The 72,089-nt window shown below is 44.5% G+C and overlaps 1 protein-coding gene across 1 annotated transcript; it reads right to left on the bottom strand.

The window, feature by feature from the left end:
• Positions 1-8,359: 8,359 nt before the first annotated feature.
• On the bottom strand, positions 8,360-58,813 carry LOC147443762 (Rubisco methyltransferase family protein). The gene is made up of 12 exons (XM_086526559.1): positions 58,484-58,813; positions 24,132-24,295; positions 23,972-24,055; positions 23,829-23,886; positions 10,538-10,591; positions 10,364-10,435; positions 10,191-10,271; positions 9,511-9,680; positions 9,216-9,318; positions 8,992-9,144; positions 8,698-8,835; positions 8,360-8,618 (listed from the first exon to the last, which is right to left on the bottom strand). Exons 1-12 carry the CDS (start codon positions 58,787-58,789, stop codon positions 8,520-8,522), a joined length of 1,482 nt encoding a protein of 493 aa, XP_086382685.1. The 5' UTR covers positions 58,790-58,813; the 3' UTR covers positions 8,360-8,519.
• Between the last annotated feature and the right edge of the window lie 13,276 nt (positions 58,814-72,089).

A 72,089-nucleotide genomic window follows, 5' to 3' on the forward strand; every position in this document is an offset into this window, starting at 1 on the left:
GGAAGAAGGGAAGAAGAAGAAGATCCTTTTCTCACTCTCTTGCTCTCACTCATTGGGCCAAAAATTCTGAATGATCGGGGATTTTCTTTTGATGTGCTGTCTCAAGGATAGAAGGCAAAAACAATTGTGTGTGTTGGAATTAGGGTTGTAGGAAAACACACACATCTTGGAGAAGATGAAGGAAGCTCAAGGCACACAATGGAGAGTGTATTGCTTAGTATGAAATGGAAAGATAGATAGCCCTAGATAATGGGCGTATATACAATGCAGGGGGAAAAAAACCTCCTAGAGAGGAAAAAAATGCCCCGGCGGTCCTAAGTGTGTTCACACATATCACTACCACATGTATATGGTTACAAATCCCCCCTAGAGTGATCCGGTGAACGAGAGCTGGCACATGAGTAAAGGGAAGTGACATGCCCTGAAGACATGATCAGTCCACAAAGGGGAGTAAGCCCAAAGCTTTGCGAAAAGCTTCGAACTTCTCACGAGACAATGCCTTTGTGAAAAGATCTGCAAGGTTGTCCTGTGTTGGCACATAAGACAAACTGATCTCTCCTGTTGAGAGCCTCTCCCTGACATAGTGGTAATGCACCTCAATGTGCTTTGTGCGAGCATGAAAAACTGGGTTCCTCGCAACTGTCAATGCGCTTTGGCTGTCAGTGTAAATAATGTTGACAGTGTCCGTCCAACACCCAAATTAGCCATAAGGGGTCTGAGCCATACACACTCAATCGTAGCTGTGAAGACTGCCCTGCACTCAGCCTCACAACTAGAGGTGGCCACGGTAGGTTTCTTCTTGCTCAACGATGATATACATGAACTGCCAAGCATGAAACAAATACCACTTGTGGACACTCATGTGTCAGAACAACCAGCCCAATCTAAGTCCGAAAAAGTATGTAAGTTCGGAGGCAATGATCTCCCTTTGGATAAAACAAGCCAAGATGTAAAGTGCCACTCAAGTAGCAAAAAATCCTCGACAGTCTACCAATGCTTAGACCCTGGGCTATGCATAAATCTGCTGACCTGTGAGACTGCAAACTGAATATCCGGCCTTGTGTTGCATACATAAATGAGGCATCCGACAACATTTTGGTAAAGAGTGACATTTGTAGGATCACCAGCATCATGAAGACTCAATTTCAAACCTGTTCCATGGGAGTCCAAACTTATATAGCAATGTCTCTATATAACTATTCTAATAGAAGGCAATACCACCATCACACTGCTTAAATTGTACACCCAAGTAATGATGGAATAGCCCCAAATCTTTCATCTTGAAAGCAGCATTCAAATCAGTCTTAAACTCAATAATATGTCTCTCATTTAATTCAGTGATCAACAGATTAACATCTACATAAAGAACCACAATGAGAAGTACATCACCTTCACGCTTTACATACAATGTGCTTTCTGTTGGACTATTACAAAAGCCTCGTTTGACCAAATGAGTAACATGTTGGAATTAGGGTTGAAGGAAACGCACAGAGCTTGGAGAAGACAAAGGAAGCTTAAGGCACATAACAGAGAGTGTAGTACTTAGTGTGCTATGGAAAGATAGATAGCCCTAGAGTGATGAACGTATACATAATGAAAGGGGGAAAAAACGTCTTAAAGAGGGAAAAAATGCCCCGGCGGTCCTAGTGTGTTCACACACATCACTACCACATGTATATGGTAACAAATCCCCCTTGGGAGTGATGCGGTGAATGAGGGCTGGCACGAAGACTAAAGGTAAGTGCCATGCCCTGAGGACAGGATCAGTCCACAAAGGGGAGCAAGCCCAAAGCTTTGCGAAAAGCTTCGAGCTTCTCACGAGACAATGCCTTTGTGAAAAGATCTGCAAGGTTGTCCTACTGTTGGTACATAAGCCAAGCTGATCTCTCCTACTAAGATACCCTCTCTGACGTAGTGGTAATGCACCTCAATGTGCTTTGTGCGAGCATGAAAAACTGGGTTCCTTGCAACTGCCAATGCGCTCTGGCTATCAGTGTAGATGATGTTGGCAATGTCTTGTCCAACACCCAAATCAGCCACCATAAGGCATCTGAGCCATACACACTCAACCGTACTGCGAAGCATGAAACAAAAACCACTTGTGGACACTCGTGTGTCATTACAACCAGCCCAACCTAATCCAAAAAAGCATGTAGATATGGCGGCAATGATCCCCCCTTGGGATAAAACAAGCAAATATGCAAAGTGCACCTCAAGTAGTAAAAAATCCTCTTGGCTGCTAGCAATGCTTAGATGTTGGGCTATGCATAAATCTGCTAACTTGTGAGACTACAAACTAAATATCCATCCTTGTGTTGAATACATAAATGAGGCAGCCAACAACAGTTTGGTAAATAGTGACATCAGAAGGATCACCAATATCATGTAAACTCAACTTCCATGGGAGTGGAAATAGGTTTGCAATCCTCAAGTCCAAACTTACATAGCAATGTCTCTATGTAACTTTTCTGACACAGGGCAATACCACCATCACACTGCTTAAACTGTATGCCCAAGTAATGATGCAACAGCCCCAAATCTTTCATCTTGAAAGTAGCATTCAAATCAACCTTAAATTCAACGATACGTGTCTCATTGGGACCAGTGATCAACAAATCATCCACATAAAGATCAACAATGAGAAGTACATTGCCCTCACGCTTGACATACAATGTACTTTCTTGTTGGGTTGTTACAAAAGCCTCATTTGACCAAATGAGTGTCATCTTTCTCATACCAAAAACAAGGAGATTACTTCAACCCATACAAAGCCTTCTTACATCTGCACACTTTGTCCTCTTGTCCTTTCTTGACAAAACCGCGAGGCTGCGTTACATAGACTTTCTAAAAAATGTCACCATTCAAGAAAGCAGTAACATATCGGATTGATGTACATCCCAACCAAAATGAGCTACCAATGCACATAGAAAACAAATAGTAGTCATACGACAAGTGGGAGAAAAAGTTTCTTCATAATCTATGTCTTTTTGGTGCGCATAGCCTTTTGCAACAAGTCGAGCCTTATGGCGATCAACCTCACCATCCGGCTTGTGTTTCAACTTGTAAACCCACTTTGTACCAATGGCCATAGCCAAAAATTCGTTGAAGCACATAAATACTTTGGACTTAGCTTTCAACAGATATACCCATGCATGCTTGGAGTAATCATCAATGAACGTCATGAAGTAAAGGTAATTGTCCAAGGACGCAATTTGCGTGGGCCCACACACATCACTATCCACAAGCTGCAACCTGCATGTGGCCCTAACTGAACCATCTTTTGGAAACTTCAAACGCTACATCTTAACAAATACAGCCTTCACAAACATGTCTGACAGGTGCTTCAAGAGGCAGCAAAGAAGCAACTACAAACGTAGCAAACAAACAAAATTTAGATTACCAAAACGTGCATGCCAAAGTTTTGCATCTGAAATAGCCTTTGAATCCACAACTGCATATGCAAAAATTTGCCCACACTTGTCATACAAAGTGAGCTTATACAACCCACAACATAAAATGCCAGATGCAACAATTTCATCACCAAAACTGAGATCATGTACTGTACATCTATCATTCACAAATTTTACTACAAGAACAAGTCTAGCAAGTGAGGATACAGACAAAAGATTCTTCTTGATCCCAAGTATATGAAGTGCATCAACAAGTGTGAAAGAACTACCATTTGCAATAATAAGCACAATCTTTTCAACTCCCTGAACCGAATCAGAGGCATTATTGGCACAAGTAACTGAATTCTCGTGAGGGACAGACTCAAGAGAGGTGAGCCTTGAGCTTCCTTCGTCTTCTCCAAGATGTGTGTGTTTTCCTACAATTCTAATTCCAACAATTGAAATCAGAGCAGGGTACATCCTCTTGGGCTTAGTTGCCAGCAGCTCCAGTAAACGCCTGCTCACTTTCTCCGATTTCAATGAGATTTGGTGAGCGTTCGTAGGTCGACAAAAATTTCGGGTAAGCTTAAAGAGCTTAGTCCGCTCAGATTTTTGATTCGAACTCATTTCGGCCTCCGTTTCGACGACTGCAGACAATACTGCACATGCTATTTTGTCATTTTGTGCAAAAATTATATTAGCGTCGTCTTTTGCAAAACAGGTCCCTTACAGTCTTCTACGGTTTGTGCTATATAGCACATGTTGTTCCCGCTACGTTTCTCCTCTTTTTGGGCAGTTTTCACATAAGGTGCATGCATTCGTCATGGCCGTCAACAACACAGATGTGTTCAAGATGTTTGTTACTGAGGACAGATTGGATGGGAACAATTACCCTATGTGGGTTTACATAATCCAACATGTTCTTGTGTCAAAGGGTGTTTATTGTGCAAGGCATTGATGTATGTCCTGGTTCTTAGGATATCGGCGATGTTGAGGATGTTGCAGGTCTTGCTGCTGTTAGAGTTGTTTTGCCTACGGTAGAACAAGCTCGTTAGGATGTAAAAGATGCGCAGACTCATGCATTGATTCTGTTGTATGTGAAGCACACTATTACTCCTCACATTCGTTCTACGAATATGCAAAACAGGCTTGGGATATTCTAGCTGGTCTTTATGCAAGTCGCAATGAGGCAAAAATTGCATTGTTGCGTAAAGAGTTGGAATCGAAGATTATGCATGAGGAAGATGACATGGACACTTTCTTTGCTGGTGTCAAGGATATCAATGAGCAAATTATGTCTGCAGGTGAAGTCATTTCAAATAGTTCCCTTGTGCAAATTATGTCTGCAGGTGAAGTCATTTCACATAGTTCCCTTGTGCAAATTGTTCTTGATGCCTTGCCAGACTTTTGCTAGTACTTGGAGACTTATGACCCAAGAAAATCTTGACGTTGTCAAGTTTGATGCATTGTGCACATTGTTGTTGCAAGAGTCACTTTCCAAAAAGAACAGGACTAGACAGCGTGTAGTTGAACAGGCTTTTACTGTTGCTCAAAGAAAGGGTGGTAGCAGCAATGCAGCCACTTCTTATGGTTCTTTTGCAAATGGAAAATCACGTGTTCCTAATGCTTCTACTGGCAGCAATTTGTCTCAAAATTTTGGTGATAAGGGCAAAAAGAAGATGCATTGTCATTTTTGTAAAGCTAATGATCACTTGGTCAAGCAATGTCCTAAGGTGAAGGCCAAAGAGGCTAAGAAGAAAGAGGGCGGGAGTGGGTTTACTTAAGGGCCCGATCATTAATTTTAAGCCTTAGGCGATCATCGTTTTAGCGAATGAATAAGGGAATTTTGAAACACTTGAGAAATTGCTAGTGTTTTTGGTCTCCAGCTAGAGACAACTGAAACAAGGCTCCTTCATTAACAATTTTGCAAGGTATTTTAAAACGTAATCAAGAACGAGTTATCTTTGGGCAGGGTTTTGAGCAGCGTTTTGAAATGCAAATGGACCAAAGAGGCATATTTTTCTAGAGGCAATGTGTGAGATGCTTGGCAGAAGTACAGCCTCAAAATCAACTACAATGTCTTTGATCTCCAGTTTGGATATGGAAAGAGCTATTGCAGTCCTCAATCAGCTGCCTCGGCATTCACAAAGTCATCACCGGGGTACATGATGGTGGCCAAGGCACTACTCTTGCAACTCACCAAGAAAAAACTAGATTTTAGCAATCTCGACTATTTTCTCATTAAGGAGGAGACAAACTTAACGAGGGCAACATAGACAATGATTCACGCCAAGAAATTGATATGACACGTGTGGTGACGCCCCATTGACTTCGGATCACAGTATACTTGGGTGATGGTTATCGCACAATGCTTCAACAAGAGAGAGGCAAGTGAGCGGCTAGAGGGCAATTGGAGCTTCCCATGCACAAATTGGCCCCATGTGCATAAGTTCAAGTTATCGGTGTTTGGACCCATGATTCGGAGGTCAAAGCACATTCATATAGTAAGGAACCAACTTAACATATTCAAAACACTACGTGATGTCAACAATTCATTGTTATTAGCAACATTGCAGACAAGGTGTTTTCTATGATGGAATTGGCCTATTAACTTGAGAGTAGCAAAAATCAGAGAGTACTTTTGTGAAATTACTTTGTGATAGCGGGTGAACATAATTGATGGTAGCAACATAAACATAGCATTTAGTCAACTTGGTATGAACAATAATTTTACAAGAGAAAAAATTTAGAGAACATGACAACAATTGAGGACCGGATTTATGTCGAGCGGTCCTCCCTACAATAGGCATTTGTATTATGATTTCTCCCATCAAGAGAGACTTGTTACAATACAAACTTTGTGTTCCTCGTGACCTAGGTGATGCAATGAAGATGGAAAGCTTCATACATCACAAGCATAACATAAACTTTGAGGAAAGAATTAACTATCCCAAGACCTCAAACAACTTCGAAGGTAGAGAGCGCTAGCAAGGAATGAGGGTAGGAAAGAGGAAGAAGAAACATTTCATAGGAGAAAGAACTAGTTCCTCACTTATCATCACTCTTCTTGCTAGCACATATAATAGTATAGTAATGAAGATGGAGAAGATGGCAAGCTTAAGCATTGAAGCATGGTTCTTGATTGGATTTGCATTCCATAGCCAAGAGTGTTGATGTAGACTCTCAACCTCTCTACTTGCTTGGAGAAGGAGAGGGAGCTCTTGCACTTTGCACTTCACACAATGAGAGTGTGTGTAGGAGAGTATACCCCCTAAGCAGGCCCCCTACTTGCTTTGGTCGACCCCCCCCCCCCCCCCCCCTGGTAGCTCATGCTTGAAGCTCATTGGACCCCTCCAAGCCTAACCAATCACAAGCAAGAGTCATACCAAGCAACAAGGGTAGCCTTGAGACAAGTGTCTTTTTTCCTTTGAGAGAGAGGGCTTGATAATTGCTAAAACAATTAATTAAATCTACTAAATTATCATTAGACCTCTTGGAAGGCAAACCAATAGTCTTTAGACACATCACTAGGGTAACTTAGCAAGGAACTTGACATGTGTCCTACTTGCCCCTTGGACAAGGGATGCCCTTTGGGAGAGAGTGGTCAAGCAACGACCCTCGCCCCGCCGCCCCCCCACCCCCCCCTTCTTGCATGGCTTATCTCGTCCTTGTAAGGATTTACTTTGACTTTTGTGCCACCTCAAGCCCCTCAACCTTGGGCCTAGTTCTCACCACAAGCTTGGCCCTTAAGCCCCTCAAGCTTAGGTTGGGTTCTCCCCTCAAGTGCAGCCCTAGCATCTCAAGCATGACAAACACCTCAAGCATCTCAATCATCAAGCACCTCAAGCATCTTAGTCATCACGCATGTCAAGCACCTTAAGCTTGAGCCGACTTCCCACCTCAAGCATAGCCCTAGCTTACCTAAGATCAAAAGACTTTTAACACTAACTATTGGAGGTCTTCAATAAAGCTAACCCCAAGGTCTTTATGCTCTATTGGTTAGCCTTGCTCTTTGATAAACCATCTCCCATTTGGACCCCTTTACCATTGGCCCGGTGTTGAGAAAGATCTATACCACATGTCTATATCCTAACCCTTGTTCCCGTTTATTCTCTCACATTAAATGATCATTTTAATATGAGAAAATCATTTGGTTGGTTAGATATTTAAAGTTGACGTGATGTGTTCACAATTCACTAATGAGGATTCATGGACGAGGTGTGGTCTATAGGTCAACTTTTTATGAGGCATCCGATGCTCAAGATGACAGTCTTTTCGGTGACAAGTTGGTGGTTGCAAATTTGAGGGGTATCCAATAGTAAGCTATTGTTGGGGTACCCATGGTAGCTTCTTCATCGACTGGGTCTTTCGACATCTGTCTATGAGCTGTGGAAAAGGTGTTAAAGTTTATGCATGCCCAATGTGGTACCATTATGTATTTTTAAGAGGGACACGAGTGTGGGCCAAGCAAATTCTGGGAGGGGGGGGTACTCAAGGGTCCCCAAGTTTTATATAAGAGGCACCTGAGCCCCATTGTATAATTATCTTTTTCGTTGCCTAAGATGGTACAGAGCAAACTCTCTCTCATGCATCCTAACTCTAAACTTCCACATCGTCGATTTTTTGACAAAACTAGCAAAGGGAAACTAGCATGCGAAACGGTATAGACTGAGGTGGGTAGACCTCATACAAGACCCAGGAGCTCTTTGAAGCAAAGCTCATATGCGGGAGTCTGAAATGCTACAAACCTGTTGTATCATCACTGTTTGATTTGACATCATTTGTGCATGTCTCTCAAAAAAATTTCACCAATTTGACCTCCCACCTTCAGAGGTCAGAACAAATGAACTATATTGTCAAAATTTGCCAATTTTACTTATACAAGGTCACATGATAAGCCTTGCCTTGCCTCTTTGCATCAGTACCTTAAACCTTCAGAACTCCTTTTAATAACATTTAAAAAAGAAAGAAACCCCTGGGAATTTCCTAATTTCATTTCAGAAAAGGGATTGAGGTATTAATTTTTACCTTGTTCCATATGTAAAGCCTCTGCCTTAGAGAATTTCACATACCGCTAAATAATTCAAGAATTGTTTATGCCATCTGATGGCAGAAAACAAGGGTAGAAATCTATTTGAAAAGCTTTCCAAGCCCATACAAAAAGCCTGATCCTGCCTCTCCAGAGGATGCTTTTCTTGCACGGAGCTCCCGCAGCTTGCTTCGGAGGATCTAATGACATTGACATGATAGCCATAGTAAATGTACAAGAACACAGCTTCTTAATAAAGAGATCAGAAAGAAAGCCTACATATTGAGCTCGCTGCAAAATCCTTTGCTCACTGACGCACAGCGTATAAGCCATCTTCAGTTTTCCAGATAGTCCTAGGCTGGCCAGCTTACCGTCGTTGCCTTTCTGCATACCCGCATCATTCATCTTTTCATTCTCCTGGAGCAATTAGCAGCAAAAAGTTCTTTATACTGAGAGCATGCCCTATACCCCACTCACAAGTAAAATTTAATGCGACTGATGGCTGCTTTTGTAGCTGTGCAAAAATTTTATAGCCTTGATTTGCCAAAACCAGTGAAACTTTCTAAGTATTACCCCTAAAAATCTGGAGATTTTTCCAAGAGAAGCCTCTACAGTCTTCAAAATTGTCTCATACGCTTGAATATCGACATCCAGGGGAACATCGAATGTGAAAGGACGAAATCCATCCAGCCTTGTCACACCTTTGGAAGCAGCTGCTGCAGCCATCTGCATTTGGCAAAAGACTGATGAGAAACTATTTCTTACCAGAGCAAAGGCATGGTACTTCAGAAGCATACCTGTGAAAAGCGTGATTCCAAACTTGATGGACAAGCAATGAGGTAAGAGAACGCAAAAAGTTGCGAAGGTATTCCACCGATGGTAATTGGATATTTGCAAGTACTTTTGTCAATCAAGGATCACAAAACAAATAGGAGCGGCAAAATCTAAGGGGAAAAATAGGCACTTGAAAGGAAAGCAAAACAAAGAGCAAAGTCTGCGAAATGTATCCCGCAAAAAAACGATTACAAAAATGAGCATCAGCCAAACATACAAATATTCATTCCCATCTTCCTAAAGCCCAGATCAGGATACGAGGAAAGTCCATGCTCTTCTAGTGCTGCCTGCTTTGCTGCAAACATTTCATCGTCACGACTCAAAGAAAGAGAGATATCCAAGGAGTCCATCCCATCCGCGTTAGCAGAAACAAAACCATAGGATAGTAAAATTTCGCCTTTTGACTTGTCTCCATAGGAAATAAAAACCTGCGAAAGAATCATGTGCTGAATTCTCAGCCCTTCAGCATCAAAACCAGGACAGAAAATGAAGAGACAGTTCACACTGATCACTCTTATGAAGAGTCGGTGCACAACCCAATATCCCAAATAATCAGAATATAGGGACAGATTTTCCTGTGTTCATTATAAAAGGCTAGACCATCACATATTGCTCCAAAACGCTTCAAGATAAGATGTCTGTTCTGCAACTTCTTTGTCTTTGTCGAGGTCCCAGAGAGAGTGCCCAACTTAATCTTGATTCACCAGTTCAGAAATCAAAAGGCACCAAAATCAACATGCTCTTGGAAGAAAAATCAGCACCACATAGGCAGTCAATACAGCTAAAACTCATTTTGGTGCACATAAAAATATCATGTAGCAAAATCATGCTGAGATGGGAGGAATATGGGTTTATTAGCCTGTTATCCTGCTCAACCTCTATAGATAAACAAAGTCAAAAACTGATAACACCCAAAAATCTTCATATATGAAATGTACCTGCTCAGATGGCTGATATGCCTTGTCTGTAGTTAAAATTATCGTCTTTGATGCTGCCTCATAATCCAGGCATGCTTTCACCTACAACAAAACAAAACACGATTTCTTGAAGTGTCAATACAATGCCAGCATTGGCCAGATAAAAATATTTCACATCTCTATGCACAAATTACCTGTGAGCTGTGGTTCACCATATCAGCCCAAGGTACAAGAGCGACCTGCTCATTTAGTGACTGCAGACGCACCTACTGAGATACAGCATACAAACTTGTCACAAGATAAACACTCAATCAGCAAAGCAAAATCTCAAGCTTCCAAAAGGAAATCACAGAAAAGTTTCAACTTACTAGTCGTGAAAAGAGAATGCCAAAGGCCCACTTGAAGCTTTGCGCATTAAAAAACTGCCAAAAATGGAGGAAGATTTTACATTTGTCGGACAAGTAAACATACTTATCGATGTCAATGCAAACTGTAACAGGACTGGCACCACGTGCCGACGGAAAAGAACCGACTGAACAGTCTTTAGATGCTTCAAAACAATTGAACTGAAAGAGATGCACGACACACGAGACGGGGAGTGGCGGAGTTCCACCCCGAGAGAGCATTGGCCCCAAACCCTGGCGCCCCTTTCGGTATTTCTTTATATTGCTCAACTCAGCACTAGCCGGTACTCTCTCCTCTCCACTCCCATGCGGAGACGTGCCAGGGACTAAGCCCATGGCACATATTTAAAGGCCCTTGGCCTCTCAAAAGCAGTTACACGAAAAGCTACAACACCCAAAAGCATCTCGCCCAAAAGCTTGCGCTGAAATCAGCCAGCGAAATATACGGAAATCCGTAAAGGTGCCACGTCAGCAGTCGCAGAATGCGGTGTCCGTACAGCCTGCCAGCACAATTTATGGCCAGTCCATACAGGTGCCACATCAGCAAGCCTTTACGCAAAAATGTTGTGTGTGTGTGTGTGTGTGTGTGTGTATGTGTGTCTTTGCTTTAATTTGGGTACTTGGGCCCCATCGGACGGAGTCCCATAAGTTGGTGGAAACTTCTTTTAAAAACTACCCACTCGGCGAGGATCTATAAGTTGGTAAAGACTTCTTCTTCTTCTACTGCTTCTTCTCTTAGGGTTTAGGCCCCTCCGCCGGGATCTGCAAATGGCTCTCTTCTTCAGTGGCTTGACACGTCAGCAGTTTGTGACATCCCCCCCTTCCTGAAAGAAGAGTAATCGTCCGCGATTACCGTATATCTGTAAAACAACTCAAGTTAGTTCAAAAAAATCTGAGGGACAATCAATTTTCTCATTCCAAATTGGAGCTCTTATATTCTCAGTCGTTGGCTTCCTAGAAAAATCTTATCCAATAAGGAGTATATTCTCATTCCAGATCAGAACTCTTGATATTCTAGTGTAGCCAAATTAGCCATCACACCCAGACCACGGTGATATGTAGCGGGTGTCTTGATGCACTAATAATTACATACCCAAGCAATCTCACCCGATTAGGAACATTCAGTGGTTAGCACATCACAATGCAACACAAATGCTCACATATGCATATTATAGAAACATATAGTCGCTAATGAACACTCCATCCCCAAATAGCCATCTTGGTCCAGGCCATGAGCTATTCAGCAACTCCCTCATCACTCCTTCCTTAAATAACCTAAAAAGATCCGAGCAATGAGATATATAGGCCTATTACAACCAAACGCTCCAAAGACCACAGCCTACGGCGTTTGGAGGTTTTGAGAGTAGCCACTACTTAGACTTCTTAATACTCCACCCGTAAATAACCTTCATACTGAGATTATGATAGAGTGTTGTATAAAGTTGACTACAAGACTTCCGTGTAATTGGAATGTTCACTACTGCTGCTCCCGCCTCACTGCTCCCCCTTGTGCTGCCCTTGCTCCTCCCCCCCGCCACTTCTACCTCCCCCTCACGCTGCCCAGACTTGCCTATTCCGGTCTGCTTCCGTAGCCTGCAGAGGAGTACTTACCGCTTCTTTCCAGGATTGGTTCCGAGATCAGGAGTCTTGGAGACCCTGCGCACAGTAGCTTCAGTTGCAGCCAAGGCTGCCGGTGTGCCTTCAATTCGTGTCCTGGTTCGTGACACTCATTCTCTCTTGAAGGTGGTCCTTCTACCTAGGGTGAGTGGGGGATGGTTACGCCAGAGGGTGGAGTATTTGCGACTCCCGAAACAATGCTTCATTTGCAAACAAATGGGCCACTTAGAGAAGGCCTGTCCTCGCAGGAGATCTCGACCCACAACGCATGCACAGCCTCACAAGGCTAAGCATGCCCAGCAGACAAATGCCTAAGACACACAAGCTGGTACCTCGACAGAGGCCAGCGATCAACCAACTAACGGTTGGCAGTAGGTACCCGGCTGCCGTCGACAAGGATAGGCTCACCACACTGCCCCCTCTGGTGGCCGTCCTCCTGCAGCTAAGTAGCATTGGGTTCCGACAGGGAACCGTTTTGACCCCCTCGAGCAAGAGCCCTCTACGGAGGCCCCCTCCACCGCAGCTCCACCCCCCCCCCCCCCAACCTTCTCCTCCGCTCCGCCTCCTTCTCCCCCACCCCCACCCCCACCCCCTCCTCCCGCCTTGGTTGGGCCCTCAGTCTCATCTCCCGACCCATCCCACACTCCACCTCAGACGCAGGGGACTGGACACACATCCGCAGCGAGACGATCTCTTGGTAGTGCTTTTGCTATGAGTCGCATGGCTCGAGAGGGATAGCCCCACCTGAGGACGCCTCTTCGGGTCCAGACCTCTCCTTTAGCAGCAGTCCCTCGTGGTTTGACCAGCTTCGACATTCGCAGACGATGGGACTTCATCGACTATAGCTTTACATGCTTTCTGGGTGACCCTTCTTTCGACCTGGAGGAAGCTCGCACACAGTTCTTCACTGGCTCCAGGTCCAAGCTATTGAGTTCCCACACCACACACGAGACCTGGGAGTGACAAATCTGGTACAGACACTTTGGCCTTTACAAGTTTAGTGCGCCGCCGCCGGATGCAGCAGGTTGCAGGAACATTGTGGTACACTTGTTTTCTGACACTCAGAGCCCCCCTTGGTATGTATTTGTACATGACGATTCATGGACAGAGGATGAAGCCTTACGGACTACACGCTCGGCGTGGGCCTGGGTGGGACAATTACTTCAATTGCGTTTGTCTAGAGGTCGCTTGGATGCGGATTATTCCCCATCCAAGCGGCCCTCTAAGATAGCAAGGTTTGCTTGTTGGGTTAAAGGCCTAAATAACCCCTTTTTGTACATTTTTATACTTTGTCCAGGTTCAATATGAACCTGGACACATTTTTTAAAGGTCACTTATAATAAAAGTGGAAAAACCCAAAACTCACTTATTGAGTTTTCCCCAAAAACGTGCGCTCTCTCTCTCTCCCTCTTCGTTCTGCTAGCGCTTCCCTTCTGCAACACAGTGCCTCCTCTGCAAGGTACACACCCTGCATTTCCTCGCGTGCTCTATCACTTGCACACACCACCGCGCGCTCATAAACCGGTATCAGAGCCCAATTAGGGTTTGCTCCCAAACCTGCAAACGCTGATTTTCAGCCAAGGAGGTCAACTTTCACGCGAGATTTTGCAATTTCATCGCCACAAGACTCGTCCCCGGACACTAGAGAGCTCCCGGCAAGTGGAATTGACCTAAAACAGGCTGAAATTAGGTCAAAATCAGCAAATTACAGGTTATGACAGCAAAAATACAGGTTTTGCAAATGATGTATTAAGGTGTGGGAACACTTGCTAAGTCCCCGCTACCCGAAAACACAGAAATTGCCGAAAAACAGGTCCTAAAATAGGTGTTTCAGCAAATTTCAGATTTACGTAGGTTTTTGCAAGTGTTTTTATGATGCGACTATATTGGGAAAATGCAAATTGATGCAATCTACGCACGTTTTGACCAATTTTGGCTACATATGATCATTTGTGGCTCAATTTTATGCAATTTGATGCTACAAATTGGGACTTTTGCTCTTACATGCTTCTTAAGGCTGTGCATTAGCCTTACGTATGTTCTGTGAGGCTAAAAACAACTAAATTTGTTGTTTTTGACCACAAATTCACTAGCTGAAATTTCCTGCGCATAAATTTCAGAAATTGTTTTTTGTGCCCAAATCGACCTATTTTGCCCCAAATTGCTCCTGTGACCATTTGGAGCTGTAGTGCACACCTCTGTGAGACTATACTCTCGTTTTTGCGCATTTTGCCCAAAAATTCAGCGTATTAGCGCTTTTATTCGTGCAACTATGGCCTCATCTTCTTTGGATGTGAAGAATCTCTTCGAGATTAGCAAGTTCGATGGAACAGGCTTCTACCTTTGGAAAGACAGGATCCACAGAATCCTATTTCTTAAGGATTGTGAAGGGACGCTTGAACAGGTAAAGCCACAGAATATGACGGATGAAGCATGGGTTAGCCTGAACAGGAAGGCTGTTACATACATTAAAATGGCCATGACTGATGAGACAGTCATTGATGTGAAAGGTCTCACAACTGCTTTTGATGTGTGGGAGAAGTTAAAGGGAATGTATGAAAATACGACGCCTGTCAACCAAGTGCATTTGATGCGAAAACTTGTTGGCATGCAACTAGATGAGTCCAAGAGCGCTGCAGAGCACTTGTCGTTGTTTGCAGGTACTTTGTCGCAGTTACAGGATTCAGGCTTGCCTCCTTTTGATGATAAGCTGAAAGCTATCTTCTTGCTTATGAACTTACCCGAGTCATGGGAAACTTTGATGGTTTCATTATCCAATAACCCCAATTTGACCTTTGATGGTGTTAGGGGTTCTATCTTGAATGAGGAAAATCAGGAGGAAAGCAAGTGGAGAGGGAGGCAGCTCTGCCAACATGGTTAGAGGCAGGACAGAAAAGAAGAATGCCTATGCACAAAGGAGTAAGAGTAAGAGTAAGGAAAGGGGAAATGGCAGCAAAGGCAAGGGTGATGTGACTTGCTATCAGTGTAGCAGGAAAGGTCACAAGAAACCCGATTGCAAGTACTACAAAGCCGAGTTAGAATGGAAAAAGAATGGCGGAGACAAAAAGAAAGAGAAGAAGGAAGTCAAGATAGATGCACAGGATAGCTCAAAGGACAAAGAGAAGGCCAATGTGGCTTCTAGTGTTGTGATTGAGGAGCTGTCAGATGTAGAGGAGATGTAGAGGACATCTTGTGTGCCACTTTGTCAAATGATGATGCTTATGACATTGATGCCTCTCTTAATGTTCATTCACACGACATGCAGATCACCAAGAGTGATCTTGTTGATGCTTTGTTGACTGTCAATGATGCATTATCCAATACTTGGATTGTTGATTCCGGTGCTTCATTTCATGTGACTCCTATCAAGGAGTGTTTCTCTACTTTTTATGCAGGCAAGCGTGGCCATGTATACCTTGGAAACAATCATGCATGTTCCATTGAGGATATTGGCACTGTGCATCTCTCCATAGATGGCACAAATGAGCTTGTTTTGCATGATGTTAGATACGTGTCGGGAATCAAGAAGAGTCCGCTTTCTGTTGGTCAGATGGATATGCATGGTTACAACATCTTGTTTGAGAGAGGATCATGGAAAATGACTAAAGGCTCAAGGCTGATTGTGAAGGGCACAAAGAAAGGGACACTTTACTGCATGCATGGAAAGGCCATGTTGGGCAAGTTTATTGCATTGGCTGAAATTAACTCTCACATGGAGTTGTGGCACAAGAGGCTTGGCCATATGAGCCAAAAGGGTCTTTCTAAACTTTGTACTTTGAACAAGCTTGATGCTAAAGACACAAAGCTTGACTTTTGTAATGAATGTCAATATGGCAAGCAAGTAAAGCGTTCTTATTACTCTGGTGTCTCTTGTAAATCTTGTGTGCTTGATCTTGTACATTCTGATGTATGTAGCATGTCTACTAAGTCTATGGGAGGTGCATGCTATTTTGTCTCCTTTGTTGATGATCATTCTAGAAAAATTTGGGTTTATTTGCTTAAATCTAAGGATGAAGCCTTTGCTACGTTTAAGAGATTTCATGCATTTGTGACCACCCAAACAGGTAGAAAGCTAAAATGCTTGCGTACGGACAATGGGGGGGAGTTCACAAGTGCTGGATTTAACAAATTTTGTGAAAATTTGGGCATTAAGATAAGCTTACTGTGCCATACAGCCCCTCTTCTAATGGTGTGGCTGAAAGATTCAATAGGACACTTTGTGAAAGGGTGAGATGCATGCTATCCACAGCTAATCTCTCTCATGGATTTTGGGGAGAAGCTTTGAAAACTGCAGTGCATATATGCAATCGATCCCCTCACATGTCTTTGAAAGGTGACATCCCTGAAGAGGTTTGGTCTGGCAAGCCTGCTTCATATGATCACTTACGCATTTGTGGTTGCGAGGCTTTTGTGCATGTCAAACCCGAGTTAAGGAGTAAACTAGATGCCAAATCCATTAAAGGTCTTTTCATGGGATATGGTGAAGAAGGCGAAATGGGTTACAGGATTTGGTTACCTCAGCTCAAAAGAGTTGTACACAGCCGGGATGTTGTTTTTAATGAGGCAAGGCTGCTTCAAAACAATTGTGCCTCAAAGCATGACCATAAAAGGGTCAAATTTCAGTATGACCAGCCACCTGTTAGGCCTATTTTTGACCCTCGGGATGCACCACGTATGGCTGAAAATGTAGATGATCCAGTGGTGTTAGAGCCAGATGATGTTGGACAGCAAATTGAGACTCCTGAAGGGCATTTGCAGCCACGAAACAATGCTGAAAATGGTGTTGAAAATGATGTACATCAGCCCATTGTTGATGATTTTATTATGCCACCTGATGTAGAACCGGATAATGTGGATCATTGGGTGCGGTCTACTCGTCCAAGACGGACTGAGTAGATATGATCCCTCTTTGCATTACATTATGTTGACAGATGAGGGAGAGCCTCTTACGTATAAAGAGGCAAAGACATGTGAGTCAAGCAGTAAGTGGGAGCTTGCAATGCAAGAGGAAATGAAATCCTTGTATGCAAATGATACTTGGGATCTTGTGCCATTGCCTAAAGGGAGAAAGGCTCTTCCTAACAAATGGTTATACAAGATTAAGATTGTGGATGAAAAACCCAAGTACAAGGCAAGATTGGTTGCAAAAGGATATGCACAGAAAGAAAGAATTGATTTTCAAGAAATCTTTTCTCCCGTTGTAAAGCTTACAACTTACGTGTCCTTTTTGTTCTCGTTGCGGTGCTTGATTTGGAATTGAATCAAATGGATGTAAAAACAGCGTTTTTGCACGGTGACATTGAAGAGGACATATACATGAAACAACCTGCAGGTTTTGTAGTTCCTACATGTGATGAACATGTATGCAAACTAAAAAGGGCTCTATATGGTTTGAGACAATCATCACAGCAATGGTATAAGAAGTTTGACACTTTTATGCTGTCTCAAGACTTTAAACGCAGCCATGCAAATCATTGTTTGTATACGAAAAGGGATGAAGATGGTAGTCCCATCATACTTGTTCTCTATGTTGATGACATGTTGCTTGCCGGGAAAGATAAGACTAGTCTTGATGCTCTGAAACGTAAGCTAAATTCAACATTTGCTATGAAGGATTTGGGTGATGCACAGCATATTTTGGGCATGCGTATTAAAAGAGATAGAAAGCTGAAATTGTTGTTTTTATCTCAAGAAAGGTACATTGCAAAAGTACTTGACAGGTTTAATATGGCCGATGCTAAGCCTCTTGGAGTACCTTTACCTCCATACACTAAGCTTAGCAAAGCAGATTGCCCAAATGATGAGGTGGCATTGAAAGCAATGAAGGGAATCTCTTATGCATCAACTTGTGGTTCTCTTATGTATGCTATGGTTGCCACTCGTCCCGACATTGCTTATGCAGTGGAAGTTGTTAGTTGATACATGTCGAATCCTGGCAAAGCGCATTAGGAAGCTGTCAAATGCATTCTGAGATATTTGAAAGGTACACAATCAAAGTGTATCTGTTATGGCAAAAGTGACTTAAGGTTGCAGGGATATTGTGATGCAGACATGGCAGGTGACATGGATACCAGGAAATCTACCACTGGATATGTATTTGCCATTGCTGGTGGTGCAGTCTCTTGGTGTTCTAGGTTACAGAAAATTGTGGCATTGAGTACTACTGAGGCTGAATATATTTCAGCCACAAAGGCTTCAAAAGAGGCCATTTGGTTGGGCAAACTTGCAAAAGAACTTGGCATGCCTGCTCGTACACCCGTGTTGGGTTGTGATAGCCAGAGTGCTATCTATTTAGCAAAAATGCCATGTTTCATGCGTGTACCAAACACATAGATGTGCGGTACCACTTCATACGACAAGTATTGGAGGATGGTCTAGTCAGCTTGACTAAGATCCATACACAGGATAACCCTGCAGATGTTCTCACCAAGAGTCTTGCTAAAGCTCAACATGAGCATTGCATACAGCTGGTGGGAGTTGGTTAACTTAAAGGCATCATTTATGCCTTTAAGTGGGAGGTTGTTGGGTTAAAGGCCTAAATAACCCCTTTTTGTACATTTTTATACTTTGTTCAGGTTCATATTGAACCTGGACACATTTTTTAAAGGTCACTTATAATAAAAGTGGGAAAACCCGAAACTCACTTATTGAGTTTTCCCCAAAAACGTGAGCTCTCTCTCTCTCCCTCTTCGTTCTGCTAGCGCTTCCCTTCTGCAACATAGTGCCTCCTCTGCAAGGTACACACTCTGCATTTCCTCGCGTGCTCTATCACTTGCACACACCGCCGCGCGCTCATCATGGCTGATGTTGCAGCATCTATTTTCTCTCACTAACTCCATGAGCATCGTCTCATCGAATGTGCAGGGATTAGGAGGACCCCAGTTTCAGCGGCAGAGTGGTCGGTTGCGTCAAGAGCTTCAACGATGCCTTGTGGGTGGTAAGATTGATCTTCTTATGCTACAAGAGTATCATCTCTGTGAGAGCCGCATTAGAAGATGTAGTCAGATTTTGTGTGGTCTCTATGAGACATTTTGGTCAGCTACATTTGGACCTGGAGGTATCCAGGGAAGGGTGGGTGACTATTGCGGATTCATGGCAACAGGCCATTGTGGGCCGAGGTATTATTGTGCCAGGCAGGGCTCAGTGGATTACTTTGCAAGTTCAGGGTTCCCTCATGGGTTTCCTGAACATATATGCGCCCAATGTGGCAAGTGCACGAGCAGAGTTTTGGTCTCATATTGCAGAGTCTTTGTTGCATGCAGTGCACTGGTGTATTGGGGGAGACTTCAACATGTTGGAGGCTCCCTCTGACAGGATTGGAGGTGGCCATGCTACTGTGCACGGGGCTGAGTTGGCAGCTTGGGAGTGTCTATGCATGACTTTGAGGGTTTCTGATGTTTGGCAGCACTCAAGCTTTGTGAGGCCCCCAGACAGCTTTTCTATCTCTCGCTCTGACCGCAGAGTAGGAGTGAATCTATCTCAGAGAGATTGCTTCTACACCAGTGACCGCATCTGTGACATGGGGGGATCTGTTTGCATCCTGGCAAGGACTACTTTTTCCGACCATGTACCAGTGATTCTCACCGTGACAGACAAACAAAGGAGTGAGGGTGCGATGGTACGCATCCCTTAGAGGATCTTGCTGGATCCAGAGCTTAGAGAACGAGTGGAGGCACTTTGGACAGAGCGTTCGGACATGCAAGAAACCCCTGCTGGCAGAGTGGCCTCTGGATTGGCTTAGCTCAGTCGCTTCTACCCCTAGGAGTCTGCACCTCGCTTGGCTACATCAAGGGAGGAGGAGCAGCATCTTTGACGAGGCATTGCTTCCTTGCAGAGGGTGTAGGAGCAGCATCCAGACAATCCTTGGTTGGAGAAGCAAATGTAGCACGCTAGACACGAGGTGGCTAGCATTGAGGAGCGGCAGCATGAGTTTACCTTCCATCGACGGGCATCTCATTGGGCCGAGGTGGTGACACAGTTACTAGGGAGTTTTTTGAGACGGTGGGGCCACACCATGCGCACACGAGGTTCGGACAATCGAGGAGACCCGACGGGTCGGTTGCTTCAGAGCCTGAGGATATGTGTGTAGTTGCTACTGACTTTTACCGCATTCTGTTGTCAGTTGAGACTCAGCCAGAGCGTCAGGATGCATGCAGAGAGCAGGATGCATACTACTCTCCTTGACAACATCTTCACTTTTTCGTAGGCGTCTGCCTCGTGCGTCTCCGTGGAGAGGATCTGGTGATACTCCTCCTCGATTTGAGAAGGCCTACAACAGAGTTAACTGGGACTTCCTAGAGGGCACTCTACACAGGATGGGTTTCTCAAATGCTTGGATCAGAGGTGTGTCAGCTCTCTACAGGCGTGCACATAATCAGGTGCTCTTGGCAAGGGGAAGAGGGGAACGCTTCATGCTCAGGCATTCGGACAGACACAATTTCCCTCTAGTCCCCCTTCCTTTTTTGTTCTATGCTGAGGCGATGAGCAGATTCTTGACTTCTCAGCACGTTGGCTTGCGTGGTCTCGAGCTCCCTATTAGGACACATGAGCTACTTGACGTTGAGTTTGTTGACGACTCAGTCTTGTACTTGGAGGGCCACAAGGCCATTCTCCACATGTGTGAGCAGGCCCTTGAGGTGTTTTGTTGTGCATCAGGAGCACTCATCAACTGGAGGAAGACAATAGCTTTCTGGGTTGGCAGTGCTCCTACTCCTAATTGGTCGCCAGGTGAGGGTTTTAGATGGATTCTCCCAAGGACTACGATTCGCTATTTGGGTTGTCAGGTTGGCTTGGACTTGTTCCCTGAGCAGCAACCTGCTCCCCTCCTCCTCTCCATTAGGAGGAAGTTGCTGCATTGGAGCTCAACACGACTCTCTTTGGCAAGCAGAGTTGTAGTGGCCAACCAGGTGTTGTTGGCTACGATGTGCTACAACACGTCTTGCTAGATCTTCTCGAGCTCCTGTATCACCAGGTAGAGAGGCTGATCATGAACTTTCTTTGGTCAGGGCGCGACACCCAGTCAACCCGGGCCAAAGTAGCCTGGGAGGTCATCACCTTACCATGTTCTCAAGGGGGGCCTCGGATCATAGACCCAGCACAGCAGAGCAGAACCCTTCTTGGGAAGCTTGTTGTCAGAGGACTGCTTCCACGGGAGGAGCCTTGAAAGGAATTGCTGCTTCACCGGCTTCGAGATCGAGTCCCTCATACAGGAGGCCCTTGGAGCCCTTCCATCAGGTGGATCTTTACAGAGATGCGCAGGGCTGATCTGAGAAGGAGGTTGGAGAATCAGTTTGCTGCGAACCTGCTTCGGTCTTGGGAGCAACTAAGTGGCCTAGGGTAGCACCGGCCCACTTGCACGGAGGAGCGCTTGAGACAGCCCCTGGTTTGGAACCCCATGGTTAGCACTCAGAGAGACCACCTGGTTGGTAGTGGGCCTCATGTTTCTTGGGGTCCCATGGCAGAGGGCCCAGCCCGCACTCTTGGCGACTGGCTTCAATTCTCAGGTTTGCCCCAGGAGACACAAAGCATCTAGCTATGAGGCATGAGAGGGGTGCAAAGCATGTGCCAAGACATTACCAAGGCTGTACTAGCTGATTGGCTCACCCCTCTGGAGGCAGCAGCTCCCAGATGGATAGGGGCTTTCACACGATCGGAGATCCTCATCGGAGTTCCTCATCGGAGTTCGTGCTTGCTCGGCGTCCGTACCCCCATGTTTTTTAAGATCCAGGGAGAGGGTCGTCTACACAGAATCTCAGTAGAGGCTCCACAGGGTGCAGAGTGCTGTTTTCAGAGGATACGAGTAGTTGGCATCTGTGGGAGGACTTGTGTCATAGATCCTCACTCAACGTTTCTTGAGACGGGACACTGGCGGCTTTGGGCTTGGGAGAGCTGCCCTCTGGCACGAGTGCAGTGGGACCCTGGAGAGTGGTTTTGGAGAGACCCCTTTTCTTAAGCCGATCACCCTGGGATCCCCTTCTTTCAATACACTGTTCGATTGGGACGCCACATACTGGCAGCATGGAGAGAGACTCGTCCTCCTGCAGCGCTTCATTGGTAGGAGGAGGGTCTAACAACTGAGTTCTTGTCAAAGTTTTGGGAGCGGTTGTGGGATCCAGACAGCCGAGGCGAGTTACTTTGTTCCAGTGGCTAGTTGCACACAGAGCTACAACAGTGGGGAGTTGGCTAGTACATAATGGCTTTTTGACAGCCTGTGCAGCTTGCGACCATCCTTTGGATAGTCAGTGTCACTATCTGTGGGACTGCCCCATGGCACAGCAGGTTTGGCTTCAGGTTCTTCTACTGATGCCAGCTCTTTCCACAGCGTGACAATACACTTGGGGTGTTGCAGCCTGGTCCACCCTCATGGGCCCTGCGCTCCATTTTGAGCTAGCCTCTACTAGCAGGATGATAGTGATCCAGGGGGTTCGTCCTACAACTCAGCCTGCCACCACAGAGCTTACCCCCCAGGAGTGGTGCAGTGAGACAGAGGTGTGTTGGGAGCTCCTCTGTGGCAGAACTCTCTGGTTCATTTGGCGGGCACATTGCTTCCACATCTTTGAGGCTCGCCCTGTTCCACCGGCGGAGACTGTTCGTGACTTTTGGCCAGAGCTGATTCACACTCTAAGGGGTCAGTTCGAGAGACTTCAGGGCAGCTACGACCGCATGCGGGAGCCCAGAGAGGCTTTCCTGTGACTATGGCGCCCAGGGCCTTTCTTCACCATGGTCCAGGGTATGCCCAGATGGCATTACCGGCCACCTGTGTGGCTCTTTCCTCTTCCCATTTTGTGATTAGCCTCATTGTACATAATTTATTCACTCACTGGGAGAGTCTCCCCATGCTTTTGATGTAGCCCTCTCTAGTAGAGGTGGTTTGTAGCCCTATGGGCAGGTTTTATTAACTAATAGAAGGATCTTTTTCTCGGGAAAAAAAATCTGAGATTATGATCTTCCACACCTCAACCCAGGTACAGAGACAGTCTGTCTACACCTGTGAGGGTAGTCAGATAGAGGTCTCTACTTTATATGTATACCAGTCGGACAGGGATCTCCATGTTACAGGTGTTTGTTGACACGAGCAACTGCTTAATTGGCCATGCTTGGGAGGCAGTGCCACCAAGTACACTATCGGGAGCCATGCAAGAACTGCTGGCCCTTTGACACCCAGGTCATAGGTGCTGTTTGCAGTGATGTATATAGCCCAAGTCCAACACCAGGCCTATCGACGCTTTCATGGAGCATACTAGACAGACCTCACATTTTTTCTGTTCTCACTAATGATTCGCAGCAAACCCTCAACACCACACGGTAAATTGAAGGCAGAGCTGTGTGCCTCTACTTCAGTGAAGTCCATCTCTTCCAGATCATTCGTCTCCTCCACAGAGTCAGAGCAACAGGACCATACAGACTCCCGAGGCAGGTTTCCCACAGAGCCAGGAGGCCACAGAGTATAATATGCTCTCCTGCAGAGGAGCAAGACACTTGAAGAAGGAACTATTAAATGATGAAGAGCACAAATATCAAGACAGAGACAAAAGACTTGCATCTGAAATTGATCCCTTTAGTTCAAAGAACGCCCGATAACTGCGACAAAACATTATCAAAATTAATGCTCGTATCTAGTTAAATAAGAAATCCGTACCTGGCTTGGAAATAGGTCTGGATGTTTTTTGTAAATTGAAGAGTCTAAGCTGGCAAACCTGTTCTCCAAAGAAACAAAAATAAAGATGCAAACACTCCCCAAAAGTAAAGATTTTGTAAGTTCCCATGTTCACAGTAACTTACGTGTTTTCCACTTCGGCAATCCTTTCGAGGGCTTGGTTGATGATCGATGAAGCGAACAAGTAATTCCTGACCTCTGTTTCGGACCTGCCCAAAAGAAAATATATTTGAATTTTGATTTTCATTGAAGCCAAAGCATAACAGTGCTTGGCAGAGAATGTACCAAAGAAGGATAGACTCTGGCTTTCTTGGCAAGGCGGAAAAATATGGATGCCATGGAGAGTCTTTACCCTTACTGGCCTCACTGATTAGATATGTGGCAAGAAAGGGCCAATCTGGAACATCTTCAGCTGATAGGCACAACCGAGATTGAGAACAGGTCCATTCCTGAGGTAGAGGAGAAGACTCAAATTCAGGTTAAAGCACTACATAGGCAACCATCTAGTCTTGGGACACACTGTGTACTTTTAACTCAAAAACTTCTACCGTGCATGTATACACACAAACACACCCACATACTTCCAGTGTGTATTTCTGTCACAAGTGAGTAACGTGGCACAACACCCCTTGGGGATTAGAGAACCTAAAGTTACTCCAACTTATGGACAAGGTGATCAAGAAATCATAAAACCTTAAAATCTGCTGGCGTGGCTGAACAATCAGGTTTTTGCGTAGCTGCTGAAGTGGCACATGCTGTACGGACAGCTCCACAAATCATGCTGACAGGTTGATGTGGCACTCTACGGACTTCCGCAAAACACGAACTCGGCATTTGGCGTCAGTTTTGGGCCAGATGCTTTTGGGGCAGGAAGCTTTTCATGTTTATGCTTTTCAAGGCCAAGGGGTCTTTAAATTTGTAACTAGGGCCCACTCTCTTGCACTCCAAACATGTTTATGCTTTTCAAGGCCAAGGGGTCTTTAAATTTGTAACTAGGGCCCACTCTCTGGCACTCCAAACTTGTCGAAGTAGAGCAGAGCCAGCAGCCCTAGGCGGTTTAGAGAGGATTTGTTCACAGGTTCAGTTCCAGGAACCTCGAACAAAGCTCTGGCTCTTCGACACTTTGGTCGCTTCAGTTATGCACTACGGGGTTCAGGTTTGGGGACCGTCTGTTGACAGTGCTGGATGGAGTAATATGGAGAGGCCCTTGGTATCTATGATTTCTAGGCTGATTAGAGCCAAGGCCTCAGTTCCACATGACATCATACGAGCGGAGCTGGCTGCCCCACCTATGGAGGTTGAGGCACTCACCAGATCAGTATCATTTGTACACAGCTTATGGGACACCACCAGGGACAGATATGCTAGGCTTGCTCTTGAGTCATCCAGACAGCTGGCATTACAGGGAGATACATCATGTTGGTATGCACAGATGAGCTCATGGTTTCACAGGCATGGTTTCAGCATGGACAGGCTGCCCCCTTTCCAGTATTCTCTTGATGCACCATCTTTGGCTCTTACACGGATGGAGATTACTAGACTCATTTGGCAGGATCTTATCCAGCTTGATAGCAGGAGGATATGGATAGAGCCATCACGGGAGTTGGGTACGAAGAGGGATTTCTATAGAGAGCATCTTCTCCAACTCACGACAGACGGATTTGTCAGACGGCCCAGCTACATGGACACACATCTATCTCATGGGTTACGATGTGCCATAGATTCGCACATCTTCACACCAGCTTGGGATTGAGATAGGTAGATTCAGAGGCATACCAGCAGACAGTACGATGTCAGCTATGCCATGCAGAGCCAAAGACGGAGTTTCACTACATATGCCACTGCACAGTCTACTATGAGATACGGGGACGCTTTCATTGTTTATTCAGAGATGGTTTTGACTCGTTAGATAGAGTCATGAGATATCAGGATCAGAGATGTCTCGGATTATTTCTACTTGAGATACAGAGACACAGAAACTCTCTATTGAGAGGGCATAGACAGAGACAGCCCCAGAGACGCATCTCAGATTTCTTCAGTCTGAGTACCACAGAGGCAGAGGCGACACCACCATCACAGAGCTCGGTTCCCACCCACACACACACCAGCAGTACTCTCATTGACCGAGCTATGGAGTTGGGGAGATCGAGACGACCGCGACTGAGGAGGGGAGCCATGCAGCACTGGCGGAGATTACAGCAGAGGATCCACAGGACTCTAGCACGACACCCAGAGTGTCGATCAGGATAGGCTTCATGCTACTGCTATATTGTATCATGGTGACACTTATCCCCACTTTGTACCTTTGTGGCATGATACCATTGCTCAGCCTACCAGCCACCCCATAGGAGTCAGTAGCACTCCTATCTCAGTTTTAGGTTTGTAGTTTTCTTTGTTTGTACCCAGACTTGGTACTAGACTCATCATTGTAATCAGTTGGTCTCATAGGTCTTTTTGGCCTTTTGTAGACGTTAATTTATCATTTCATTTCATCTCTCTCTCTCTCTCTCTCTCTCTCTCTCTCTCTCTCTCTCTCGCGGAAAAAGTCAAGGCTGTATATTACTGAGTACAATATAATCCCCAGCGGATGCCAAAATAGCCTATCACGTGGGGTGTACAAGCTGAATGTAAGGAGGAGAGCCACTATAGTGACAACTCAACTAGAACAATCTCATGGTGGTCGGTGTGATGAGTGGAGAAGAAACCACGGAGGAGGGGCATAATGCCATGTAATCTGGCCACCTGTAAGTGTGGAGAAGAGTGGGGATCGTGCCCAACGCCGAAGGAAGGCAAATCGGCGAGCCTCGGCTGCTCGAGATGTACCTAAGGAAGAATCCCACTGCCAAATCAGGGTATGAATGATGTCCAGCCAAATGGCAGTGAGGGTATCCTGAAGGAGCTGTGGAGCCGCACTTAGAATGTGGAGACAACGAGCTCTCCAAACATTCCATAGTGTAATACTAGTGATGACTGGAAAAACTTCATCATGTGTCTGAGAATCCCCCTGCCAAGCAATCTGTGGTAGCATAGACAAAGTACCTCGCCGATAACCAGCCGATGTGAGCATAAAGGCTGGATCTGTGTCTGAGCCCTCGTAGAAAAGATGGGGGCCGGGCATCGGCATCAACCATGAGACAGATCCCCAAGTAAGAAATCCATGCTGAACACCTACTCTGCTAAGTAGAAAGCAAACTGCAAGCCATACTACATGGGAAGTTGAGCATGACCAAAGACAATGTGCAGGTGACTCAAGTAGTCGCAAAGGACAGCGAGTACATAACGGATCATGACCCATAGTAGCTAGCCAAGTCCCAACTGGAAGTCCAGCATGTGCAATCATCCACATGAAAAAAGAAATACGATGAGCCGCATGTAAATCCCAGATGGCGGACCAAAACTGCTGCAGATAGGCATGGGAGAGGCCTGAATGTAACCAGAAACGCATACGAGTGGGCTGCTCTGGCTGCTGTCTCATCAATGCTAGCCGTCCAATCCTGACAGTGTACTCAAAGAAGGATACAGGTGCACCAGTGGGGTCAGAGTGAGGCCAATGCCACTCGCCTGGGTCCCAATAAAGCTGAGATAGGGCACGACCCTCCCACACCCAAAGCCTCCAAAGTGCAGCATCAACGGAAGCGAAACGAGGGTCAACACAACGACGCTTCCCGCAGGAGCCAACTACTCTGATGGCCTCCCATCGAGCTCCGGGAAGGAAAAGGTGCGGAGAGGTGGCATTATATGTCAATCTAGCATGAATCCCCTAAGACTGGTCAGTATCAACTGTGAATAGCATGGTGTCTAAACAAGCTAATAAGAGAGTGCTCTGAGCAAAGAGCCCTTCCCAGCCACAATGGGGAGGCATCTGAACCGTGCCTCTCATGACTGCATCCCACTGTGAAGGAACGGCGGAATCAATCTCAAGAAGTCTGTCTGTCACCCCGCGACCAATGTCATAATGTGCTGCCACAAAATCAGCATCCAGCATACGTGTCTCATGAAACAACCGCATAGAGGCAGCAGGGCCAGTGTCCCAGGCAGCCCAATCAATGTGAGTCCTCTCTCCAAGCTGACGGGGTGGATCAACCGAAGAATCAAGAACTGCAGCATTCCAAATGAGAGGCTGGCGCTCAATCTCCTCACGACATGAGGGAGGTGATCGTATGATAGCCCGTCGCATGGAAACCCAAATCTGAAGGAGCGATCGGATGAAGGGTGAGAGGGAGGCGATGGAGGGGGCATCAGTAAAGAGAAAACGATACCCTGTCTGCCAAGTATGACCATCTCTAGTGCCGAGTCGTGGAGTCACTGCGCAAAGAGCGGCTCGAAGAAGCATCTTCCAAGGTTCTTGTCCGGGAAAAAGACCCCGAACAATAATCTTGGTAAGAAGGGCGCGGCTTTGTAACTCTGGATCAATAATGCCAAGGCCTCCCTCTGACCTAGGACGAATAATCGTGGACCAGCGAACTCGAGCACGAGTATCAGTAGTCCCATCTGTGCCACTCCATAAAAAGTTCCGCACTAAGCAGCGGAGCGGAACTTTCACACCAGAGTGTAACATCCAGCAAGAAGCAGTATACCATACTGTGGCCAGAATGACCTGGTTGGCGACCAATGCACGGCCAGCCAACAACAGATGACGTGAAGACCAATGGCATAGCTTCCTGCGAATAGACTGTAGTACGGGTGCAAATTGCTGCTGAGAGGTAACATCGAATCCAACCTGAAAGCCCAGATATCTGCATGTCTGACCCGGTCGCAGCCATGTGAAACCATCAGCTACCCCCCAAGTAGGTATGTCATCACTGCCAACCAGTAACCCATAGGATTTATGCCATTTAACGTGTGCGCCACTAGCAATGCAAAAAACCTCTAGGGCCTCCCGCATAGCATCAAGAGCAGCTAGCAAATAGCGTAACATGAGCATAGTGTCATCAGCAAACTCCTGATCGATAAGGTCTGGAGCTGTAGGTACTGGCATGGTCAAGCCACAAAATGCATGACTCTAAGCACGAAGAAAGTCGGACATAGTCTCTCCTACAAACAGATACAAATACGCTGCTAGAGGACATCCCTGACGGATAGATCGAGAAAGCTCAAAACTGCGACGGACACGGCCACCAATAGTAATAGCACTGCTGGCAGTCCTAAAGAGAGCGGAAATGCCTGAGATCCATCTCGAAGGGAAACCCATCCTGGCTAAAGTTCCTTCAAGAAAGTCCCACTCAACACGATCGTATGCTTTCTCGAAGTCAAGGATGAAAAAAGCGAGAGGCTCAGAAGATGATCTGGCCCAATCTACTGCCTCATAAAAAGTGAAGATATTATCCAGGATGCATCGATCCATGACAAAGCCCGTCTGAGAAGTATGAATAATGTCTGGTAAGAACGGTCGCAAGCGATAGCTGATCATTAACGCTAATATCTTATAGACCGAAGGGAGTAGGGTAATAGGTCTCCACTGTCGGAGCTAGTGGTGTCACCCCCCTTCGGAATAAGAGATATGAGACCTGAACAAAGATCCGGATGCATATATCCTGATGCAAAGATGTCCTGACAGCCGCGAAGCAGTGGTATAAGCAATACATCCCAATATGTCAAAAAGAAAGCTCTAGTGAGGCCATCCTCTCTTGGACAGGAGGATGGATCAAGGCTCTCTATAGCAACATGGAGCTCTGCAAGTGTGAAGGGTGCCAATAAGATCTCTGCCATAGTGTCTGTACAACGGTGTCGCGTATGATGCCAGATCTGCTCACGGGCAAGTAAAACCTCAGTAGTGCATACATCAGCAGTGAAAAATGTCTCAAAATAATCTGCAGACATATCAAGTATAACATCAGGATGCATATGTAGTGTCCCCTGAGCATCGCACAAAGTCCGAATGGTGGTGCCAGTAGGGCGCTCTTTATGCGCAACGAAGAAGTCTTTATTCATTCGATCAGCTTTAGCTATCCAATGAGATACTGAAGCATGATGAGTGAACTCAGACCTAGCATCCTGTACGCGACGAATCTCCTCTGTGAGCTCTGTCTGTCTAGCAGCGAGGTATGCATCCTGAGGCCACTCCTCAAGCAAGCACTGAGTGGAACCAAGAGGGATGTGAAGATCAGACTCCCATACTCTCAACTGACAATGAATAATAGCAGTCTGATCACGGCAGTAAATACTAGACCGAGTAATGCAATGAGCAAGAAACTCTCCAGGGGGTCCACAATAAGAAGCATCCGTGGACCATAGTCACTTCCAAAAGTGCATCATCGCAATCTTTCAAGAATAGGATTCCCTGCATTCTATCCTTTCACAAGTAAACGCCAGAGCCATCAAATCTCTTTATTTCAAGGAGAGACTTTGACTCACCACTCGTAGACATATTAGAGGTCATTTCGGTGCAAAAATGACCAAAATTTCGCTGCTGTACTTTTATGACAGCAGGCTGAAAACTGAGATTTTAGCCTCTTACAAGTTCAATACTCAGTGTAGAAGAGCAAGAGATGGTAAGATAAATTTTTTATTTTATTTTTGCAAAACTCACGGTGGTGCGTATATTATATTGATCAACCCAAAAAATTACAAATCTTCAGAGCATCTGGACGCAGAGTCTGAGAGTGAGACCTTCCCACTCCCTTGTACTTTGAGCACAGATTTAATACAAAAAGACATACCAAAAGGGGCGCTAGTCTTCGGGGCCAATATCTCTAGGCACGGAACTCCGCCGGGCCGTGTCGAATCAATTGTGAACTGTGAACTGTTTTGAAGTGAATCTCTGCTGTGTTGCGGTAGAATCTTGACTTGGAGTGGCCAAGTTTGTTACAGAAGACCAAGGGACAAGGAGCGGGTCTCCGGCTGTCCAAGATCACAGCAAGTAGAGGCTAAAATGAAAAAACGCTCGTCAAGCTGCTGCTATCCTGCCCAAAATAATGCTAAAGGCTGCTGGTTGCCCGTCTGCAACAGAAAACGCAAGGGTAAAAGCTGGTTGAAAAACGCTGAGGCAAGTGAGGAAATGCAAAGCCAAAAGGGGCTGCCCTCTTGCAAAAATGCTAGGCCTTTTGTTGGCTGAAAAACATTGGTGAAGAGGAGGGGCAGCAAGATGGCGATGGGGGTTGGAAGGAGGGCGATGGCAGAGGAAAGGTGCGAAGAAGCTATAGTTTACAGAACGCAGGTGTTGCATGCAAAAACGCAGGTTTCCAAAGAGAAAACGTTGGTGGAGATGAAGAAGTTCTTCGCGATGAAATCCTCCGCAAGGTCCTCCCAAGGGATTGTGATGGCAAATCCTCAGCCTAGAAGCTCTGATACCATGTCAGAGTGTGTAGCAGAAGGTGAGAGACAGAAAGAGACAATGGCACGAGAGAGAGAGAGAGAGAGAGAGAGAGAGAGAGAGAGAGAGAGAGAGAGATGACAGGAGACAGATGGTGGAAAGGCTGGCAGCCCAATAACTCCAGATAGCTACATGGTGTGAGACAAGACAATGAGAAAGAGGGTGCTCCCCCTCCTATATATAGGAGAATAGGGGCTGGCCGGGCAATAATCCTCGATATAGCCCAATGACCTAGAAATATAATGGGGGAATATGTGACCAAAATAGGTCTAAAGTGGGAAATGTGCTGAACAACCCTAAGTGTGCCTGAGATCCTTGTCCAGCAGGTGTACAAGTAGCCAACCCATAGCCAAGGGTCAGTGCACGTGAGTGGTGAGGAGCTTGTAGACAGTGTGCGAAGCATCTGGAGATGAATGAATGCAAATCAGCAAGGTTGAATCTGGTGCAGATGGGACTGCACAAGAGGGGAGTTACCCAGATGGAATAAAGTCAGTGATTTTCCTTTGGAATTTCAAGGATATTGATGGACTGATAGTATTCTGTTGTATGACTTTATGAAAGTAGTACTTCGAAATAGGAATTACCGAAATGAATCTGATTTACGTGTGCTCTCTCATGTGAGTAGTGTCTGAGTGCATGTTTGAAAGATGAAATGATTGCAGCATTTCGGACTTGTGATTCCAGATGAGATGGACATGATAGCAATAGAATTAGTCAAGCGAGACATCAATGAGATCTGAGATAGATCTAGATGTGATTGCTAAACACGTTGCCGATAGATCATGATCCCATATCTTGATGGACTTTATGTGATTTGATTTGAATGTTTAGTGACTGTCGTCTTTATGCAAGTGCTGGATTTGAGTTATCTAGTGCGTCAGTACTTAGAGTCAGTGTCTACTGAACTGGTTTTTGTCTTCTGTTTGATTTTGCAGGCGTAATCGAGGGCGATTACAATTCTTTCAAGAGGGGGGTATGTCACAAAGTGATGATGTGGCATGTCCATCCTGGAAATTGACAAGAATTAAATATAAGTTGTTCCAACTTGTAGGGTCCCGTCCGATGGGGCCCTTGTTAGAGTGTGCAGCCGAAGGTGAGAGAGAGAAAGAGACAATGGCACGAGAGAGAGAAGAGACATGACAGGAGACAGATGGTGGAAAGGCTGGCAGCCCAATAACTCCAGATGGCTACATGGTGTGAGACAAGACAATGAGAAAGAGGATGCCCCCCTCCTATATATAGGAGAATAGGGGCTAGTCGGGCAATAATCCTCAATATAGCCCAATGACCTAAAAATACGACCCTCCAATATAAATGGAGGAATATGTGACCAAAAGAGGTGTAAAGTGGGAAATGTGTTGAACAACCCTAAGTGTGCATGAGATCCCTGTCCAGCACGTGTACGGGTGGCCAACCCACAACCAAGGGCCAGTGCACGTGAGTGGTGAGGAGCCTGTAGACAGTGTGCGAAGCATCTAGAGATATCTGGAGATGAATGAAAATCTAACACCCCCCCTCAACAACAGATACAGAGAAGCTATCGAGGAGAATGCAACACGCCTGGTAAATCTGGAGAAGATGTAAATCCCCGGAGAAAAGGATGAGGAGCGCCACCCAAACAACACGACAATCCGTACAGCACCAATGTGATGATGACCAAGGGTGAGGAAACTCCGATCAAGTCGCACAAGGAAGTTGATGGAGTGGCAAGCTACGGAATAAGTCGCTGAAGAGGATTTATACGAGGAAGTAACCTAAGATGAACGTCCAATAGCCCATCGGTGATGATCACCACTAGGATGGAGGAACCCAGTGTAGCAGCAGGAGACAAGACATGGGGACCCCCCCTGAAGAGGAGCAATCTGACCACGAGGAGAGGAAACTGCCGAGGTGGGAAACCGGTAGCATATCCAAGTCAAAGAAACTCGAGCAGAAGAGGGAGGAAGAGCAGGAAGAAGAGGCTCAATAGGGAAGGCATCGTCCACCATAGTAGACAAGATGACAAGATAAGCAATCCATGCATGTAGAGACCGCAGTATCTGCAATCTTCCGGGAGAGGAGTCGTCTCGGGGGTATATATGCTGCAATATGATCTGTCGTTCCATGGCAGACACAATATCGGACAAAAGAGTCAGAGGAGATCTTGGGGAAAGTCAGCCTATGGGAGCACATCCACCACCGGGATCTGGACAAAAAATCCAAGAGAGAATCTGCAAGTGCAAGTCATGAAGACACGCGACATAGGAGAACTCCCCCCCCCCCGAAAAGTAATGGAATGTGGTGAGGTAAAGGATGGCTGAGAGGATGCATCGGGAAGAATGACCGGTGTTGTAGAAGTCATAGCCTCGGAGTAGACCAGCAAAGCAAGGAACATCCATGAGGTCTTCACTATATAAGTAGTCCATAAGTACATCCAAACTGCAAGTGGAGGAGCCACAGGACCAAGCAGAAGCAAAGCAAGGCAAAAGACCCACCATGGAGCAGTGTGCCGGAAGAGACCGTGCAGGCATCCAGATGCCAAAGGACACTCACATCTAGGAGAACATGTCCAAAAGAAGTGTCTGACGTGCCAAGAGGCACAGGTCTATCGTACACAAAACCAATGAAGGAGGTGGATAGCGCAATCGCAAATAGAGAGACAACAGTTGAAGGAGAGAGGGAGGGTTACTGAGGGAGAAGTAGCGGTGGAAAACACAAGCCACATCCACATAAGTACCTGTACCAATCCAATCCCCTGCATCTTCCCGAGGGCAAGAGAACCTCGAGGAGGGAAGATCTGTAATGTCGAGGGAGATCCGTCCGTTGTGCCAGAACCTATATCTGAGTCCATCTCTCAATGTTGGAGAAGGAGCAAAGGTGAGAAGAGGATCTGAATAACTGTGCCGGATAGAACCCCAAATGACCGCGAAGTAGGGTGTAAGTGATAGGAGAGGCAAGGGAAACCCGAAGGGATGCTAAATGGGTAAAGTAGAGGTGCTGTCCAAAACCTGAAAACGCAGCAAAAGGGAGCTCGAAACACCGCGAGAACACAGGGGTTTGAGCAAAACTCCAGGTGATGGAATCACCGGATGCAGAGTGTAAAGTGAGGCCTGTAAATGCACCAAAACAGGCTGAAAATCAGCAAGTAGTTGATCGGGAAGTCGCCGGCAAAGTCACGTGAGGGTTCAACTTCCAAGCGGGAAGATGTCACAAATGGGTGACGTGGCTGGGCAGCTATACACACACACCCCCTGGTTGGCCGGCTGTAAAACCCGGAAAACGAGGAAGAATTGCTGACGTGGCACCACCCGGAAATTGCGGTGGAAAAAGCGCTGCAGTGCTACGTGGCTGAGGTGTACGGACCTCTTTTCTTTCTACGCAAAGCTGGGCTGAAACCTACGCAAAGTGCTGAGAAGCTTTTTGGGATTAAATTACTTTGCTTTATTTTAAAAGCCTATTTTTAAAAAAAGATGGCAGCTTTTGGGGCTCTGCTTTTAGCATCCCTTGTAAACCTTTATAAATGGGGCAAGGATCCCACTCTTCAGAGCATCTGGACGTAGAGTCTGAGAGTGAGACCCTCCCACTCCCTTGTACTTTGAGCACAGATTTAATACAAAAAGAAATACCGAAAGGGGCTCCATTCTTTGGGGCCAATATCTCTAGGCACGGAACTCCGCCAGGCCGAGTCGAATCAATTGTGAACTGTTTTGAAGTGAATCTCTGCTGTGTTGCGGTAGAATCTTGACTTGGAGTGTCCAAGTTTGTTACAGTGGTATCAAAGCACGGCCGATTTCTCTTCTACCGGCAAATCCGATCCTTTTCTCGTGACACTTATGGATTCAAACAAAAATCAGTCGACTTCCTCTGCAGCTAGGGATGCGGGAAGAGATCACAAAGAAGATTCTCACGAAGAGTATGGCCCGCCCTGGCCTACTCAGGCGGAGATTGAAGAGATGAAGCGTCAACAATTGGTTGACGATGCGACAAAGATGATGATCAACATTGCAAAGGATCCCAAACTGGTAGAATTTTTTACGCAGACATCCTTCGACGAAGTGCACTCTCAGTGGCGAAAGGCCATAGAACCACCCCTCAAACCGGCACTCAAGAAACCTCCTACTCCGAGGATGTTTACAGAGCAAGAATTAAAAGAGGTGGTTGATACAGGGATTACACAGCTTTTTGACACATCCAACAAAGCCAAAAAGCACGACAAAAAGCAGAAGAAAGGAACTGACTTCCCGGGTTATTTGGGTCGTCAATTTGCTTTTGCCTTGGCAAGAAAGAAGAAAAAGCATGTCAGATTTCAAGGAGTATCCAGTTCTTCTTCTTCTTCTTCTGACAGTTCTTATAGCTCTTCTGACTCGAGCGAAGAAAACAGAAAAGGGAAAAAGCGAAGCAAAAAGCAAAGCTTCGGCAAGGGCAAGAAAAAGGCAAAGAAGCCTAGGTTTCGCCCAGTTTCCGACAATTCTACAGAGGACTCGTCTTTGGATAGTTCCGACTCTAATGATCACAGATTTTATGCAAAAAAAAAAAGAATTTCTATAAAGCCAACCAGTATGACTTTCTGGAGGATAAAAGCAAGAAAATTCGAGAATTTAAAGAAGGTGGACAGTCAATTTAATTTGACACATTTTCTGGATTTCGAGATGCTTCGAGGGCTTTGGCCTTCATACAGCAGTTTGACATAGCTTTCTCTGGAGGGCATTACTCAGAGCACCCCAAGATTTGGAGGGCTACTTCTTACTTCAAGGGAAATGCTCGAATATGGAGGTCCACTCTTCTATTGAACAAGAAAGCGCTAGTTAAATGGCTGAAATTTAAAAGGCTTTTTATTTCTTCTTGGTTGACTCGGGAGTACGAACGCGACATACAAACTGCTTGGAACCATCTTCGGATGACCAAGAAAGATACCTTAAACGCATATTGCGAGAGATTTTGGAGCTCTTTTCTACCCGCTTCTTCATTTAAGAAGATCTCGTTTAAAGAACAGATTAAACGGTTTACCTTGGGACTTCCTACGGAGATCCAAGATCACTGCTTAGAGAAAAAGTCAGATTCTATTCAAGAATTGATGAGTCATGCGAAACGGGGCTTTGACATACACTCACGCAGTTTGACTTACCCCACAGATGAGATCATGACGCAGAAAACCGAACAGACTTCTAAAAATGAAAGTAGAAAGAAGAGCCCCCAAGATCAGAAAGATAAGGATGCACGACCCCGGCTCACTCCTCGGGAGAGAGCCAACTACATCAAAGAGGGGAAGTGTTTTGGATGCAGGGAACAAGGACATATCTCCGTGAAGTGCCCTAAAAAGGCACAGAAAGATCAAGATGAAGAAAGGCCCAAGAGTTCAAAAGCAGCTGAGGAACGTGGACGGAAAGGCAAGATGAAAGCAAGATTGGTTCCCGATTGCATGGGTACTGACCCAAGCATGATTGATGAGAGTACAAAACTTTGCCGAGCTTGGGGCAAAGTGAAAGATCAAGAAGCCCTGATTTTCTTTGATGGAGGGGCCAAGGCCAACTTCATTTCACCTGAATTGGCGGCACGGCTCGAGATTACACCCGATCGGATGGGGCCACAAGCAGAGGCAATTCTAGCGGCACCCGGCAGGGACAGAGACATTACACCTGTCATTGGCAAACTTCGGTTGCATTGTCAGGGGTATTTGGGGCACGAGGACTTCTACATAATGCCCTTGGAAGGTTGTGATGTCCTCCTGGGAGTCCCTTGGTACCATAAGAACAATCCCGTGGTCGACTATCGGGCCAAGAAAGCAACACTTACTACAAAAAAGGGCCGAACCATTGTACTTGATGTAAAACTTAAGAGCGAGTTTGTCCCTATTGTATCGGCTTCGGCCGTTTCAAAATTTATGGAATCTAGTCTGTTTGTTTACTCGATCTTTTTGAAAGAGTTGAATGATGATCAAAGGACAAATATGTCTGATCTAGCAAAAGAAAGCCAAGATTTTCTCCACACTCATGCCGATTGCTTTTCTGAGGGCCTGCCAGGCGAGTTGCCACCAGCTCGTCCTGAGGATCACACCATTGATTTGATACCTGGAAGCACACTACCGAACCGGCCACCTTACCGTGTGAGCCGAACCAAGGATGAAGAAATTATGAACCAAGCGAAAGACCTCTTGGAAAAGGGTCTTATCCAGCCGAGTACTTCTTACTGCTCTCCGGTGTTGTTGGTTTTGAAGAAAGACGGATCTTCAAGAATGTGCATTGACTATAGAGCTCTCAACAAAATCACCATCAAGAACGGATTTCCGATTCCTAGGATCGATGATATTCTAGACCGACTACAGTGATCCCCTTGTTTCAGCAGCGATCCCCTTGTTTCAGCAGGATCGATTTTAAGAGCGGATATCATCAGATCCGAATCGTGCCGGAAGATGTCTACAAGATAGCTTTTCGGTCAACTTTTGGTTTATTTGAGTTTTTGGGTATACCTTTTGGCCTAACCAATGCTCCAACGACATTTAACCAAATGATGGACAGGATAGTACAAACTATTTGTTGGCACTTTCTTTGACGACATCATTGCTTTCTCCAAAGATGAGACAGAACATAGAGAACATCTGCTACAGGCCTTGGTCTTTAAGGCATTACGAGATCACAAGTTGGTGATTAATGCAAGGAAAAGTGAATTTTTCCTACCCGAGGTACCCTATTTGGGACACATTGTCTCAGCAGCAGAAGTGCAGATGGACCCGGCCAAGATAGAGACTATCCGTGATTGGCCTGAATGTCCATGAAGTTAGAAGCTTCTTGGGCTTACCTTCGTACTACAGGCGGTTCATTAGAAAGTTTGCAGAGGTTGCTTCCCCTTTGCATATCTTGACACAGAAAGGAGTCCCTTTCTCGTGGGGACACACAGAGGTGATTGCCTTTCAGACATTGAAAAAGAAATTGACTACATGACCAACTTTGACTTTGCCGAATTTGCAGAAGTCATTCGAAGTATATTGTGATGCTTGTGGTCGTAGTCTGGGTGCGGTCTTAATGCAAGAAGGGCATGTCATTGCATACGAGAGCCGATTGTTCTCAAGGCCGGAATTGACAGCACAAATTTATGAGAAAGAGCTTTTGGCGGTTATCCATGGTCTTACTCAGTGGCGGCACTACCTACTCGGAGCAGATTTTACTGTCTTTACAGACCATCAGAGTTTACGCTACTTCTTGTCACAGAAGCAGCTATCGAAAAAGCAGATGCGGTGGACGAACATCTTGTCACAGTTTCACTTCCAAATTGTCTATGTGCAGGGACAGAAGAACTGGTGACGGATGCTTTGTCTCGGAAGACGTTGGTTCTGGCTATTTCCACGATACATCATAGGAGCTTCGAGGATATGGTCGATCAGTATGCCACAGATACAAATTTTGCAGATATTTTCACTCGGATACGGAATGGGGAGGTAGTAGCGGGATATTCTATCGGGATGGCTACTTGATGAAGAAAACGATGTGCATTACACATCCGTGAGGGAAAAGGTTTTGACCGAATGCTACTGTCCACCTTTTACGGGTCACCGCGGCATAGCTACCACCTTGAAAGGTGTGGAGAGATACTTCTTTTGGCCGAGACTCAAGAAGGATGTGGACGATTTTGTACGCAGTTGCTTGGTATGCCAGAAGGTCAAGTTTGACAGGCATAAAGCGCAGGGATTGTTAAGCCTTTACCCATATCCACCCGCCCCTGGGAAAGTATTGCAATGGATTTCATTTTTTATCTCCCGAGAACACAGAGTGGGCACAATAATATCTGGACTGTTATTGACAGATTTAGCAAGCAAGCTCATTTCATTCCAGTGAAGAAGACAATCAAGCCGGATCACTTAGCGAGACTGTTTGTGGCCCAGATCTTCAGATTACATGGCATGCCTGAGACAATTGTCTCCGACACAGACCCCAGATTCACGAATTTGTTTTGGAAGGCTATGTGGGAGAACATTGACACGCGGCTGCAGCTCTTATCGTCGTTCCACCCGCAGACTGACGAGCAATCAGAGATTGCTAACTCAGTGGTACTAGATTTATTGAAGTCTTACATCTCGAATCAAAAGACTCAATGGGAAAAGTATTTACCTTTGGTGGAATTTGCCTACAATAACACGATACACTCTTCGACGAGGAAGGCGCCATTTGAGATTATTGAAGGTGCTACAAAGGTTCCACCCTTCCTAAGCACGAAAGATGATATTTTTGAAGGCGACGAGTACACGCGAGATTTGGACACAGCTTTTGCCAAGGTCCGGGAGGCTTTGCAGAAATCTCAAGAATGACACAAAAAGGCAGCAGATCCCACCATCGAGCCATGACATCACAAGGAGACCATATATACATCGACTTACAGGGGAGTCACCCCGGAAGGACCACGTCTTAAACCTTGCTAGCCGGTTACCACGACGTTCTTCAACTTGATCCACTCATCCGAGTTCTTCCATTTCCCTAGGGTTAGAATCCTCCTCCTGCTTTCTTGAATTATTTCAATAAACTTTGCTGCTTTCATGGTGTTATGGAACACCCGATTGTTCATAGTCTTCCAGATTTGTTTAAAGTAGCAGTATCTAACAATTTGCGTTGCAATTAGCATCTCCTCTTTCTTAAAAGTCCTTCCTCCCAGAAAGAGATTGTAACAGACTTGGACACTCCAAGTCAAGAATCAACCGCGACAGCACCAAATAACCACTTCAAAACAATTCACAGATCACAATAGATTTGCACTGGCCCGGCGGAGTTCCGTGCCTAGAGATATTGGCCCCAAAGACTGGCGCCCCTTTCGGTATTTCTTTTTGTATTAATCAATCATCAAAGTACAAGAGAGCGGTTAGGGTTTCTCTCTCAGACTTTGCGTCCATATGCTCTGAGAAGTGAAGCCCTCACCACTTATTTAAAGATACAAGGGATGCCCAAAAGCAGAGCCCCAAAAGCTTTTAAAATAAAAAGCATCAGTTCTCTCTCTCTCTTAGAGAGTCTTTTCTCTTTTTTTATAAAAAAAAGCAAAATTCGCGTCGCTCATCTTTTTTTTTATAAAACAAATCAGCCTCTTCGATTCTCGGAAATTAGGGTTTCTGGCAGAAATTAGGGTTTCTGTTGTCCGCCACGTCATCACTTTGTGACATACCCCCCTCTTGAAAGCATTGTAATCGACTGCGATTACGCCTGCAAAATCGACAAAAGCCATAAACCGTCTTAGCAGACACTGACTGTTAGTACCTACGTCTAGCACATGTACAAAATCGACAGTCACATCACACGACATCACAGGACATCACCAGACATCACAGGACATCACATGACATTCAACATTCATTCGGATCTTAGACCATGATTTATCGGCAATGTAGCTAGCAATCACATCTAGGTCCAATTAGGACCTCATCGATGTCCGATTGACTAACCCCTATTGCAACCATGTCTATTCGAGATCAATCAGACCAAAATGCTGCAGTCATTTCGTCTATCAGTTCTTGCACTCACAAGAAGTCAAGAACAAATCAGTATCATTATCAGGAATTCCATTTCATAAAGTCATCCAGCAGAATACTGTCAGCTCTCAGTATCCCTAAAGCTCAAAGAGACATCAGTGACTTTAGTATCAAAATCAAGGCATTTGTTGACAAGGGAGTCGAGTAACTCCCCTCTTGTGCATCCCACTGCACCAGATCTCCGGCCAAGCTGAATTCTGGGTTCCGTTTGGAGTAGACTATGCTAAACCAAAACGTCGAGGTAAAGTTTCACAATCCGAGGAGTATCTGCTAGGTCCTCCTCCTCCATACACTTCGCATCAAATGCAGGAAAGTTCTTGAACTTAACCAAGAACCGCCTTCGGACTTTACCTTTCTTCGTATCGTTATGTGCCAAAATCTGTTCAGGAACAAGGATCTCCTCGTTTTCTTCCACTTCGGGTTGCTCATCAGGCACATCACCCTTAATAGGTTTCAAGAGACTCACATGCAATGCATTGTGAATCCTCCAAGTATCTGGCAGTTTCAATCGGAAGGAGACATCATTTATCTTGTCAGTGATCTGGAAAGGTCCGTAGTATCGCATACTAAGATTTGGAAAAAGCCTCTCCTTTCCCTTTTTCTTTCGTAGGCGTGCCTTCTCAAAACGTAGGAGAGCACCCAATCATCCTCCTTCAATTTCAAGTCGCGACGATGGCGATCCGCTACCTTTTTCTGTCGTTCTTGAGACTCCTGCAAAGTCTCACGAACCTTGGCAAAAGCCGTATCCAAATCTCGCGAATATTCATCCGCTTCAAATATCTAATCTTTCGTGCTCAGGAAGGATGGAACCTTCGCAACACTTTCAACAATCTCACATGGCGTCTTCCCCGTTGAAGAGTGTATCATGTTACTGTAGGCAAATTCCACCGAGATAAGTTCCTTTCCCATTGAGTCTTCTGATCCGAGATACAAGACTTCAATAAATCTATAAAAAAAACACTGAATTGACAATCTCAAATTGCCCGTCAATCTGCAAGTGGAACAATGACAAGAACTGCAACCGCGTGCCAATGTTCTCCCAAATTGCCTTCCAAAACAAACTCATAAATTTGGGGTCTCTGTCGGAGACAATCGTCTCAGACTGCCATGTAATCGGAAAATCATCGTGATCATTCTGTGTTCTCGGGAGATCAAAAATGAAATCCTTTCAATACTTTTCCAGGGGCGGGTGGATATGGGTAAAGGCTTTAACAATCTCTGTGCCTTATGCCTGTCAAAATTGACCTTCTAGCATACTAAGCAACTGCACACAAACTCTTCCACATCCTTTTTGAGTCTCGGCCAAAAAAAAGTATCTCTCTACCCCCTTCCTGGTGATAGCAATGCCGCCGTGACTCGTAAAAGGTGGACAGTGGCATTCAGTCATAACCTTTTCCCTGAACGGTTGTGTAACGCACAACATAGTCTTTCTCATCAAGTAGCCTTTCCGAAGGGAGTATCGAGCTACTGTCTCCCCATCTCGTATCCGTGTGAAAAATATCTGCAAAATCTATATCTGTGACATACCGATCGACCATATCCTCGAAGCTCCTATGATGTATCGCGGAAATAGCCAGAACCAATGGTTTCCGAGACAAAGCATCTGCCACCACATTCTTTTGTCCTTGCACATGGACAATCTGGAAGTGAAACTGTGACAAGATGTTCGCCCACCGCATCTGCTTTTCCGAAAGCTGCTTTTGTGACAAGAAGTAGCGCAGACTCTGATGGTCTGTAAAGACAGTAAAATCCGCTCCGAGTAGGTAGTGCCACCACTGAGTAAGAGCATGGATCACTGCCAAAAGCTCTTTCTCATATATCTGTGCTGTCATCTCCGGCCTAGAGAACAATCGGCTCTCGTAAGCAATGACATGGCCTTCTTGCATCAAGACCGCACCAGACTACGACCACAAGCATCACAAAATACTTCAAATGACTTCTGCAAGTCCGGCCAAGTCAAATCTGGTCCTGTAGTCAATTTCTCTTTCAATGTCTAAAAGGCAGTCACCTTTGTGGGTCCCCCACGAGAAAGGTACTCCTTTCTGTGTCAAGATATGCAAAGGGGAAGTAACCTCTGCAAACTTTCGTATGAACCGCCTGTAGTACGAACACAATCCCAAGAAGCTTCTAACTTCATGGACATTCCTCAATCGAGCCAATCACGGATAGTCTCTATCTTGGCCGGGTCCATTTGCACTCCTGCTGCTGACACAATGTGTCCCAAAAAGTGTATCTCTTGGTAGGAAAAAATCACTTTTCTTTGCATTAATCACTAACGTGTGATCTCGTAATACCTGAAAGACTTGAAGCAGATGATCTCTATGTTCTGCCTCATTCTTGGAGAAAACAATGATGTCGTCAAAGAAAGTGCCAACAAATAGCCTGTACTCTCGAAAAATCCTGTCCATCATCCGGTTAAATGTCGCAGGAGCATTGGTTAAGCCAAAAGGCATCACCAAAAACTCAAATAACCCAAAAGTCGTCCGAAAAGCTGTCTTGTAGACATCTCTCGGCGCTATCCTTATCTGATAATATCCACTCTTCAAGTCAATCCTGCTAAAGCACGAGGATCCCTGTAACCTGTCGAGTATATCATCGATCCTAGGAGTCGGAAATCTGTTCTTGATGGTGATTTCGTTGAGAGTGCTATAATCGATGCATATTCTCCAAGATCTGTCTTTCTTCAAAACCAACAACACTGGAGAGCAATACGGTGAAGTACTAGGCTGGACAAAGACCCTTTTCCAAGAGGTCTTTCACTGGGTTCATAATCTTTTCATTCTGTACTTGGCTCACACGGTAAGGTGGCCTATTCGGTGGCGTGCTTCCAGGTATCAGATCAATGGTTTGATCTGAAAAGATCAATGGTTTGATCTTCAGGCCCTCAGAAAAGCAATCGGCATGAGTGTGGAGAAAAATCTTGGCGTTCTTTTGATCAGGTCAAAACATATTCAACCTTTATCCATCGTTCAGTTCTCTCCCAAAAGAATGAGTAAGAAACTGAAGTTCATCAAGTACAATCTCTAAGCCCTTCATTTATCAAAGTCGCTTTCTCGGCCCGGTAGTCAACCACGGCGTAGTTCTTGTGGTACCAAGGGATCTTGAGTAGAACGTCACTCGCGTGCCCTGAACACCCCTGTCATTGCAAACAAAGTTTGCCAATGCTCGGTGTAATGGAAACATCCCATCCGGGTGCCAGTCGAACTACCTCCGCCTGTGGCGTCAGTCTGTCGGGCGTAATTTCAAATCGAGCCGCCAATTCCAAGTGAACTTCCCCTCTCTGATGAAGCGAGCTCTCTCCTCGGGAGTAAACTTGGATCGTGCATCCTTTTTCTCTGGGTTGCTCTTTTTCTTTCTACTTTCATTCCCAGAAGTCTGTTCGGCTCGTTGTGTCATGGCCTCATCTGTGGAGTAGGTCAGACTGCCAGAGTGAATGGCAAAGCCCCGCTTCGCATGACTCATCAACTCCTGAATAGAAGCTGACTTCTGTTCCAAGCAGTGATCTCGGATCTCTGTAGGTAGACAGACCCAAGGTAAACCGCTCAATCTGTTCTCTGAATGAGATCTTCTTGAATGAAGAGGCGGGTAGAAAAGAGCTCCAGAATCTTTCACAATAAGCATTGATTGTATCTTTCTTGGTCATCCGAAGATGGTTCCAAGCAGCTCGTATATCTCGTTCATATTCTTGCATCAACCAAGAAGAAATAAAAAGCTTCTTAAATTTCAGCTATTTAACTGACGCAGTCTTGTTTAAAAGAAGCGTGGACCACCAAGTACGAGCATTTCCCTTAAAGTAAGAGGTAGCTCTCCGAATCTTGGAGTGCTCTGAATAGCGTCCTCCCGCGAAAGCGATGTCAAACTGTTGTATAAAAGACAAAGCCTTCGAAGCATCCGAGTATCCTGAAAAAGTATCAAACTTGATCGAGTGGCCACCTTCCTTAATTTCTCGGACTTTCTTGCTTTTATCTTCGAGAAAGTCATACTGGTTAGCTTTGTGAAAAATTCTTCTTGTTCGCATAAAAGTTTCCGTTGTCAGAGTCTGAACTGTCCGTAGACAAGTCCTCTGTAGAAGTGTCACTCACTGGGCGAGACTTAGACTTCCTTGCCTTTTTCTTGCCCTTTCCGAAGCGTTGTTTCTTGCTTCGCTTTTTGCTTTTCCTATCTTCTTCGCTCGAGTCTAAAGAGCTAGAAGAACTGTCAGAAGAAGAAGAAGAAGAACTGGGTAGGTCTTTAAACTTGACGCGCTTCTTCAATTTCTTTGCCTTGTCAAAAGTCGACCGACGAACCAAATATCCCGAGAAGTCAGTGCCTTTTTTCTGCTTTTTGCCGTTCTTTTTGCCTTGAGAGCGGGTTTCGGGAGTGGTGTTGTGGTTCTTTGCCGCTCCATCTGTACCTCTTCCAAAGAGGTCTGGTTCATATATTTTGCCATCTTTGGGTCCTTGGCAAAATTGAGCATCATCTTTGTTGCATCGCCAATCAGTTGACGACACTCCATCTCTCTTTGCTCCGCCTGAGTAGGCCGAGGCGGGCCATACTCTCTGTCTGAATCTTCGTTGTGATCCCAGCCCGCATCTCCAGATGCAGAGGGAGTAGATTGATCATTGCCTGAAGCCATAGGTGCCGCGGAAAAAAAAATTCGGGAATCGGATTTCCCGTAGAAGAGAAATCGGCCGTGCTCTGATACCACTGTAACAGACTTGGACACTCCAAGTCAAGAATCAACCGCGACAGCACCAAATAACCACTTCAAAACAATTCACAGATCACAATAGATTTGCATTGGCCCGGCGGTGCCTAGAGATATTGGCCCCAAAGACTGGCGCCCCTTTCGGTATTTCTTTTTGTATTAATCAATCATCAAAGTACAAGAGAGCGGTTAGGGTTTCACTCTCAGACTCTGCGTCCAGATGCTCTGAGAAGTGAAGCCCTCACCACTTATTTAAAGATACAAGGGATGCCCAAAAGCAGAGCCCCAAAAGCTTTTAAAATAAAAAGCATCAGGTCTCTCTCTCTCTTAGAGAGTCTTTTCTCTTTTTTTATAAAAAAAAGCAAAATTCGCGTCGCTCATCATTTTTCAAAAAAAAAAAATCAGCCTCCGCGATTTCCGAAAATTAGGGTTTTTGGCAGAAATTAGGGTTTTTGTTGTCCGCCACATCATCACTTTGTGACATTGGCAAAAATTAGGGTTTCTGTTGTTCGCCACGTCATCACTTTGTGACACAGATCATTTTTATAGAAACGTATCTTTCAATTTCTTTGGACCCACTTGCAAATCCCTACTCCCTGACCGCAGATCACCGGACATTTCTTGAAGAGATGAGAGAGGTCTTCAATGTCCGTTTTGCATTGCGAGCATGTGTCTAGGCCGATCCCCCTAGCAAGAACCTTCACCCCGGTCGGTAAGGCTCCCCACAGTACCTTCCAGAGGAAGACCTTCATATCCTGAGGCAATTGTGGGCACCAGATGTTCTTGGTAACTATCGCCAATCGTCTTTCTGGCTAGTTCATTCCCCATTGTTTGTTCAAGAGAAGGAACCAATCCGTCGACGACATAAGCCATGCTGTCCTTAGGCCAGCGCCATGCTTTCCACTTAAACTCAGACTCGCAGCTAGGGAGGTCCTAATTCTCTAGCCTTTCAAGGACTCTACTAATTAGCAATCTCTCATTCCCATTCAGACCACAAGTGTACAGCATTAAAAAAGGATAAATTTCAGTAGTAAAAGCTGAAATTTTAGCAGACAAATAGGACAGACAATCCTTGCATGAGTACTTCCACTTCAGCAATATACCCAAAGTGCATATGCAACAACCTCAAATCTGCAAATGGTATTTTCAGCAATACATCAACTCAATGGCGAGTATTCCGCATGTAAAATACATAAATGTGTGCAACATAAACTTCTTGAAGCGTATAAACTTGCGTTTTCTTGTAATTTCTTGAAAAAAATCAAGATAGAAATCAAATTCTCTACTCGATACATGCACACATGTCTGCAAAGTAATGAAATTTCAGGAAAAGTCACGGTCTGATTTTTGAAATTTCTACAAATTTAGCAAAACCTCCAACTTCTCTCAACCTGTAAGCGCAATTTCCACCTGGAAAGCCTCAATGTGCTGTGAAATTGCTGAAATTTCAGCCCCTGTGAATTTCCCCTTTCTTTGCTGTCAACGATTTTGCATGCTTTCTCTAGAAGGAAGAATCCGACAGCCTCAAGTGACCTAGAGGGACTATGGGCTATAGTGAGAAGAGAGAAAACCTGCTGGCTGAAAATCGTAGAGAGAGAAAGAGCTCGGCTGAAATCGAAGAGAGAGAAAACGCTTGCTGCTTCTTGCCTGGCGCAGAGACGTGCGCAAACTGATACGAGTTTGAAAGGGGGCGATAGCAGTAGGAGAGACCAGCACAGTGTTTTCTGGAGCAGATGACGAGCGTGAGAGAGAGAAGCTACGTAGATTTTAGTCGTGTGCCGTTTAACATCCTTACCAATGTTATGTTTTATTCTTATGGGGGTACACACTATAAGGGTCACTTAAGTGACCCTAGGGGTGGTTCACACCCAAATAATAATAATAAATGTACAAGGATGGCCAGAGGGTCTTTAGACACAACATTGACAAATGTTATTACTCTACGGTTCTGGATTCTACAGAGTACCTAGAGTTTCTTCTTGATGAGCATCGCGACATACTTTCACGGCATCCGCAACAGAATCTCCCAATGCTGCAAAGTTTTCAACAATTCTTGAACTACACGTTGCCCCCTTTGATGCCCCACGTGGTACGTGCTTCTCCAACACCAGAAGGTACAAAAGCTTCCAACCGGCAACCTACTCACCGTGTTGCTCCAATTAAGGCAGTTTTTTGGAACATGATCTTGATCCAGTGCAACTGCCTTTGCCAGCGCCACTGCCATCTGGGTACATTGACTGGAGCCCTTATGGATACCCCCACTATCCACACCCGGAGTTTACCCCGAACCAGCCAAAAGATTTTAAGGATGGTTGGACGATAGTCAAATTTTTTACTTTATCTACAGTAAGAGATCGAAAGAAAGCCTTGTAGCTCCTACAACAATTCGACAACACCTATGCTTCGGGGAATTATACAAAATAATCAAAGATTTTTTGAGCAACGGGATTCCTCAAAGATAGTGCTATGCAGTGGTGAAGTTCAATCACAATTCAACTACATGCTCCAAGGACTTGGCAAGCTTTCAAGACTATTTTTGCACGAAGTTATATGACATCCCTATTCGAAGTCCATATTCTGTCCGAATGGGGAAACTTGAAAATGCTTGCCACGGAAACCATGGAAAACTACAACCAAAGGTTTCTGGACGTCTACCTTCCAGTGGCTTTCTTCAAGTTGATTCCCTTGGAGGACCAATGTGAGCGATATGCCATTGGTCTGCCATCACCCTTACAAGAATACTGTCTTTCTAAGCAAGTATCAACAATGCAAGAGCTTATGGACCATGTTGCAATCGCTTACAAGCTTATGAAGGAAAGCTAGAGTTTACTACATAAGAAACTCTAGCAACAAATCAGAATCCTTGACCACAACGAACAACTCTTCGAGAGTCTCGTGAAAGTCAACCTCAAAGGCCTCGTTTGATGCATCAACAACGAGACACATTATTACAAGAAGGCATATGTTTTGGATGCTTTCAATTAGGGCATAATTTCTATAATTGTCCCCTCTGAAACGACAGATTTGCGGAGCTGATGCCTGCTCCGACAGCCGACAAAGCCTTGGGACCACCTCTAGCCAAGCAAGCTAGGCCTGCAATTGGGCTTGTACCTAATATATATGGTATAAATCTTGAAAGTTCAAATGAATTGTGCAAAGCATATGGAAAAACCAACTGTTTGAAAGCCCTAATCTTCTCTGACCGGAAGCTACTGAGAATTTCATCCATTGTGACTTTCTCAAGCAGAGGGACCTTGATTACGATTCGCAAGGTAGAGAACTTGAAGCCGAGTTAGCCATAGGGAAAACTCAGAAGGTGGTACCTCTCATTGGTGCTCTGTAAGTAACCGTCTAAACATACCATGGAAAAGCAAATTTTGACATCATGAAGTCGGGCAATTGCAACGCTCTCTTGGGCATGCCTTGGCATGACAAGAATGATGCGACACTCCAGATCCCGAACCGTACAATTACTTCAATCCAGAGGGACAAGCCATTCATCCTCAAAGTTCAAATGTCCGAATGAAATTTTCTAAGTGCTTGTATTTAGATACTTTTCGAACTTTGTTTGAAATACGATATGGAATCTGTTTGAAATGGAGGTTATTTGTTTTAAACCTGTCTTGTGCCGATTTAAAAATTGCTTGACTTTGGTTTTGATATTGGTTTCAATGATTGGTGATTTACTCCTAGGAGGAGGGGTACGAAAGCGAATTGATACTCATGGACTAGACCCTTATGGTTATTTGTGGGGAGAGTATTGAATGTTTGACAGGTCCTATTTTTTTACTCATGTTGCAAACCTGGATGGTTATTTACGTGTAAGGTGCAACGGAAGTGAATGTTGAACTTTGCTCAAGATGAGTGCTCCGAACTGTGCTCAAGGTTCCTTTCACTTACGGAAGGGAGAGCCTTCCGTTCCTTTAGTGAGAGAGTGCAATGGACACAAACAAAGTGGTGAACATTGTGAATGAAGGTATTGATACTGAGAGATAGAGAGAGAAGAATACGACACTAGAATGTGTTGTCAAAACCCTCCTCCGAAGGCCCCACTCTCTATGGTGAGAGTGGTCAACTATTGATTGCACAAATCTCTACAATGCTTTGGACTTGCCGATGATGTCGACGACAATGAGGACGACGACGAGACAGGCTGAAATCTGAAAATGCTAAGGGCTGAAATCTGCAAATCTTTATCTGCTGAATTCTGACTCTACGTCGATGGCGACAATGCGATGACGACGCGTTGAAAACGCAGATGCTGAAATCTGCGGTTTCCGGGCTGAATCTGCAAACTTCGGTGGATCTGACCGTGCGGCGAGGATCTGCTGCGGGAAGGTGAGATCTGTGAGGTTTGGGGGTTCTACTGCGGAGTCTTGACCTTGAAAATTGAAAACGCTGGTGCTAACTGAGGTTCTGTCGCGATGAATTTGCAAAACACTGAGTTGCTCTGCTGAATCAAAAAAGCTAGGCTAAATTCTGCCTTGCTAATGCAAATCTGCTAACGCTAAGGCTGATCTGGGTCTTCTTTCGCCGGGCTGTTGCAATGCAAAATGTTGGGCTTGTTCTGCTGAAAACGCTAGCTGTGTTGATGCAAAAACGCTAGGGGTCATCTGCTCCAAAAACGCTAGGTGTCCTGTGGGGGTCCTGCTGAGAAGGTGCCTGTTGGACACGCGGTTCCTGCTGCCTCTTCTGCTAGAAAGTGCTAGCGTTAGCTTTACTTATATACTTGCTTACTAAATTTGCCCTACCTAGTTCCCAACAAAAGTCACTTAAAAATAATAAGTGAAAATTGGCTAATACAGGGAAAATAGGTCTATGCACTGTAAAAATGCTCCTAATGGGTTCTGACTGAAATCTGATGGTCATGCTGTGTGCAACCAGAGGATATGCATCTAATGCACCAGCTACATTCAACAGAATGATGGATAGAATCTTCCACTCATATAGAAGCTTTACAGGCGTTTTCTTTGATGACGTCTTAATCTTCTCAGAGACGGAAGACGAACACTATAAGCATCTCGCCTTAGTGTTTGAAGAATTACGCAAACACCAATTATTTGTGAATGCTAAGAAGAGTGAGTTCTTTCTAAAAGAAATCCACTATTTGGGCCATATAGTATCTCACAACCAGGTGAGAATGGACCCTGATAAGATTCAAGCAGTTGTAGAATGGCCTACGCCAACTACAGTACATGATGTACGAAGTTTCCTTGGCCTCTGTTCTTATTATCGGCGTTTCATTCGAGCTTTTTCCGCGATAGCAGGTCCCCTCCATGACCTGACAAAGAAGCGGATTCCATTCCATTGGGGGTCTGGACAAAAACAAGCTTTCGAAAAGCTTAAGTATCTACTCAGTCACGGACCCGTTCTCACCGTCCCTGATCTTCGCAAACCTTTCGAGGTATAATGCGATGCATCTGGAGATTGTGTAGGAGCAGTTTTGAACCAAGAGGGTCACGCGATAGCCTATGAAAGTCGGCGCCTTAAAGATGCAGAGTTGCATGTCTCCATATACGAGAAAGAGCTAATGGCAGTAATTCATGCTCTTTCCATTTGGAAACACTATCTATTAGGAGCTGATTTTATTATCAAGACAGATCATCAAAGTCTTCGCTACTTCCTCACACAAAGAAAGTTATCAGAAAAGCCAACTTTCTTTCAATGTTTCATTTTCAGATTTTACACACTTCTGGAACGAAGAATGCAGTTGCAGATGCTCTCTCCAGGCGTCCAAAGATCAATGCACTAACAACAATTTATCATGAGGAACTAGAATCTCTCAGCGAGATGTATCCTCAAGACCCAGACTTCGCCACAATTTGGGCAGATCTTCAAGTTGGTCACTCAAAGCCACCGTATTCTATCAGGGATAATACACTCTATCGTCAACAAGCAATATGCATAGCTCAGCCCTTACGACAAAAGGTGATGGATGAAGCACATAATTCTCCTTATGCTGGGCATCGGGGAATTGCTTCCACCACTAGTGCCCTCGAAAGGTATTTCTTTTGGCCAACACTCCGTGCGGACATTGAAAAACATGTACGTGAGTGTTTAGTATGCCAAAAAGTGAAATATCACAGACATAAAGTTTATGGCAAGCTTCAGCCGCTCCCTGTGCCTAACACGCCATGGGAAAGTATTGCCATGGATTTTATTACGGATCTTCCTAGATCCAAGAATGGAAATGATGCAATCTGGACTATAGTAGACAGGTTCAGTAAGCAAGCACATTTTCTTCCAGTAAAAAAGACGATCAAAGCTGATCACATGGCTAGAATATTTCTAGCTCAGATTTTTAAACACCATGGATTGCCAAAGACTATTGTCAGCGATAGAGATCCCCGCATGACTAGTCTAGTTTGGCAGGCATTGTTTGAAAACTTGGGAACTAAGCTTGATTTTTCATCAGCTTATCATCCTCAAACAGATGGTCAAAGCGAAATCGCTAATGCCACTGTTTTAGATCTCCTCAAGTGCTATGTTTCGGAACGACAATCCCAATGGGAACAGTACTTACCAATAGTTGAGTTTGCGTATAATAATACCATACATTCCTCAACTGGTAAAGCCCCTTTCGAAATTATTTATGGGAAGCCACTCTTACTTCCTATTATGGTGACCAAAGAAAACATCTTCGCCGCAGATGAATTTGTGCGCAATCTTGATATTGCCCATCAACAAGTAAAGCAAGCGATTCTTCGTACTCAAGAGCAACAGAAGAGAAAAGCAGACAAGCACAGAAGAAATCTCAATCTTGAAAAAGGACAATATGTCTTGCTTCGGTTTGAGAAAGCTAGATTGAAAAAGCGGATCGGCAAAGGGAAATTTGTCAAACTTTCCCATAGATTTTACGGCCCTTTCAAAATTACAGATAAAGTCAATGATGTGACTTTCAGATTGGATTTGCCTTCTAATTGGCACATCCACAATGCTTTTCATGTCAGTCTCCTCCGACCATATGTTGGACCTCCTCCAGTGGCACCCGTACAAGAAGATCCTCCAGAAGTCGAAGAGACTGAGGAAATCCTTCAACCTGAACAGATAATACACCACTCGGAGAGACAACTCAAGTCGGGGAGTCTACATCGAAAGTATTTAGTCAAGTTCAAGAATTACACTCCTTTAGATGCAAAGTGGATGACTGAGTCCGATCTCAAGGACTACCTTGACATCTTGCACAGTTATGTTGACGCTCTACAGTTGAGGTCAAGTTGAGGTCAACTGTGTAGAACCAAGAGGGATGTAACTAAGTCAGACTTTGTAAATAATTAATTTATTTACGAGAAAAGAATTATCTAATTAGTTGTGTGCACACCAGAATAGACCTAGCAGTTCTAAGGCCTCAGGTGAGCCTAAATGCGGGCTAGAACACCTCAGAGGGACCTTAGCAGAAATTACCCTGAAGCCCTAGTGATTGGGAAAATCGGGTCTTCAGAAAGGGGTAAGCAGTAGCCTCAAATTTTAGGCTCAGGAAAAATACGCGCGACAGTACAAGCACATGAATGAGATGGGGTCCTTAGAACAGTGACCCTAAGGCTAATAAAGCTAATAAAGCCTTAGGGTAAGTTTCGTGAAATTAAATTTTACGGTCCGTGCCCGGGCGGGCGGCCGGACAAGTGTGAACAGGTAAAGGCGGTGCAGTGCCCGTGCGGCATTGCGCCGGCAGACCTTTGGTGTTCTCATAAAAGAATCATTGGTAGCAGTTGTTAGTTAGTTGCACATTTTTTTTTATGAGCTAGAAGTTTTTAAAGTCAAAAGTTAAATGGTTTTTAAGTTTTTAAAGTAAGTGTGTCAAGTGGCACACTTACCAATGCAAACTAACTCTCTCTTACTCTCACTCTTACCCTCTCTCTCTTTCTAGCGCCCCCTCTCCCTGATGGCTATTTAGGAGCCCCCCCTCCCCCATTTTCAGTGCTGGCAGTGCACCTACCCCCCCTAATGTGAGCGTGCTCTACGCGGTGAAGCCCTCCATTGAAGCTTGAGAGCAGCCCCTTGCGACATATGTGGTAGCCTTGTGCTCCCATTGTCAAGAACAAGGGATCTCACAGTCATAGACACCTTCTGGTGAAGTTTCATCGCGAGAAGCTGCCGTAGACGCTCTCTTAGCAGAGTGCGGCTGCTGAAATTCTCTGTTTTCAGCCCCTAATCACCTCGATTAGGGCTGTTTTCAGCAGATCAGCCATAGAAATTCTCTTCTCTCTCCTTATCCTAAGTCTACATCAAGTTTGGCGCGATTCCATCGCGAAGAAGACCTCTGTTTCGGCGTAGGGGTGTGCGCAGGTAAGAATTTCAGGTTATGTGTAGAAAATTACAGCAAGCATGTGCGTGTGCATTTTGCTTGTTTCTCTTTTGTGTTCGATGCATGAATGAATGAGCATGAAGGCAACCCATAACGGAAGATGGACTCTCCTCTGTGAGAGCTTCCGATGAGATGTTTCGGAAGATAGACTCTCTTTTCGAGAGCTTCCAACTAGTCTCGCAGAAGAGGGGAAATCCCCTAAGCAGTAAGAAAGTGGAAACACTTTCTTAGTCAGTAGTCAGAACAGAACAGAAGAAAGAATAGAGGACGGGCGTATGCCCCGTTCCTGTGCTTGTAAAGATTCTCCCTTAGTAATAAAGATATTCTCTTTATGGGGGGGGACCAGCCCATCTTCTGGTCTCCAATGAAGTGTCAAGTTTTCTCGCTCCATCTAATTCTCTTGAGTATTTGAAGTGCAATTAAACGTCAGTTTACGCTTCCGTATTTTTGTGACAGCGCCATAAGAAGGCAATCAATAAACATCGACGCGACTTGCAGCGGAAGGAAGAAGATTGGGTGCTCTTACAGTTTAAGAAGGCACGCCTGAGGAAACGAAAGGGAAAGGAGCGGCTTTTTCCAAAGCTAAGTAGGCGATATTATGGCCCTTTCTAGATTCAAGAGAAAGTAAAAAATGTATCCTTGAGATTGAAGTTCCCTGATGCTTGGAAGAGAACCCACTCAGAAACCAAGCTCGTATTCGTTTTTATAAGGGAGGTTCAATGTCCTTCAATCTACATATTGCTCGAACGCCTATAAATAAACATTAAGATCATCTTTCTTCCAGATTGAAGAAGCAATTTTCACGTCATTTGTTCGCTCGCCATGTCTGGATTTGTGTAGGTGTGATTCGTGATTCGTGTGTCTGGATCCTTCTCGCCTGACTTGGTTCTATGTTTACTGTAATGATCAGTGTCAACATCCCACCTATCACTATATTGATCATCTATCTCGATCATTGTGTCCGCATCATTCTTCCTATCAAACTTCCGATGTGCTATTTTCCAAATTCGTCTACTACCATCACTACCATCTATCTGATCCTTTCCTTCGCCCTATGCGGCCTTTGTGAGCGAGAGCGTCTCTAAACCCTCGCTGATGGTCTTTTCCTTGACTGAGCAAAGCGTTGAGAGAACCCAAGTCCATCATCATCCCTCTGGTCATGGTTGAAATCCATCTCCTCATTCTCAAAATCAGGTCTGCTGTCACAAGACGAGCACCACGTGCCAACAAAAAAGAACAGACTGAACACACTTTTAGCAATTCAATAACAACTGAACTGAGAGAGAGATCACGCGACACGGAGTGGCGAATTTCCACCCCAAAGAGTATTGGCCCCAAACCTTGGCGCCCCTTTCGGTATTTCTTTATATTGCATAAACACAGTACAAGCCGGTACTCCAGACTCTGCACCTTCTCCAGGAAGCATGCCAGAGAATGAGCCCATGGCCTCATATTTAAAGGCCCTAGGCCCCAAAAGCATTTCACATGAAAAGCCTTCAAACTCAAAAGCTTCTGGTCCAAAAGCAATGCCAAAAAGCTGCCAACGTAAATCACGGAATTCCGTACAACTGCCACGTCAACAGTCAGCGCAAAACGCGAAAATCCCTTCAGCGCCACATCATCATGTCAGCGAAAAATCCGGAGTGTCCGTACAACTGCCACGTCATCAGCTTTTGCGTAATTCTTGGTGTGTGAATGGGTCCTGCTTTTTTAATCCTTTATGTCACTTGGGCCCCATCGAACAGGGTCCCCATAAGTTGGTAGGACTTCTTCTTCTTCTGTTGTTGCTTACTCTTCTTAGGGTTTAGGCCCCTCGGCCGTGATCTGCACGTTGGCTCCATTCTTCAGTGCTCGACACGTCAGCAGTTTGTGACATTCGCCATTAGAACTTGGCTCCGACTCTTTAGCGACGGTGCTAATATGATCCTATTTCTCCGCATCCTAATCTTTTGGGCAGCATTGCGAATGTCTGATAACTCCAAATTCCAATTGGCAGATAGGTTCCTTGTCAAGAGCTTGAGCTCACCACCGTGATCGCCAAAATGGACAAAGACACGAATTGAACAAGAGAACTGGAACTGGTATATTCATATATTGAAGAAGAGTACGATTGACCCAGAATAAAGATACAATAGAGCTCAATGATACTAGGAACAGCAGCTCGATGATTACAAGGACTCGCTCTAGTCTACGGAATAACAGCCTATAAAATGAAGTAGAGGGTCCAATTTATAGGTACCTGGACTGGACTCTAACGGACTGTGTACTATACAGTTACTGCGGTAATTATAGCCAGTAACTGCCACATCGGACTAATGAACCTGACTATAGAACCAGCGCCCAATAAAGGTATGTTCCCACCATCTACGAGAGAGTACATAATGTCTATCTGAGTTATGCTAATGATACTCCAGAGGCATGACAATGTTGGGGATATGTCATAGCCACATGGTTTCATTCTAGGTTGCATCATCGCCCTACATATGCATGTTTTTGCCCATCTATTGCTTTATGCTGATGTGGAATATCTTTAGCTGATGTGGCTTTTTTGTTGCGTCATATTTTTTGGTGATGTGGCAGTTTACTGAGCATGAGTCGGCCCTAAACTTGCCCCTCCCTATTTTTTTTAAACTCTAGGTCGCTTTTCTGGTATTTAGGAACCCCCTCATACTCATTCTTAAATATCCATTTGTATGAGCACTCTTTTGAGTTATAAAGTTATTGATCCTAAATCATTCTTTCCCATTCTCTCCCACCTATATTGTGTTTGTCTCCTCTTGGCAGGCGCCAGAAAGCCTGCAAGCATTCAGTTTTAGTTCCCTCCCATAGACGATGGTTTTTAGCCCGTTAGGCATTGGATCTAGATGAAGACAACCCAAGAGGTGTCTATAGCCATGGGAGTTACTTGATGCATTAGATAGGAGGGCTTTGGAGTCGGATAAGAGCATGGACAGCCGATGCTAAATAGCCGAGTGGTTAATTCTACATCGAAGTTACATCATGTGTGGATCCACCTCTTCTACTCTTCATTAATTACGAGTGGTCGCTTGAACACTATTACATAGTCCCAATGGCATTGGACCAGCAAAAGCGGTTCAATGAGGGAAGAAAGTTGGGCTTTAAAGCCTTAATCAGTTCTTCCAACAACAAGAATCAGAAGGGTAAGAAGAAAAGCAACAACAAAAAGACAAATGTTAAGAAGGAAGCTTTGAAAGCGGAGCAGCATTGCAACAATTGGAGCGAGAGTCGTTATCAATGGAAGTGCCCAAAACGGGTTGGAGAGTCTTCTTGTTCTTCTGCCGCATTATAGGCCCTTGAATTTGTCCATCTAGAAATGGAGATAATACCTTCTGAGACTCTCCAACTAACATCGGAGGTTCAAACAGTTATTGCACTATAAGACTCTCGAGATTGGATCATTGATTGTGGTGCTTCACAGCACATGACACCTTCGAAGACTCGGTTATACAACATGCAACGACACTGTGGTTTCATCTTCATTCGCGACGAATAGGTGATACCTATTCACAGCGAGGGCACCATGGAGCTGACCCCAAGCAGATATATTTCTACAAGGTATTTTATGTTCCGAAGTTGCGCTTCCATCTTATGTCAATGCATGAGGTGTACAAGTTGGGCATGGAGGTGGTCTTTAGAGGAGACTTGTTTGCTTTATTGGGATCGCGACTCCGGTAAGAACATCAAAGGGGGCAGACCGATGGAGTGTGGCCTCTACAAGCTTCGAGCTCTCTCCTCAGTTATTACAGGCTCTCTTGCAATTGATCTTTGGCATTTTCGGTTTGTCCAATTGAATATTGATGCTCTCAATCATGTTTTTCATAATCAGATGATAGAAGGCTTACTAGGTGTTAGGAGTAAGCTAGGACTTCGTGGGAAGTAGCAAAGAGATACTATTCCAAAGCACTTTACACACAGAGCTACTATGGTTTTGAAATTGGTTCACACCGAACTTTGTGGACCTATGCAAACTCAAGCAAAAGCCCCCCAAGTCTTATTTGGAGCACGCTTTATCACTCTTGCGATATTTGAAGCAATCACAATCGTTTGGCATTCTATATGCACCTAGAGAAATAGACTCTTCGAGGATGGAGTGATTCCAAATGGAGTGTAGATCCAATGGACAACGTGACTCCAAGTTACACCTTTTCTTTTGGCTCACGAGCAACTTCATGGAGAAGAAAAAAGGAGCCCACAGTTGCCTTATCTTCGGGCATCGTGCTGTGTATAGTGCTATATGTGAGGTTGTTTGCTTGCGAACATTGCTTTCGGAGATTGGTTTTCCACAGCAGACAACCACAACTGATTCCGACAACTAGAGTTGCATCGCTATTGCAAGTAACCCGGTGTTTCATGCTCAAGCCAAGCATATAAGAAACACTATCAGTTTTTGGCGAGAAGACCCTTGATGGCACTATACGTCTTTGAGTATTGTTCTACGCCAGATAATTCTACTATCCTACTGATATATTCACCAAACCTCTACATTGCCCCTTCATGCCAGCTCAATTGGACTGGTTCCCAGTCTAGGAGCTGAGAGGGATGTTAAATTCCAGTCTTTGTCCGGGGATGGCTCTAGTATCTCCTAGGAGCAGACTAGGGAGTGAGGGATGTTTTGTGGTTGTGTCCGAAAGTACTTCAGATAGCCTACCTGTTTCGACGGTGCGAACCATGTATGTAGGGAAGCTGAGCACTGTAGGACTTGCAGGACAGCACACGGGAGCACCACGGGCAGCATCTTAGAATGACAGCACACGGCTCAATACGCAAGGTTCCTCTCTCTCTCTCTCTCTCTCTCTCTCTCTCTCTCGCACACACACACACACCTTACCGAGTTACAGGTGATAACGAGGGAGAAGGGGACATAAAGGAGCTTCTCTCCTCGTCGAATGTTGGTTTTTGCAACCAGCCCACGACCACCTGACTCAACTGGCTGCAGCGTGAGTTTCTGGGGAGGAAGACGCTGAGATGTGAGCCACTCTTGGAAGAATTTTGAGCCCTTGGGCGTGTATGCATCACATCCCCAGTCCACCGCCAGCTTGTTGGCATCCGCGCTCTTGCTCTTACTTGCGCTGCTGCTGCACACAACTGGCCGAGCGGCATGTAGCGAGCCAGAGGTGTAGCTCGCCATATCCATTGCGAGTCACTTTTAATTCAACATGAAATGGAATTAAGGTGCAGCAAAGCACATATATCTAAAACTCTAGTGCAATATTGTGTGGATTGTGTGTGTGTGTGTGTGTGTGTGTGTGTGAGAGAGAGAGAGAGAGAGAGAGAGAGAGAGATTGTGTTAGTGTGTGTGTGTGTGTGTGTGTGTGTGTGTGTGTGAGAGAGAGAGAGAGAGAGAGAGATTGCGTGTGTGTGTGTGTGTGTGTGTGTGTGTGAGAGAGAGAGAGAGAGAGATTGCGTGTGTGTGTGTGTGTGAGAGAGAGAGAGAGAGAATGTGAGTTGTTGTTTTTAGACTTATATTTATACACAAAAGAACATAACAGTTCAAAAGATAGTTTGCTTTAAACAAAAAACAATGATTAACACAAAAACAACTAGTATTTGATTCATTTTTTTATATCATAGTGAGAATGAAGTATTATTCTAATGTTTTGTATATAAGATAATCAAGAACAACTTATTCTGAAGTGAAAGATGCCAGGTTCGATAGTGATGGACAGCAGTTAAGCTAAAAAGATCCTAAGTAAAGATAAAGTCCTCACTTGCATCCATATAAACAAAACAACAAATTTGTTAGCTTTGAATCATATTACAAGTGTCAGTGAACCTATCAGTTATTATCAATGTCCTACTTAAAATCTTTTTAACTCATACCTACCATCCATGTAATGTTTAATATCAGCAAGTATCCATTCTCAGAACAATAATCCACGTATGAAAGTGACATGTGTGTGTATGTGTGTGTGTGTGTGTGTGTGTGTGAGAGAGAGAGAGAGAGAGAGCATATTCCCCTCCTATTTTATTTTCCAAAATCATAGGGACACATTCTCTCTCTCTCTCTCTCTCTCTCTCTCTCTCTCTCTCTCTCTCTCTCTCGTGTTCAGCCTGGTAGTAGCTTGTAGTGTTAGCTTGGCAACCATAACAACACCTCTAAGAGCAAAAAAGCATGTCGTGGTATGCGAAGACTGCACAACTAGAAAACCAGGAGCAAAAGACAGAACAGGGAGGAGGGAGGGACAATGCAAAGGCTGCACAAGAGGACCACATGCACGAGAAAGGGAATCTCTTGAGTGTAATGGCGCCTTGGGAACCTCTTAAGAAAGGGAAGGGCTTTATCCATATGCAAAGGGAAGGCCTTTCTCCATATGCCTTCACCTTGAAGTATGTGGCTTCAAAGACTTCACGAAGAATTGTTGGTCACGGGATATTCGAGAAAAGTGTAGTGCTTGGTGAGCCGGGACGGAGGCAAAGGCTATGGCAAGTGAAGGGCTGTGACAAGATGGGGTTATGGCAACCAAGGACTATGGCATGCAAAAGGCGATAGGATGGACTTGCAAAGACAAGGAGGTAAGCAAGCAAGGCCGAGGGTGAGACAACTACTAATTCCAACTAATACAAGGAATCTTTCAAGGATCTTTCAAGTAATGGAATTTTTTAAAAGCATTCCAAATTTTCCCTCCCAGTAAATAGCATTTGGAAAATGCATAAGCCTTTGTCTTAGTGGAGAAAACGACTTGAGATGATACAAAACAATAGGATGTCTTTAAAATGTTGGCTTTTTCTATGGTGTTGCTCTGTAGTTCTTCCAGTTGGATCTTTTCTGGCAAGGTGATATGTGGCATCCTCTCTTTGTTGCATTTGTGGTGCATCTATTAGAATGGTTCCTCACCTATTATGGAATTGCACTGCCTCTCACACTTTGCTCGATCATATAGCATAGCTTCTTTGAGCTCGTTTTCCTTCTATGTCTTATGGAAAACATTTTCGTCTGTTTGGCATTATCCCTCTTGCTCTCATACAGTATAGACCTTTCTTTGATTGGCTTTGGTATTGGGGGGCCATGTGGACGATTTGACAATCGAGAAATCGGTTTGTTTTTTGTGAGTTGTTGACTCGTAGCTTTTTTTTTCAGACAATTTTTGCATCATTCTCTTTATTATTGTGTGTCTCTCCAAGAGATTGACCAATCATTGTATGCTCTTTTCTCATATGTGTTTTGACTATGCCTTTGTTTGCTATGAACTTGGGCATTTCTTGTATATGATATACTCTATGGGTTTTCCTCATTTTGAGGTTTCCCACTAGTAATTCAAAAATGGTTTACCAAAAAACGTGTGTGTGTGTGTGTGTGTGTGTGAGAGAGAGAGAGAGAGAGAGAGAGACAGAGAGAGAGAGAGAGAATCCACAAAAGAGAAACAGATATATGTGCAAAGCATGCAATATTCTTCTTGCACTTTAAATGGGCTTGCAATACATAAATAGCAAAAAATTTGCTTTGTCATGCCAAGGGTAGGACTAGGAGGGCACAGCCTTGGCAAAGTGCCGGACACACTTGTAGTATAGGGGTCTTTATATAGCTAAGAGCCAGAGGGCCAGGGGCTCATATATGGGACGGTTGGGTGGTTATTCGCAAGTCTGTCTCCCCTCTGTCTTACACTGGTATCAGAGCTCGGGGGAGGGGGGAGCTATGGAGGAGGGGGGAAAGCATTGCATGGAAAAATGCATGCTGCTCTCTCTCTCTCTCTCTCTCTCTCTCTCTCTCTCTCTCTCTCTCTCTCTCTCTCTCTCTCTCTCTCTCTGTGTGTGTGTGTGTGTGTGTGTGTGTGTGTGTGTGTGTGTGTGTGTGTGTGGGCAGGCTTGGGCCGTGAAGGAAGGTCGTGGGCATGATGGCTTAGCAGGCCGAAGATGAAGAAGACAAAACCACGTGGGCAAAGCCTCTTAGCAGAGAAGGCAACCTGTCGACCATGCACCAAATCGAGCGCTATCTAGCTCTATGAGCTCGCATTGCTGAGGAAAAGACAACTTGAACTGCATCGAGCCTCCATCTCTTTGTGCAAGCGGCAGCCATCATCGACTGGTGAAGCTTTAATTTTTTTTAAGTTTCTTTTCTCACATTCGCCACCCAAGGCAATTTAGGGTAATGCAAGTTTAAGGGAGGGTACCCACAGTCGGCGGTCCCCCCACCCTCTTTTTGCCTGATCGACAAAGCAAAGGCGAGGCAAGCCTCCATAGTCGAGGCAATGATAGCATATGCACCAAGGCCAACCCTTGATTTTCTGAAATTTCAAAAAAAAATCTAATGAAAAATTAGAGTACAGTACATGTTTTTAAGAAGTTGAGGTTCGGATTCTTACTAAATTACCAACGCCTATGAGCATTTGGAAAATTCGAGTTGCGGGTTTGAATTGTAGAAAACCAAAATTTTGAAGCCTTGGGTATTGTGTGCCTCATGATCAACGGCCGACAGTCATGGTTACAAGCAACCATTCAAGTTCAAGCAAAACCTCACGCATGGCTACAGCAAGGCCATGCAAGGGTGATGAAGATCATCATCTCGACCGCATGCACTGTTCATGCAAGGATGCGAGCAACGGGCAACGTTGTCCGACAACAGATTTATCGATTCCCTCTTGATTGAAATTCATTTGATTATTATGATGGCAAGGCCAGTTCGCACAAGTACTTCATGAGAAACAAGCAAGACTTGTGACAAAGAACCGCGATGGCACCAAATGATCCTAAGAATCCATGCAAGGCATTCATTATGTTTGGATTAAGGAGCAAGACTCCGTCTATCGTTGTTAAAGACAAACCTCCTCTCGAATCGGGATGGGCTCCAAGATTGGGATGATTGTTAGGATCAAAGCGAGTTTCTCTGACGTTTTTCAACATGTCTCACGAAAACAAGGTAACTTCTTTCCAATATTTTATTAGTTGATTACACTCTTAGCTGATGTAGGTAGGCAAGGTTGCCTAGCAAAAAAAGCATGTCAAGCATGGCATGTGACTTGTACTACACAGATACTCGGCAAGGCTGATCATTAATTACAATTCTAAGAGGCATCGGCAGACATCTTTCTTTTCTAGTTCAGAGTTTTGGGACATGGCTCCTAGATGAGTTTACTAAGCCTGATGCAGTAAAAAACGGTCATGCTCAACTCATTGTCGGCAAGACAAATCCAATAGGATTCCAAGGTTAAATGCAAGCAGTATTGGACAGGTATGGTTTGTTTATGCAATTACTGTCAATATTTTCATGCTTCTAGTGTGGCATCATGCTCGACAAGGTCGAAAATTGTTGGGATTAATTTCCTCTTAACTCTGTTTAATATGACAATGCCATAAGATGCACCACGATACATCAATTTGAACTTGAGAGCAAGGCTCTGTATGGGGATTCTCAAGAACCAGCTTGTGTATTACGTCGGCCAAATCTCTTTGGTATGTCCTCTTTGTGCTATCAAGAGGAGGGGAAAAGCATGGCTTCCAAGAGCACGGCTCCATGCATTGGATGAATTATCACTCTAAAGCCATTACAGTTGCCAAAGTGCAAGCAAAATAAGAGCACAAAGTACATTTAAAGCACAATCACGTCACCGGATGCTCCGACTTCTGATTCTAGGGGTAGCGGTTACAAAAATTGGTAAGTACCTTGAATTTTTGCAAGATCCGGCAATGCTAATTTGACAAGTGATTGTTGCTTCGATCATGCGAAGTTTGGCAATTAGATTGCATTTGATAGCTAAGATTCAAGAGCTATCTCTTGTAATTGGGCACTCTCATACTTCTAAATAAGCTGCATGATTCCACAAGGCCATTCCTCTAGGAAAGATCAACAGTGTCAATTCTTTTTTGCTTTGACAATTGTGTGTCACACAGAGCACATGTTAGTTAAGGGCACCCAAGTTCCATTCTTTTCATCTTCTAGATGCACTTATGCAAAGCAAGGCTTCACTTTAGGGCATTTGGCTTAGTTCCGTGCCACAATATTATCCATTGATTTAGGATCAAGCATAATGGCACACACATTTGGCAATAAGAGGATATAAGTTCACAATTATGGTTTGCAATGAACAACTGTGATGTATCCATGCCTGTACACAGTGTGCATGGCACATGTGGCATATGCTCACATTGTGGAGACTGACAGTGAAGCCAATGACTTATAGCATTATTTTTCTCTATGCATGCATGGCATGCCAGTATTGTGTGCTCATTTCATAAAGCATAGTTTATGCTTCCGCTATAGCATCAACTACTCTGTTTAGAAAGAGTTGAGGTTGGTATCATTGCTTCTGATTGTTGTATATGATTACAGTGATGAGCAATTTCTATGCACAAGGTGCTAGCAATACAGATGATGTTTTCTATGGGTAGCAAGTAGGATGGCCTTGCTATCAAACATATAATTCATAGGACGACATGAATAAATTAAGAGAGCCTCTCAGTAGAGGTAAATTTTGTTTCTAACAACTTTCTTTGGGATGTTAGGAATCACTCTCTTCTGTCCGTGGAGAGATATGATTATTTTGAGATTCAGTTGTGAATAATATTCCAACTTGAGAAGAGATGTTGCTTAGTTCTAGCACTGATTATGTCTCTAGGAGTGGTATTTTCAGGGGCATGACTCAGTAAATACACAATCACTTCATTGTTGTTGAAAGTCATAGTTTGATCTCATTACACTTGTTCTTTCAAGGAAAGAAGTCCGCAATATGCCTAGGGGTAGTGGACAAGTACAACTTCCAAAGTTGGATTCAATCACTATATAGGCATGGCAGATTGTGTTGGTCACGGTTGGCTGCTAATTTGAGCAGTTTCCATGCAGAGTCTAACTAAGGGCTTTGACAATGTAAATTATAGCCAAGGGGTTTGGATTGCAAAGGCAATACCCAGGGTTAGTAGTGTAACACTGCTTGATTTTCACTAATCTTTCAATTAGTGTTCCTAGGCCTTTGTCGGCGAGAAATTTGGGCATGTGCATTTGGCTACATGTAAGTGAATGCTATGTTCAACCTCCAGATGCACATCTAATTTGGTTTTATTTCATTTTTGAACATGGTTTTATTTATTTTTCCAAGAAGGATGTATAAGCTTCTATGTTTTTGTCCATTTTGCTCTTCATAGACATGACAAGGTCATGTAGGAGCAAAGTATTTTGAGCCGTAGTGTCCAAATTACATTCCTGCATTATGCAATTATGGACCTACATGTAGGGTTTGGTTTGGCACATGTTGTTGCATGGGACACAACATGGTCTAGAAACTCAAGGAGTTCAATTTAGCCAGTGTGGAGTAAGGATAACGAGGGTCTCTCTCACTCCTGTCACTGAGTGTTTACAGTTACCTTCAAACACAAGTACTTCTCATACTTGATGGATGTCCTTTTTCAGGTCATTCTTATTTGAGACATATTCCACATGTAGAGAATATGAGTCTTTGGGATTAACATTGGTGCCCGCTATTTTAATTATGTGTCGCGAGACAAAGTTCCCAGGTACTGGTCAAAACCGTTTATTATACCATTTTGAGCACGTCATATTAGGAATAATTTCAATGGCCATAAATTGTCGCATACCTAGTAAGACTTGTTAAGTTTACAAGTGTTGTTAAACAACTTCAACGGATGGTTGTTTATACATGTAGTTAAGTTATGATGTGACGTTCTATTCATGAACATGTTGTATTGTTGGCACCTAGATGTGATTAATTTCACATTCTATTATGGTACAACTAAGCTGCCACGATTTTCACGTAGTTGGGGGGAAAGCATTTAGTTCTTTCCCACTAGATTGTGAGCATAACATTAGCCATAAGCATTGGCAAGTACAATTATGAATATGCAGGTTCGTATCTATTTTTGGTAAATGCATGCACACTAGGTGTTATGGACCCTAGTGCTTAACAAAGACTGATTTGGAGCGGCATGCACATTCATGATATTAGTAGCTTCTACAAAATTTCACACTCTATGTGTGTTACCATATGCATGTGGTAGTGATGTGTGTGAACACACTAGGACTGTCGGGGCATTTTTTCCCTCTTTAGGAGTTTTTTTTCCCCCGTGCATTGTATATACGCCCATCACTCTAGGGATATCTATCTTTCCATTGCACACTAAGTAACACACTCACTATTGTGTGCCTTGAGCTTCCTTCGTCTTCTCCAAGCTGTGTGAGTTTCTCTACAACCCTAATTCCAACAATTGGTATCAAAGTAGGTTACATCCTCCCTGGCTTAGTCGCCAGCTGCTCCAGCACACACCTGCTCACTTTCTCCGATTACAGTGAGGTTTGGCGAGCGTTCGCAAGTCGACAAATATTTCGGGAGAGCTCATATAGTTCAGTCTGCTCAGATTTCTGATTCGGGCTCATTTCGGCCTCTGTTTCCACTATAGGCAGGTCTGCACATGCAATTTTGTCATTTTGTGCAAATTTTTGTCAGTGCCGTTTTTTGCATAACAGGTGCCTTATAGTCTTCTATGGTTTATGCTATATAGCACGTGTTGTTCCCGCTCCATTTCTCCTATTTTCGGGCAGTTTTCACATCAGGTGCAACATTTACCATGGCCGACAACAACACAGATGTCTTCAAGATGTTTGTTGCCGAGGACAGGTTGGATGGGGACAATTACCCTATGTGGGCTTATATGATGCAACACGTTCTTGTGTCAAAGGGCGTCTAGAATATTGTGTAGGGCATTGATGTACGTCCTGGTTTTGAGGATGTAGGCGATGTTGAGGATGTTGCAGGTCTTGCTGTCAGGATTGCTGCTATTATAGTTGTTTTGCCTATGGCAGAACAAGCTAGTTAGGATGTAAAGGATGCACAGGCTCATGCATTGATTGTGTTGTCTGTGAAGCGCACCATTGTTCCTAACATCCGTTCAGCAAAATCTGCAAAACAGGCTTGGGATATTTTGGCTGGTCTTTATGCAAGTAGCAATGAGGCTAAAATTTCTTTGCTGCGTAAAGAGCTGGAGTCGAAGATTATGCATGAGGAAGATGATATGGACACTTTCCTTGCTAGTGTCACGGATATCAATGAGCAACCTATTTCTGCAGGTGAAGTCATTTCAGACAGTTCCCTTGTGCAGACTATTCTTGATGCCTTACGAGATTCTTACCAGACTTTTGCTAGTACTTGGAGACTTATGACCCAAGGAAATCCAAAAGTTGTTAAGTTTGATGCATTATACACATTGCTGTTGCAAGATTCACTTTCTAGAAAAATAGGACTAGACAGCGTGCAGTTGAACGGGCTTTTATTGCTTCTCAAAGAAAGGGTGGTAACAACAATGCAGCCACTTCTTATGGTTCTACTGCGAGTGGCAAAACTTCTATTCATAATGCTTCTGCTGGCAATAATTTGTCTGGAAATTTTGGTGATAAGGGCAAAAAGAAAATGCGTTGCCATTATTGTAAAGCTAATGATCACTTGATCAAGTCGTGTCCTAAGTTGAAGGCCAAAGAGGCTAAGAAGAAAGAGGGTGGTTCCACTGCAAATGCTGGTTTCACTACAAATGCAGCCTTTGTTGAGTCTTCTGTGAAAGGAGACTGTGTTGTTGATGTTGATGCAGAATGGGCTTTTAGCGCAGAGTGCACTTACAATCCTGCTATCCATGATGCATGCTTGTCAGTTGCTGCAGATTCACATGTGTGGTATTTCGACAGTGGTGCTACAAAGCACATTACCTCACACGTGAATTGTTCACCTCTCTCGAGTCTGTCCCTCATGGTAATTCAGTCACTTGTGCCAACAATGCCTCTTAGCCGGTTCAGGGAGTTAAAAAGATTGTGCTTACTGCTACAAATGGCAGTTCCTTCACACTTGTTGATGCACTTTATGTACCTGGGATCAAGAAAAATTTATTGTCTGTATCCGCACTTGCTAGACTTGGACTTGTAGTCAAATTTGTGGATGACAGACGTATAGTTCATGATCTCAATTTTGGTGATGAAATTGTTGCATCTGGCCTTTTGTGCCGTGGGCTGTATAAGCTCACTTTGTATGACAAGTGTGGACAAAATTTTGCAAATGCTGTTGCAGATTCAAGGGCTATTTCAGATGCAAAACTTTGGCATGGACGTTTTGGTCATCTGAATTTTGCCAATTTGTTGTATTTGTAGAAATCTAATATTGTTGCTTCTTTGCCGCCTCTTGAAGCACCTGTCAAACATGTTTGTGAAGGCTGTATTTTGGGTAAGATGCAGTGTTCGAAGTTTCCAAAGGATGGTTCAGTTAGGGCCACATGCAGGTTGCAGCTTGTGCATAGTGACGTTTGTGGGCCCATGCAAACTCTGTCCTTCGACAATTACCTTTACTTCGTGACTTTCATTGATGATTACTCTAGGCATGCATGAGTATTTCCGCTTAAAGCGAAGTCCAAAGTTTTTATGTGCTTCAAACAATTCTTGGCTATGACTGAAAATGTCTTGAAATGTACTATGGGCACCCTCCATTCCGAACGAGGGGGGGAGAATATGTCTCATGAATTCAATGCATTTGTGGCTAGTCGTGGGATAAAACAGGAAAAACAGGTCACTTACGGAAATGGCACGATGTATGGTCATAAGTCAAGCTTTACCACATTCTTTTTGGCTTGAGGCCATCATGTGTGCCACTTATGTACTAAACAGGTGTGCTACAAAAGCTTTGCAGTCTATTACCCCATATGAATCATGCATGATAAAAAGCCTTCTATTGAGCACATGCGTGTTTTTGGTTGTTTGGCATATGCTTTGGTGCCACAAATACAACGCAGAAAATTGGATGATAATGCTGCCAAATGTATTTTTGCTGGTTATAATGCTGAAAGCAAAGGTTACAAGTTGTATCATCCGCAAACAAAACATATTCTGGTTTCACGGGATGTAGTGTTTGTGGAAGATTCTGTTCAGCCCTTGCTGTCATGTACTAGAGACAACAATGTAAGCTCACAGGACATTTATGACACTTTCTTGTCTCTTTTCGGTGGTGGAAATACGAATGTAAGTTCCAATGAGGCAAATGTACAGCCTATGGGGGTTTCTGAAAATGTTACAGATCAGCCTATTTTCTGAAAATGTCGTAGATCAGCCTATTATTGATGCAGATGTACATGATGTACTTGATGAGGAAAGGGCTGAAAATGAGCAGGCTAGAGGTATGCCAAAATGGCTGGTGCACACTTTGCATGACAGTAAATTGGATGCACCTTTGTCTAGTCGTACTCGTTCAGGCTCTCGCCATGCATCTTATGCATCAGATTGTTATGCTTTGGCTGTGTCTAGCTTACATGATGTTGAGGAGCCTCTGTCTTTTGATGAAGCACAGAATTCAAAAAATTGGATGGCTGCCATGCAAGCAGAATATGATGCACTTATAGAAAATGACACATGGACTTTATGTGATTTGCCTCCTGGCAAAAAGGCCATTGGTACGAAGTGGGTTTACAAGTTGAAACGCAAGTCGGATGGTGAGATCGATTGCCATAAGGCTCGACTTGTTGCAAAGGGTTATGCACAACAAAAAGGCATAGATTATAAAGAGACTTTTGCTCCCACTTGTCGTATGACTACTGTGCATTTTCTATGTGCATTGGCAGCTCATGTTGGTTGGGATGTACATCAATTCAGACATTGTTACTGCTTTCTTGAATGGTGACATATTTGAGGAAGTTTATGTAACACAACCTCGCGGTTTTGTCATAAAAGGACAAGAGGACAAAGTGTGTAGATGTAAGGAGGCTTTGTATGGGTTGAAGCAATCTCCTCGTGCTTGGTATGAGAAAGCTGACACTCATTTGGTCAAACGAGGCTTTCATAATAGTCCTACAGAAAGCACATTGTATGTAAAGCGTGAGGGTGATGTACTTCTCATTGTGGATCTTTATGCCGATGATTTGCTGATCACTGGACCAAATGAGAGACATATTGCTAAATTTAAGGCTGATTTGAATGCTACTTTCAAGATGAAAGATTTGGGGCTATTGCATCATTACTTGGGTATACAGTTTAAGCAGTGTGATGGTGGTATTGCCTTGTGTCAGAAAAGTTACATAGAGACATTGCTATGTAAGTTTGGACTTGAGGATTGCAAACCTATTGCCACTCCCATGGAAACAGGTTTGAAGTTAAGTCTACATGATGCTGGCGATCCTGCTGATGTCACTCTTTATCAAACTGCTATTGGCTACCTCATTTATGTATGCAACACGAGGCCGGATATTCAGTTTGCAGTCTCACAGGTCAGCAAATTTATGCATAGCCCAGGGTCTTAGCATTGGCAGGATGTCAAGAGGATTTTCCGCTACCTTAGTGGCACTTTACATCTTGGCTGGTTTTATCCCAAGGGGGGATCATTGCCGCCAGACTTACTTGTCTTTCTGATCTAAATCAATCAAGGATGGCAAATCACAATGGAAAGCCGATGCTTGATGCTCAATCCTTCTTCTGCTCTTTCAGAGAGTGTGTCATGCCAAGGAAGAGACATGGCATGCGATTTCCTTGGGTGCAAACATTTCATCTTTTCATGAATAATCCGCATACATCCGTGTTCATTCATGAGTGAATCGTGTTCATCGTGCAATATGTCATGCCTATGAAAAGGGATCACATAAACACAATGACTAAAATACAGGAAAGCATCATGAATGAAACACTCTTAACATTGCGTGTTGACTAATCATTCGAACACATAATACTTCCTGTGGGGGTTCTTTGGACCTCGACTCAAGAGCCAAGATCGGTCCTTCGTGATTGATCGAATCTATAATGAGGTTAGCTTCACTAGACAAAGTATCAACTAAACCATCATCCTTGTGAACAATCACATCTTTTTCTTGTTGATTGTGAATAATCACATCTTGATGGCTTTGGTCAAGTCGATGATGGACATGATGGTACGACAAAGTAGACAATGAGAAGTGTGGCACGAAGAAATGGCAGTCATAGAGCGTGAGTGCGAGCAAGTGCGCTGCCATGCAAGCAGAATATGATGCACTTATAGAAAATGACACATGGACTTTATGTGATTTGCCTCCTGGAAAAAAGGCCATTGGTATGAAGTGGGTTTACAAGTTGAAACGCAAGCCGGATGGTTAGATCGATCGCCATAAGGCTCGACTTGTTGCAAAGGGTTATGCACAGCAAAAAGGCATAGATTATGAAAAGACTTTTTCTCCCACTTGTCGTATGACTACTGTGCATTTTCTATGTGCATTGGCAGCTCATTTTGGTTGGGATGTACATCAATCAGACATTGTTACTGCTTTCTTGAATGGTGACATATTTGAGGAAGTTTATGTAACGTAGCCTTGCGGTTTTGTCATAAAAGGACAAGAGGACAAAGTGTGCAGATGTAAGAAGGGTTTGTATGGGTTGAAGCAATCTCCTCGTGCTTGGTATGAGAAAGCTGACACTCATTTGGTTAAACGAGGCTTTCGTAAGAGTCCAACAGAAAGCACATTGTATGTAAAGCGTGAGGGTGATGTACTTCTCATTGTGGTTCTTTATGTCGATGATTTGCTGATCACTGGACCGAATGAGAGACATATTGCTGAATTTAAGGCTGATTTGAATGCTACTTTCAAGATGAAAGATTTGGGGCTGTTGCATCATTACTTGGGTATACAGTTTAAGCAGTGTGATGCTGATATTGCCTTATGCCAGAAAAGTTACCTAGAGACATTGCTATGTAAGTTTAGACTTGAGGATTGCAAACCTATTGCCACTCCCATGGAAACAGGTTTGAAGTTGAGTCTACATGATGCTGGTGATCCTGCTGATGTCCCTCTTTACCAAAATATTGTTGGCTGCCTCATTTATGTATGCAACACGAGGCTAGATATTCAGTTTGCAGTCTCACAGGTCAGCAGATTTATGCATAGCCTAGGGTCTAAGCAGTGGCAGGCTGTCAAGAGGATTTTCCGCTACCTTAGTGGCACTTTACACCTTCGCTTGTTTTATCCCAAGGGGGGCATTGCTGCTAGACTTACATGCTTTTTCGGACTCAGATTGGGCTGGTTGTTTTGACACGCGAGTGTCCACAAGTGGTTTTTGTTTCATGCTTGGCAGTTCATGTATATCATGGTTGAGCAAGAAGCAACCTACTGTGGCCACTTCGAGTTGTGAGGCTAAGTACAGGGCAGTCTTCACAGCTACGGTTGAGTGTGTATGGATCAGATGCCTTATGGCTGATTTGGGTGTTGGATAGGACACTGACAACACTATCTACATTGGCAGTCAGAGCGCATTGGCAGTTGCGAGGAACCCAGTTTTTCATGCTCGCACAAAGCACATTGAGGTGCATTACCACTATGTCAGAGAGAGGCTCTCAGAGGAGAGATCAGCTTGGCTTATGTGCCAACACAGGACAACCTTGCAGATCTTTCACAAAGGCATTGTCTCGTGAGAAGCTTGAAGCTTTCCGCAAAGCTTTGGGCTTACTCCCCTTTCTGGACTGATCATGTCCTCAGGGCATGGAACTTCCCTTTACTCATGTGCCAGC

Source organism: Adiantum capillus-veneris, chromosome 13 (assembly GCF_014529385.1).
Source record: "Adiantum capillus-veneris isolate H3 chromosome 13, ASM1452938v2, whole genome shotgun sequence".
Taxonomy (NCBI): domain Eukaryota; kingdom Viridiplantae; phylum Streptophyta; class Polypodiopsida; order Polypodiales; family Pteridaceae; genus Adiantum; species Adiantum capillus-veneris.

Bases quoted from the DNA above. Each gene is read 5' to 3' on its own strand.
- LOC147443762 (XM_086526559.1), bottom strand. From the start codon at position 58,789: ATGGATATGGCGAGCTACACCTCTGGCTCGCTACATGCCGCTCGGCCA. The intron at 10,592-23,828 runs GTACGGATTTCT...CATTTTTGGCAG, and splicing joins CAGACCTATTTCCAAGCCAG to TTTTTTAATGCGCAAAGCTT. The intron at 9,145-9,215 runs GTATGCTTCTGA...TGCCAAATGCAG, and splicing joins TGGAATCACGCTTTTCACAG to ATGGCTGCAGCAGCTGCTTC.